This window comes from Cupressus sempervirens, chromosome 4 (genome assembly GCF_028749045.1).
Source record: "Cupressus sempervirens isolate cs-2001-9-10 chromosome 4, ASM2874904v1, whole genome shotgun sequence".
In the NCBI taxonomy this organism is placed as follows: Eukaryota; Viridiplantae; Streptophyta; class Pinopsida; order Cupressales; family Cupressaceae; genus Cupressus; species Cupressus sempervirens.
In genome coordinates, this window is record NC_143121.1 from 261,197,783 (window position 1) to 261,269,871 (window position 72,089).

General features: G+C 34.9%; 1 protein-coding gene across 2 annotated transcripts; it reads right to left on the minus strand.

Annotated features, from left to right (window-relative positions):
• Positions 1-16,694: 16,694 nt before the first annotated feature.
• Positions 16,695-57,582, minus strand: LOC149560984 (uncharacterized). Of its 2 annotated transcripts, XM_089824918.1 has the most exons (8): positions 57,382-57,582; positions 56,803-57,196; positions 50,633-50,810; positions 22,969-23,136; positions 22,611-22,835; positions 22,156-22,383; positions 17,699-17,933; positions 16,695-17,534 (listed from the first exon to the last, which is right to left on the minus strand). In XM_089824918.1, exons 2-8 carry the CDS (start codon positions 56,916-56,918, stop codon positions 17,401-17,403), a joined length of 1,284 nt encoding a protein of 427 aa, XP_089681044.1. In that variant the 5' UTR covers positions 56,919-57,196; positions 57,382-57,582; the 3' UTR covers positions 16,695-17,400. The 2 variants fall into 2 exon arrangements, with proteins under 2 accessions (XP_089681044.1, XP_089681045.1); XM_089824919.1 differs by lacking the exons at positions 56,803-57,196; positions 57,382-57,582 and adding an exon at positions 53,335-53,976.
• Between the last annotated feature and the right edge of the window lie 14,507 nt (positions 57,583-72,089).

Sequence of the window (72,089 nt, forward strand, 5' to 3'; positions counted from 1 at the left end):
AAGCACCAATCCCCACTTCTGTCTTCATGAGCACCAAACCAGTGCACACAAAATTCTTCCACCATGCCAATGTTACTTGTCTTTAATTGATGATGGACATTTTGATTCAACACTTTTTGTCCTTTTATTAATGTATGAGTATATATAATCTTCTCCCCTAAAGTCAACCTTAATGTGTGTTTGTGTGTGTGTGTGTATCTTCCACTGATGATGGTATTTTGATTGCACACTTTTTCATCTTGTATATATGTATGAATATATATACTCTTCTCCCTTAACCTTAATCAATGTGTGTGTGTGTGTAATATGTATGTGTGTTTGTGTGCGCATGCATGCGTGTGTGTGTATGTGTGTGCGTGTGCGTGTGCGTTGTAACGCCCCGCTCGGGAACCCAAGAGAAATAAACCTAACATGTTACAATGTTTACTGAACTTTTTTTTTTTTTGAAGTTTAAACAACATCAAGATAACATTAATGCGGAAGCAATATGAACATATACATCAAATACACATATGCAAATATAGATACAGTTTCAAATTCCTCAAGAGTTCCTTTACGTTGAGTCACATTTAATGATTTTAAATTAATTAGTTTAAGTTCCAAGTATAATGTCTCAAGATCATAAAGAAATAACAGATACATAAATCGCATAAGCAAATGCATAAGTATAAACCATACAATGAAAGCACATCCACTAAATAACATCCACTGCACATGTCGCAGGGTATGTGAAAATAGATACAATACACCAGGATATATGATAACATATATACATCATCGGAAAAGAAGTCTCTGAGATAAGAAATAAGAATGATAAAGGTACATCTTCTACAACGAACATCCAACAGCTGGCAATGTGAAGGGGAACCCAAATGGTAAGAAGGCACTACCTCCCGACCGCGTGGTTACCTAGTCAGGCTTCCACTCCCACCGTGCAGGGAAGATAATGAACGATCCACATACGGCTATCAAACATAAAACACTCCTAGGCATGGAATACCTACTAGCCAAAACTATCTCAAAGGTAACACATACTACTCAAGAAGATAAAATAAACCAGAAAGAAAGAACACTCAATCCAATACTGACATCACATAACCAAACATCATACACAAACCAAGTATAAACCAAATACCAAGATCACAAGATAAAGTCAACAAAAGATAATCTTCCTCAAGTCAAAAACCACATGTCAAAGGCACAACATAATGAAACACCAATCATCATCAATGAAAGTAAGTAACCACAATAAACACATCCAACAATAGATACACCACCAACAATAAGTACACCACATCTAACAATAAGTACACCACCAGAGATACACAAAAACTACAGAGGAGACTTAGGCTACATACTAGGGAGTGTCATCACATGGCTGCTTGAGTTACCCTGGACTGATCTCTTAATAGACCCCGGACCCTCAAGCGTTGAGTTACCCTGGACTGGTTACTCTGAACCCCGGACCCTCAACATCACACATGTGGAAACTAGAAAGCCCTCTCAAGAAGACGAGGCACTCATCTCATTCCCATCCTTCGTCTATACAAGCACTCAAGGCATGGGTAGATCAAATATCTCTAACTTATCTTTTTAGTGTATAGTTCCCCCCCATAAATTTTAGTTACTAGATTATCACTTATTACATAACTTGCATTAGGTTACCCTGGCACTGACCACTTTGGGTCCCGGACCCCTATGCAAGCCACTCCCAAGTCATGTACCTAGACAACCTCTCCTAAGCACATAAATTCCACAGTTGTGTCCCATACCACAACACCCATAAAAATCAAACTCGGTTCCTTAACAGGCACCCTGATAACAAGATGGTTCTCCCATTCGAGTACACATAAATGCTCCGCAATTAAAACTCATAAATATAATCTCCAATATGAATCACAAAACACATCACAACCTCTAGTCCCATAAATGGTATCAAAGAAATCTCACAAAACCTCTGGTGTACATCCTAGACTGGTCGACATCTAAACAACACCAAAATCCAAAAAAAAATATAGACAGTATATAGAAAACATCATAGTCTCACAGTTGGATTTGATTGATAATATATTGTTGAATTAATGTAAGGCTTCAACTTTCGTTTTTTTTTTTTTTTTTTTTTTTTTTTTTTAATTTTAAATTTTTTTTAAATTAATTAATTAATTAATTTATTTATTTTTTAATTTTATTATTATTATTATTATTATTATTATTATTATTATTATTATTATTATTTTTAAATTTTTTTTTTTTAATTTATTTATTTTATTTTATTATTATTATTATTATTATTATTATTATTATTATTATTAAATTTTTTTTTAACTAAGTCAAATTTCAATAATTTTGTTTATTAGAAGAACAACCCTTCTAATAAATTTAGATAAATTATTATATATGAAAATTTTAAGAATTGTATTATAATTCTATATTCTTTATTTTATAATATTTTTCTCAATGAACTTCATAACAATATTATTTTAATATATACATATTTTAATAACATTTACGATATTAAACTGATAGGAAAAATAAATTGAACCCTTCGAATTTTCAATCCTAAGATTTTCATTTCCAAAAACAAACCCCTTCCAAATTTAAATTTCTTAATTCCATTTTAATTCAAAACCCAAATTTCAATTTAATACTAAATTTCTTTCAGAAGTAAAACAAGGTTTTCTAAATAGTTTTTTTTTTTCAATCTCGATTCCCAGAAGAAATCAAATCGCAAAAGATTTAGAAGAAAGGTAGCAAGATTCATTCAATAAAATTTGAGAAAGCAATTTCCAACAAGCACGAAGAAGACAAAGATCCGAAAGTGTTTTTTAGAATGGTTCACAAACCCTACCTTGATCTGATGCTAACAATCTGGTGAAACCCTTGCTAATCCGAACCCTTCCAAGCTTCCAAAGATTTCTTTGCTCCCCTTTCCAAAAGTGTGTTCCCTGAAAACCTATGTGTGCAATAATGACCCAAAACCCTCTAATATAGAATCTAATTACCTTTTAGGTCTTCTATCCCCACAACTCTAAAATAATAATTACTTTATTTAATTAATTCATTCATGCACAATTAATTTCCCTTTTAATTAAATTATTATTTTATTAGTCCTTTCAAGCACGTTAAGTGAATTGTTAAATTACTTTATTTAACTTTCCACTTGACGTCTATTTTAATCAATTTATAACTTATAAATCTCATGCGTACTTAATGCGATTAAATATCTTTATTAATTTCACATGTTTAATCTTTTCAATTAATTTCTTTTATTTTCATCTCATGCATAAATCATGCGAACTATAATCTTTATGATAATTAAATATCTTTTCACTTTTGATTTCATTTTTTAGAAACTTAATTGATAAAATATTTATTAACTTAAATAACAATAATATTTAGCATTTATTTAAAAATGCACTCTAAATATATTATTATTAAATTAAATAAATATAATCAATCACGTTCTAAATTTAAACTTTAACTTTTATCTCCAATATTTAATTCTCTCTCATTTAATTAATTCATTCATGCACAATTAATTTCCTTTTTAAATTAAAATATTCTTTTATTATTCCTTCATGCACTTTAAGTGAATTGTTAAATTACTTTATTTAACTTTCCACTTTACTTTACTTTAATAAATTTAATAACCTTTTAAAATCTCATGCACACTTTCTTAGAATATCTTTATTAAGTTCACATATTTTTTTTTAATCTTTTAAATTAATCTCTTATATTTAAAACTCATTCATGCGAACTTAAATCTTTTCCATAAATTAATATCTTTTCCTTTTTAATATATTTTGAAAGTTTAATTTGATAAATATTTATTAACTTAAATAACAATAATATTTAGCATTTATTTAAAAATGAACTCTAAATATATTATTATTAAATTAAATAAATATTATCGTGTTCTAAATTTAATCTTATAGCTTTTATCTTCCCATTCAATTCTTTATATTTAATTAATTTCTCAATTAATTAAATATAATTAAATATTCAAAAAGCCATAATAATTCTCCATTAAATTAAATTATTAATATAATCTATTAATTAGACTTAATTAATAGAAATTCATCAAAGACTCACAAAACAACATACGCACAAAATACTCACGGATTTAAAAAGGGTAGACAGTCTGTTACGAGTCCTCCTTGCAAGACAAGTATTTTAGGCTATGGCTAGGATTGGACCTGATCATTATCTTCCCATTCTCACCATTTGAGTATTTTTAATAGGGCACGCTCATCCTGGCAATTCAGGGAAGTCGATGCCCGGTACCTGCATCCTGTATAAAAGACGAGCATGTACATGTATATAATATATCTAAACTAAACAGACAATGGTAGGGAGTAGTTCATCGTGTAGATCCCGACTAGCAGGTGACTACGACTCCCTCCCTTAGCCACATCAAACACTTCAGACAGAAAGATAAAATAAACACGCACACCATACACATGCAAGTATGGGGTAAGTATTGTAAAAATGCGTACATATAATAATGCATCTCTATCAATACAACATAATCATCATTAAAGACATAATGTTAACATTTTTATAAAAGAAACCACATTTACTAACTAGGATCATCAGAATATCATTAACAACACATGAATGAAATCAACTAAGCAACAATAACTGATACATTTGTGATCAAAGTCATGAAATAATATCATAATATTACAAATCTAGTATCTCTAAAACTAATCAATGCATAAAATTAGCTTAAAAGAATTTGACAATGATAATAGAATGTGAACTAGGGGCAGGCACTACATGCGTGTGCGTGTGTGTGTGTGTGTGTGTGTGTGTGTGTGTGTGTGTGCACGCGCGCACATGTGTGCATGTGTATATGCGTGTGTGCATGTGTGTATGTGTGTGTGTGTATTTGTATGCTTTTCTCTTCTTATTTTCTCTCATCCATTTGCCCACTTCTTTATTTTCTTCTTCACATAAACTATCAATTCTTATACTATGTGCATTACACACACTTTTACAAATAGACAACTCTCCTTTTATACCTAAAAAATAGAAGCCATCCCTCTTGGAAAAAGAGACATCTCATATCTTTTCATTGTGACTCTTATTATTATTATTAATTATATTCTTTTATCATAATTGCACATTACTAGAACACTTTTCCCTTCTTCTTTTTTAATATTAGGTTAACACTTTATATGAATCACTAAGGAATATATTACTACATATTATTGTTATATCGAGCCCCTGTTCCTTTGATTTAATCTCCACTTATTCATACAGTTGTTAATCTTCATTTATCTCCCAAAAGCACCTCTATATTGTCCATACATATAATTTTCTATGTTTATTCTACTAGCGACGCTACACGTAAATATTCCAACTTGCCAACCATTTGTGATAGCTCTGCATATTGTGATCATTGCAATCCTTTTGTGTTAGGAAAATGGTACATCACTTGTAATTACTATAGACTTCGTTCTTTTTGTTCATTGTACATAGACTTGTTGTATTTCCTTCATTGCTTGTTTGAATCGAATATATCCCCCTTTTTTATATACCGAAATGATGTTCTCTAACTGCTATGTTGGTTGCACAGGAAATCATTTTTATTGGCCATTCTTAAACATCACACACTATTGAAAAAATTAAGCTTTGAAAAATAAGTCAACTTCAACTATTTAACACTTTTAGCCTAGGAATCAAGATTTAGTGTGTGATGTTTAAACCATCTGATTTTGGCGCACATCAAGACTTCATCTTTTATATCAAATGTCAAACTTCTTTCCACAGTAGACATCTCTTTTGTATTTATCACTTACTAGTGACTATCTTTGTATACACATTATTGGTTACATTTTATTTTCTTCATCTACCTTATTAATTTATAAACGATGATATATATCATTAGCATGGTTATTAGAAAATTGATTACAAACACATATCAATGTTTGAATCTTGTATCATAGTCTGGAACTCATATCATTGTTTTGTTATAGTTGACTATTTCATTATCATTTATTTTTTATCGTAGTCTTGCATATGGTTTATTGATCTATCCACGTATGGTTTACTGTGTATTCTATAACATGGATCTCTTAACACTTTGTCTAGTATTTGCATGTTTATTGTTACTCTGAATGGAATCCCTTCTTTGTCAGAAAGATACTATTCACTGTAGTCTCTACTTGTTCAAGCTTCTTTAATTATGTGAAAATAAGTCTTCACTCATGATGTCTTTCTCTTTCAATACAGGTCTTGAATTGGCAATCATTATTCTACTCAACTTAGTTCTATATTCATCTCAACTCTTTTTCTCTTTTTAATCCCCATTATTGTTTGGCTCTATCCAAAGTATATATCGTAGGTTTTATGCATATGGTTGTTCACCCTTGTTTTTAACTTTTATCTAGTTATGTATATGATAAACCTCACATTGATGATGCTAACGGTTGTTGTTTCAGCTGCACATTAAACACTTTGAAATCAATGACGAAAAGTTCGTTGTGGGGAGCCTAGATCAAGGCTTGTCTCCACTAATTGGAGGTTGGTGATCAGGCTTCAAAAGAATTTTTTTCATGCTCTTCAAGATTGCCATTCTTTTTTTGGCATCAAGAGAATCAAGGAAGGTCATCAAACTTTGTGTGAGCTTCCTTATATTCTCCAAGATTTTGCGTGCCATTATGAGAAGGTTTTCACTATGTAGGGTTTTTCTGTTATGCGAGAGAAAGCTTTGCAGAATTACATTTCTGTTACTCCTAACAGGCTTGCACCTAAGCAACATGTTTTTGTGAGAAAATGCTTACACTTGCTGATGTTAAAGAGGTATTTTTTATGGAAAATCATAAAGCTCTTAGGTGCGATGGCTTTCCCTGTGAATTTTACAAAAAAAAATTGGGATGCCATTGACCCCAATTTGCACAAAGTCTATCTTGAAGCCTTTCAATTTCATTTATTAGGAAGCATAATTAACAAAGACATTATTAAATTCATACCTAAATCTGGTGACCTGGAGGATATTTGCAACTAGTGTCCCATCACTCTCGTGAATGTCTCCTATGAAATCATTGCCAAGGCCCTCTCTCTTAAGATCTGGCACCTTTTGCCTAAGATTGTGCATCCTTAACATACTGGATTTATCAAATCCAAGTATATTCTAGATAATATCATTGCAGTTTGGGAAGGTATGGAATGGGCTCATCAATCCAACCAATAAGCCTTGTTCCTCAAAATTGATTTTTCCCTGTGACCGGATTGAATGGTCTTTCATTATGGCTATGTTGCAAGCTTTGCGGTTTGGCCCCATTTTCTTGCAATCTGTGCAAATGCTTTTTGGGGATGCTTCAATGTGCATCACTATTAATGGGAACCAATCTAAGGCCTTTGGCCTTCTATCCACCAAGGGTGTCCTCTAGTGTATTCTCTTTATGTGTTGGATGTTGAAGGGTTTGGCTACTTGCTTGCTAATGTCATCTCAACGAGTCAGGTCCATGCCATTGCTCTTCCAGACTCATCTGACCAATTGGTCACTGATCACTTCATTGATGATTCCTTCCTCACTCTCATCAAGGAGGAGGACAATATTGCCAATGCCTAGACACCTTCTACTTAGCCTCTAGCTCAACCATATAGTGGCACCAAACTCTTTGTTACAAGTAGTTCTTCCACACCCTACCTTGGTTTGACCAATATCTATGGAAATGGATTCGACATGGCAAAGTTTTATGCCTCCTTGGTATACCCTTTTCCCTCTGAGTTTCTCTTGTAGAGCATTTGAATGCAGTCCTAGTTGAGGTTGAAAAGAAGTTAGAATATTGGATTACCAAACCTCTTTCCTTAGCTAAAATTCCAAATTTTCTCTAAGGTGTTGGCTGCCGCTCATGTGTATTACTCTTCATGTTGGGCACCTTCAAAGGCCTCCTATCTCAAGCTTGATCAGTGTTTGTTGTGTGATTTTATCTCGACTTCATATTCCTCTCATCATGGCTTCCATGGGACTATTGTTGTTTGTCTAAGGAGTCATAAGCGTTAAGTCTACTTTCTACTCAAAAGTAGGGAATTGCCCTTTTTTCCAAGTGGGTCATTTGTGCCCTCTCTGGCAATGAGGCCTGGAAAATTCTTTTACATCATTGCATTTATTCAAGCTTCTCGGTTAATCAACCTTCCTAGAAGGGGATGGCTTTCAAACCCTTTTGATCACTCCCAAGCCCGTGCAAATCTAGGATACCTTTGTGGTTAAGAACATTTGGAAGACTCGGGAAGCCATCAACCCATGGCTTTGTTGGACTAGACATGGGTTCAGAGACAACCTCTCTATGAAGTAGCATAATTTGTGGTGGTCTCCCTTGTTTTCTATTCAAGGAGTCCCTTTGGCCAAAGTCGAGGGAGCCAATGTGTTGCATTTTTTCAAACATGGCATCAAGACTCCTAAAGATATTTTTTTCTAGAATCACCATGAGCCTTTGCTTGTGGGAAGATATGCAGGTGCAATTCTGATTATACCATTCAAATCGACAGACATTTGATCTTCTAGTTTCTGTAGTGCCTCTGCATTTATTATACAAGCTTGGTATTAAGTCAGTCCAACCTTGGTGCAAGGATTGGAAGTGGTATCCTGCCACTCCCATGACCAGCTATAAGCCCAAGTTGGGTTATCATTAGCTAGTCCCCCACCTGCCTATGGTGGACACGCTCAACCAGCATTGGCATTTGCAATCTTCGCAGAATTCTTGGAGACTTAGGCTCACCACTGTATGGAAAGTTATTACTAAACTGAATATTGCACACTTTGCTTTGTGCATCCTCTTCCAGGGATTGCCTTTGGACACTCAACTCCAGCATTTGGGTGCTCTTGACCCGAGATGCCCTTTTTGTGAGGAACTAGAAACTTTTTTGCATATTTTTTTATTTTGTAGATGTGCCCAACAATATTGGCACTAGATTCATGATTTTTTAAAGCCTTTCCACCTAGAACCCTTTTTTTGGCATATAGTGTTGCTAGGGGATTCACCCAGGTTCCCCTTTAAGTACTCTCAGATTTGGCATGCTTTTAGATTGGAAATCTTGTTCACTCTTTGGAAAGATCAAAATGATGTCTTGTTTTCTCACAACTTTCTTGACATTAATGTTTCCATGTACAATAAAGCATGTGTATGTGACAATGTAATGATGCAAATACAAGTATAAACTCACAAAGTTGTGTTGGAGGTGGGCCACCTTCAAGAGTTTTTTGGCTCATTGGGGAAATGCCCATTGTACTATTTCCAGGGTGCTGCTTGACTCAGTCTCTTAAGGCCATATGCCTCCCTGGGGTTGTCGGCGTTGTCGCAATTCTTCTACTCACCACTCTAACACCCCCAGGTCGCAACCTCCCCTTCGCTCTCCTAGTGGTGGTCTTGGATGTCATCGATGCTCGATTTCTCCTCCCCTGAGGCATGGTTATGGTTGGTCCTTGGTGGTTTCTCTTGTTGCTTTTGCTCCTAAGTGGTATTTCCCTCAGTTCGGCTTGGTTATTTCTCCTCCCAAGTTGGAGGGAGATTAATATAATGAAAAAATTGATGATGTTTTTGATGGGTGGGCTCCTCCTGAGCCATCCACTAACCCCACTAATGTATGGGGTTCTAATGATTGTGATCATCCTCCCTCGACTAGCACTACTCTTGCAACCTTAGAGCTTTATGTATATTTTTTTTATGACTAGTTAAGTTTTCGACCTCTAACCATTTGAACTTCCACAAGGTGATCCTTTTATCCCCCAGCCCTCTTTTTGTAAATATGTAACTTTATTATTAAATTAATAAAAAGGGGCCTATTACTTTAAAAATATTTGCTAATCTTCACAATATTAATAAATAGCATTTGGATACAACATAATCAAAGTCCCTTTCAAAATTCCTATTTATCTAATAAAAAACACTTTGATATATAACATAATCATATTCAACATTAACCAAGGGCTAAACAATGGAATATATCATTTACGATTCTAAAATCTAACATAAGGGATCTGAAAAGAGAAATCCTAATCGATGGCTCTCGGGCGATTGTCTTGCATCTTGAGCTAGGGCACTCGTGCCTTAGCTCTGTCTAGTTTTTCTAAGCATTGCGACGATGGGAGATCAGTGGTTGCAAGGTTGCAAACTGGGGGGGTCCTTCCTGTCGGGTCATGGACTGGGCCATGCATCCGAAGGAGGAGATTTGTGTTGTGCATGGGTAACTTTTCGTGCATCTTGTTTACCTATGTTTAGTGTGGGAAGCGGCTGATGTTGCTAGTGGATTTGCTAGCTCGTGGCCTTGGTCTGCTCTCTTCTGTGGAGGATGGGGGGATCAAAAGTGTAGGTTTGAAGTTGGGAGGGGATTTGATTAAGGGTGGGGGGAGGTCTCCCTTTCCCATTTTTTGGTTCTGGCAAATGGCTAATGCTAAGGGGGAGACAACAATGAGGAGCCCTCGCTTGGATTTTTGGGTGACATTAGACCCTCAGTCTTCAAATCAAGGGATGAAGACCTTTGACAACAATCTGTTTGCTCCGAACTCTGAGACTGTTCATTTGGGGCTATCTAATGGCTCAAGGATTATGAAGACCAATGGATGTCTTGAGAGGTGCAAGGAGAGGCCAAAAATGGTAATTCCGATTGAGATGATTGTGGATGATGTTGAATATTATTCGCATCATTCCTTATATTGTAAGTTTTTGGAGATGAGGGTTTCCTTGCAATTTTTGGAGGTTTGGGCCTAGAGGACTTGGGAGTCGGAGGGGGAAATGGAGATAATGTTGTTGGCAAACAGTTATTTCATGGTTACTTTTAATTGCATTGTTGATCGCAATTGGGTGTTTGAGGGAGGTCTATATTTTCACAATAAGGTTGGGTTGTTTATTAAGCCATGGCATGTTGGCTTCAACCCCGCAAAGGAGCTACCAAATCACGTCCCAGTGTGGGTTCATTTACTGAGGTTCCCAGTGGAATGTTGTCGAGAGGATGTGTTGCATCTTTTGGCCTCGGTGCATGAAAAACTTGTAGGGACTTCATCGCAGACCTTGGGTAAAAAGGTAATGACTTTTGTACACATTTGTGTTGAAATTGATCTAAGTAGACCTTTACCAGATGCAATAGAGATGTGTGTGGGTTCTTATTCTTGGGTGCAATATTTGGACTATGAAACTCTTCCTTTTTGTTGTCATCTTTGTCGAGAATATGGTCATTTGTAGTGAAGATGCCCAAGGAAAAAGCTTTGGGAATCTCAGCCTTCATAGCCTGTGAGCAATCCTCCTGAGACAGATAAAGGGAAGAGCATTTCTCCTAATGAGGGTAGTGCTTTTGATGGCTTTGCTTCGATCAAGGCTTGAAATTAGAACAAGGGTCAAAAGAGGTCTTTTAAAGAAAGGCGTGATTATACCTTTAATAGATTTGAGGTTTTGGATGATCTCAGCCAATAGGAGGTGAACCCAGGTTTGATCAATTTGGATCATGGGCTTGTGCGCTTAGCTCAAGAGGATAATGTTATTGATTCTTCTATGGATCCACTAGGGGATGAGTGTCGGCAATTGGATGCAGATCAGCAAAGGGGGATTTTTGAGATGTAGGAACCCTTAGCCATTGTTACAACAGCAGGTGTGGATCCTCCATCTATCGGGCAGCACAATGGTTCTAGCTCGACAATGAAGATTTAGCCTCCTCTCAAATTGGGCATTCTGCAGAAAGATATCAAGAAGGGTGGGGCAGAGAAATTTGTTAAACCTAGTCGAAAAAAGGATGTGGAAAAGATTAAATTAGCTGGTGAAAATTTGGTGGAGTCGGGGGCAGTTAAGCCTCTGGATTCTATTTTTTCATACCCCTTAAAACGATGTTCTATCATGGAATGTGTGGGGCTTGAACAGTGACCCTAGACAAAAAGTGGTTCATGAGTTAGTCAAAAGGCAAGGTCCTGATGTTGCCTTTTTGCAAGAAACTAAGTTATCTGTTGAGAGTATGCAAGGTCTGAAGCCTAGGTTGTGGAGAAGTGGGGAGTGCCAATTCATTGGGGCTCATGGTGCTTATGAGGATCTGGCTTGTTTATGGAATCCTCAAAAAATCCAGCCTCTTTGGTGGATTTCCTCTAAATCCTCTATGTCTATGATTGCTACTTGCCTAGAGATGGGGGATGCTATATTATTTTCCAATATTTATGCTCCTATTGATTTCCAGGGTAAACAAGCTTTGTGGTCCCATATCAGTTTGATTCCTAGCATGTTGCCTTTTCATCCTTGGATCTTGGCTAGAGATTTCAATGCTATTTGTGAGTTGGCTGAGAAGCGGGGTGGTGCTGGAAGATTGGAGCCTTTTGCACTGTTGCTTCAAGACAATATCAGTACCTTGAATCTTGTGGTTATTAAACCTAGCAATGGTCAGTTCACTTGGAATAATCGTCAAAGTGGAGAGTTTTGTATTGTAGAAAGGTTAGAGCGGTTTCTAGTTTCTTGTTACTAGGTTGAAGTGATGTGGTCATCTTGCTCTGAGATCTTGGATTGGAGAGGATTGGACCATTGGCCTATTAAACTTTCTACAAAGTCAACTCGAGTGCTTCCAAAGCCTTCTTTTAGGTTCCAACTTATGTGACTTCGAGACTCATCTTTGTATGATTTGATCTCTAATTGGTGGAAGAAAGGTAGACCAGCTTATGGCACCTCAATGTATGTCTTTGCTAAGCTTCTTCAATATTTTAAATTTGAGCTCAAACAATGGAATCGTTTGCACAATAGGAATGTCTTCCATGAAAAGGCATGGGCCTAGGCAGATATGGATGATATCACAAGAAGGATAAGGGAGGACAGGATCACAAATGAATTGCTTTAGGACGAGGCTTGGGCTATGAAATTGCTGGAAGAATGGAAATTGCGAGAGAAAATGTATTGGAAACAGAAGGTGCGAATTGAGTGGTTTCAAGAAGGGGACAAAAATACAGCTTTTTTCTTCAACTCTGTGAAAATCAAGAGACATTGTAACTCTATCTCTAGGTTGGTGAATGATAGGGGAGAGCATTTTTCTTCCTTTCCAGAAATGTTTAGGGAGGCAATGAAGTACTTTGAATCTCTCTTTCGAGAGGACTTGCAAGGGGGGTCTCCTAAGGAAGCGCAAGTTCTTTCATGTATCCCCTCTCTTGTGACTGAAGATATGAATCAGCAGCTCATGAGGGATATCTCACTTGAGGAGCTTGAAGGGGTTGTTTTTAATATGAAGAAAGGGAAGGCACCAGGTCCAGACAATTTCCCAATTGAGTTTTTTCAAGATTTCTAAGATATCATCAAATTTGATCTCCTGGCTGTGGTTCATGAGTCTCAACACAATAAGTGGATGTTAAGGGCTCTAAATGCTACTTTTCTTGCTCTTATCCCCAAGAATGAGGGGGCTGATAGGTTGAGCCAATTTCAGCCCATCTCTTTATGCAATGTTATCTACAAAATTATTTCTAAACTTATTGCAAACAAGTTGAAGGAGGGGCTTGTAAATTTGATCTTCAAGGAGCAAAGTGGTTTTGTAGCTAGTAGGCAAATTCAGGATGGGATTGTCATTGCAACTGAGGTCATCCATTCTATGGCCAGATCGAAAGAAAAAGTGATGTTTATCGAACTAGACATGGCCAAGGCTTATGAAGAGTTAGGTGGTCCTTCCTTCAACGGGTTCTTAGTGCTTTTAGCTTTGCGGAAGAGTGGATTCAATGGGTTTGGAGTTATGTTACTTCAATTTCTTTCTCGGTGCTTATTAATGGGAGTCATTGTGAGCTTTTTGGGGCTTTAAGGGGGCTTCGTCAAGGAGACCCTCTCTCCCCTTATTTTTTTATTCTTTTGGCTGAAGGCTTGGGGAGATGGATTAAACAAAATGTGGAGTCTAGTTTTATTCAAGGCTGGAGGTGGGGTGGAGCCTTACCCCTATAGACTCACTTGCAATTTGTAGATGATACTAATTTGATGGGGATGGCTATAATGAGGGAGGCATCTAATCTTCAAAGGGTCTTGGATGTGTACCTAGTTGTTTCAAGACAGCAAATTAATGAGGGAAAATCTTTCATCTACTTCTTCAATACTTTGGGCCCTATTCAGCAAAGGATTGCTCACACTTTGAGATTTCAGATCAGGAATCTTCCATTGATGTATCTTGGCATTCCCATCTCAGTAAGTAGGCTTCCCAAGGAGTCTTGGCAAATTATTTTGGACAAATTTTGAGTGACTCTGGTTGTGTCCAGTTGATTAAGTCAGTTGTGCAGGCTTTGCCCATTTATTTTATAGATGCATGCTCCAGGTTGGTCCTATGGGCTTTCTTAAGGATCTAGATTCTGTGGTGCGCCAATTTTTTTGGGCTGGCTGCTTGGAGACCTCCGAATGGAGTTTGGTTAGATGAGAAGTGTTGTGCAGTCCGAAACAATATGGGGGACTAGGCTTGAGGCAGTCGGCTTTGATTGGGGAGGCGTTGGCTGCTAAACTTTACTAGCGGTGGTGTAATGAGCAGGATAAGAGCTGGGCGATGGTTCTTTCTCAGAAGTATCTCCCGAGTATCCCTCATCTTGATATTTCTAGGTATCCACTTGGGGGGAAGGGATCAGTAATTTAGGATACTCTTAAAAAAGGGGCTAAGCTTATTAAGGATGGATTATTTTGGATCTACAAGAGAGGGGTGAAGGCCTAATTTTGGTCGGATTATTGGGATGGATATCCCCCAATCACTTCTCAATTTCCTAACTTGGTGATTCTTTGTCAGCAATTTATGGAGGCTAGTTGGACACAAGTGAGTGACTTTAAGTCCTTTTTCCCCTACGGTCAGATGGAAGTGGCTAAATGGAAGTCCCCAGATGAATGGTCGGTTGCTGGTTTACAGAGGAATGTGTTGTGCTGCAAAATATCCTCTCTAGTAGAAGATGTTGTTCTCTCCGAGAGGATGATGTGCTTACCTGGTCTCCCAATCCTAAGGGGACCTATATGGTTGCCTCTGGGTATAGTAGGTTGGTGTCTAATAAGATGGTTATGCTTGAAATACAGTGGTGGAAGATGGTCTGGAACAAGCTATCTTGGCCAAAATGTAAATGTTTTATTTGGATGTTGGCTTGGAATAAGTGCTTCACTTCGAATAATATTCGGAAGAGAGGATTCCACGGCCCTTCTATTTGTGTTATGTGTGGGGCTAATGAGGAGGACTCTACCCATTTGTTCTTTCGTTACTCTTTCACCTTACAGCTTTGGCATTTTTGGTGGGTTGTTTGGACAACTCCTTGTGTCCATGCTTCCTCCTTGATTAAGTTTTGGCAAGGGATGGGTTGGCCCCATTCTATGGCTCCCTTTCTACAAGAGGTGTGGTTTGTGGGGCCTATCTTCTTATTGTGGCAGATTTGGCTGAAGCGCAATCAAAGGATTTTTCATGGAGAACAGAGATTAGTGCAACAAATTTGGCAAAGGTTATTGGGCATGGTTCAAGAGACAATGGAGGCTAACTGTAAAGTGAAATTACCTTTGGGGAAACGAGATACAAAATTGGTGGAGAGATTGGGGACTTTGAGGTCTTCTTTGGCCTTTACCAGGGCTAAGAGACGGCATTGTGAGAAGCAAAAAATTGACGGTTGGAAAATGGCAGCTTCCCCCCTATGGGGTCTTGAAGATCAATACTGATGGATCTTTAAGGGGCAATCTAGGTCTGGCTGGTATCGGCGGGATTGGTAGAGATTCTTTGGGCTCAATGATCTTTGTCTTTTCGATCTATGATGGGATTCAGACCATTAACCTCGTGGAAGGGTTGGCTATTCTTGCCACTCTTGAGAAAGCTCATGCTTTAGGGTGGAGAAGAATAGTTTGTGAATTTGATTCCCAGGTTTTGATCAACCTGCTTATTGAACAGAAAGTGGTTGATGTTAATTGGCAGTTGGCTAGGATTGTGCAACAAATTTTGCAAATTAGTTCTTTGATGGAAATTGTAACTTTTTCCCATATTCCAAGCGAGTGGAATAAGGTAGCTAATTGTTTGGCGAAATGGGCTTCTAAGCATGCTAAGGGATGGAGAATTGAGGAATAGGAGTTGGTTCCTCAAGAGCTTCGTCTTGACTTAAGGAACATTCTTGATGAGGACAAGGTTGAGAATGATGACAGATGATGGTGTTGGTTGTTTTATCTCTGTTTGGGGCTGTACTTTTGTTTCTCCTTGGGACCTTAGGTCCTTGATCTCTTTGTAATAGTGCTTTCTGATCTTTAATAAAGTTTTTACCCCTTCATTTCAAAATTTTAAAAAAAAAAATCTAACATACTTATCACTCCTAACTATAATTTCCACAAAAAAAAAAAAAAAAAATTGTAATTATTAAATAACTTATACTAATAAATGTAAATAAAAGAGTATTTCAGTTCCTTTTACACATATATTTAGGGAGTGGTCAAATGAACCTAGAATCAAATGCAAGTTAGAATATATATTAGATAAAGGGCACTTGTCTCCTAATTTGGCTCCAATGTTTAATCATTTAGTAGATAGTGATAAGAGTTCTCCAGATCTCCGCACTTGGCATGTTTTTAACCTCATTTGAGAAGATGGCACAATCCTAATTCTTCATTTCATTTAGATTAGTGTTAATCGCAGAACCATAATCTTCATGGAAATCTGATAATGTTAATTAGTAGCTAGAATTGTTAATTCGAAACAACCCAATTGACTGGCTAAGGAGACAGCCCATGAACATACAGGAAAAATGAAACCAAAGAAAAGTACCAACATAACTAGGTGTTTAATAAATATTTGTACGAAGTCTGATAGTTCACAATCTGTTCAGACAACATGAAACCAAGGGCCAGAAAAAGAGAAACATTCAATGCCTTCAACATGCCATAATAAGTTGTTGAATCTGTTCCTTGAAAGATAGATAGATGCCAGCACATCAATTTGGCATATGAAATCCCCCTCTTGATAACATTGAGATCCATTCAATTTAAAAATATATATTGCTTCAAATATGCACCTCCTTGGGTTTTGACCTCCTGATGAACAATGCCTTACTAATCCCCAACTACACGCTCAAAGTTACAGCATTTTCAGCTACTTAGAGATTGACCCAAGAGAAACCATGTAGTACTCAATAAAGCACCAATTCTCATATGGACAAAAAAGATTGGAAACATACCATTCCTTAGTAATCCAAATAATGCTCAAAGCTGCAGCTTTTTCAACTACTCAGAGACCAACCCAAGAGAAATCAGGTAGTGGTGAACAAAGTGCCAATGCTTGTATTGACAAAAAAGCTCGGAAGCATACCATGCCTTACTAATCCAACAAAATGCTCAAAGTCACAGACTTCTCAACTATTCAGAGATCGACCCAAGAGAAACCATGCAGTAGTCAACAAAGCGCCAATGCTTGTATGGACATACCATGCCTTACTAATCCAACAAAATGCTTAAAGTCACAAATTTCTCAACTATTCAGAGATCGACCCAAGAGAAACCATGCAGTAGTCAACAAAGCGCCAATGCTTGTATGGACAAAAAAGCGGTCTAGTACAAAGCCATACAATGATATTCCAGCACTATTGTTGGAAAGAAAATTCACTGCAAAAAATGCCAGCCAGTGTATTAGTATAAAATTCAGAGTATTTAGGCTCTCAAATCAACATTAGTAAACATGACATATATATTTAAGGGATTTGCCAGAGTCTTGGGTGATAAAATAATCATATTCAAATGATTAAACTTATTAATATTAGATTGCCTACCAAGAGCAGATCGTTGGGACCAAGCATCCTGTACTTGGCAGAAGTATTCCATTTTTTCTTGGAACTCAAAGGTCTGATCCTTTCCTTGTGAGAAAACATATCCCTTTGATGCTGCAAATGTAGATTTTGCATGCATTGAAGATGCTATTTTTACAATGCGTCGATGCAAATGGGAGATTTTTGAAGCTGATTTCAAGCAGAGGCCAATTCCAGTTAGATTGACCATATTCAGAACCTGCAAACATCCAGCTAAATCATACACATGTGATATCAAGATCATTCAACTACTAGATTCAAAATGACAAAATCAATAGTAAATGCTTCAAAGAGAAAATTGAATATCCCCAATTTCTTTTTTAGTATGTGTTCCTAATAACCGCTAGAAATATGTTGATTATCAAGTATTGAATAGTTTGTCATTGTTGTCTCATGTTGAACTCATCATTGATAGCAATCATGTAAAGGTGGAAGCCAAAACAAATCTTAAGGATGTCTAAGACACTTTATACAAGAGCACACTACAGCGATAAATTAACAAGACAACAGTGATCGTGTATATATTCATAGTGTTGTGATCAAAGGAAAGATTTGTTTATACCTAGCAAAAAACAGGTGACAGTAATAACATAGCAAGTCTGCTTATATAGAAATGGCAATAATTTAAAGAATTTTTCAGCTATGAATTTATGAAGAAAGACCATTAATATGAGAAGTGACTCTATGATTAAAATTGGTTGTTTAAGAGCAACAAATAAGTAAAAGCGAGCAGATTGATCCATAAAGCTGACCAACAAGATTGTTAGGAGAATGATACAGGTGCGAACCATTGAGACAATGCAGCAAGTTGATTGGGACTAACAAGAAGTAGATACTGAGCAGTGATATATTGAATGGAATTAATAACACAATCCAAAAGGTGCAATTTGAATTGAGATTTATTTGTGTTAAGATGTGATTTATGAGAAGATTAATATAGTGTGGAAGTTTGTGAGTACTTGATAAAGGGACATGTCTCTAAAGAAGATGAGAAGATATAAAGGGAGGTTGATTAGATGAGAGGAGTATGTGTGTGAATAACTGTAGAGAAGGGAAGTAGATTTCAGAATAAGAGATTCAGATTTGCTCCAACATCGAATAATGGAATACCTGCCAAATGCACAAATATGCAAAAACAAAATATCTAAATTCTAAAACACACATGCATGCAAATGGATTTCTGACTCCATTGCACTCCCAATCTATCAAGATCTTATGCTCAATAATGGATCCTCCGAAACATATGCGTGAAGAACAGAAATTCTAAGATGAATGCGAAAATGAATAAACATGCAAAAATGATCGAGAAAGAACAAGAATGCAAGAGAGATGTCGAAATCTGAAGAAGTGTGCGAGTAATCGATGATCCAAAATGAGAGGGAGGTGAGGTTTAAAATTTTAAATAGATGTCCTCATGAGGATTTAGGTTATCGAATGAATGTGGGATAAAGGTTGGTGATCAAAATTGTAAATGTAATTGTCCCACATGTAATAGGTGGATGTAATTGCTAGAGGTGGAATATGATAAATAGAGGATGGAGTGGCTGTTAAAGGGATTTAGGAAAATGGATGAAATAATAATAGAATATATATCTTTATTTTAAAGAAATAATGGAGAAATATCTATGTTCCACCAAGTTTCAGGGATGGGGACAGCAGGGAACAGTAGGACGGCAAAAGAAACTTGCTGATTTTGGGGATGGAGAGATGTTTATATATAGGGAAAATCCAAAAATATAAAATATATTGGGAAATTTGCTTATATACATTACATTCATATGAAGACATAGATAAACCATGCCATTTAAACATCATAGAACCTTAACATACAACATTTCAATAATCAAACTCAATGCTCAATATGCTATAATGCATTCATAATTTGGAATTATTGTCAATGTGCATGTAAAATTAAAACATAAAAATTTGAAATATACCAAGAACATAGTTTAAAGTTCATTTTCAATAGCAATAAGAACAAACCCACCTTTCAAATTGAAACACAACACTATCATTTAGTTCTGAAACTACATTTCCAATTCATTGTAAGTGGACTGATATTAATACAAAAAGGTCCTCTATAGTATATACAGTTCTAATGATGATATAGGTTTGTTACAGTAAGATGGTATCTTGATGCAACTTCCAATATTCACCATATCTTCCACAAAGGACCCAAATCAACCCAAGACCAACCTAGCACTAATGTATTGGCAAAAAATGACAAAAGGATGCATGTTCTAGGTCTATAATGTACTTTTCAGACTTTCCCAACACCTTGAAAATAGTCTGCTATATAATTCTAAGCGTGTAGCATGACTTTAAAAGCAGTATTAATTCCATGATTCTTAGCATAATATTGTCAAATACTAATCTGAGGACCCCAAATAGCAGGAATTAACTACCAAATAGTAATAAGCATGTTAGGGTGAACTTGGAAGGAGGGGCCCACTTTAAAAATTAAAATTAAAAAAATTATAGTGTTGATGTTGTCTATAAAATCGAGGGCATCCCCAACCGTCCCCAAGACATGTAAATGCCCCTAAAAAAGAAAAGATTCCCGAAGTCCCCAAGTTTCTGGGACATTTCCTAGGAATTTTCAGAAAAGGGGGACAAGGGGACATCCCCTGCCCGTTCCCCTGTCCTTGTTTCCGAAACTTGGCCTTTTTGGGCAAGGACGCGTCCCCAGGGAATGTAGAGAATTATGAAATATTATAATATAATGAATAATAGGAATGTTACAATGAATGATCAGATTAATTATAATGGTATGATATTTAGAATATAACAAATAATAAGAATATTATAAAATTGAATCCACCCAATTAATGGAAAAAATTGTATTGAATCAACAGGACAAGTTTTACAGGTCTACGCATATGCAAGCTTTTAAAAAGAGCATTTTATGAAGATCATTAGAGACTTGAGGAGAAGTAGACAAGGAGTTTATTGCACATTTTGAAAGAGGTGATTGTGGTCATCTTGTGATAGATTCATAATCGTCTTATAAGAGATTTGTGGAAGACAATATAGTAGATTTCTGAAAATGATTATAGTAAATTGTGGATCCATCGTCTGTTGAATAAGCAAGATTACTAAGGTGAAAATTTAAAAGAAGGGTTGGTGCCTCCAAATTTGCAAACGTTATTATATAAAGGAACTAACTTGCCATGATTTTCTCCCATGAGGGTTTCCCTGTAAATAATGTGTTATTGTGTTTGTTGCATGTGTGATAGTTATAATTGTAATAGATAAAATTTAATATTACACTGATTCACCAACCCCCCAACCCTTTTAGTATAATTATGTGCTCAGCAACAAGTTCCTCAAGTTTTGAGAAATTGTAGAACAGTCATCTAGACTTCAAAAGATTGTATTTAAATTGAACGTGTGAATCTTAAACATCATTCAAAGAAATGTTATATTGATTCTCAGAACTTGTGCGGCCCTAGAGGTGTTTAAGATGTTGAAAATCCCATTGGTTATTTCATATGCCAAAGTGATCTTTAGATATATATTAAATGGTTAGGAAGGTCCATAATTTTCTGTAATTCATACCTCTAGCAGTTCACTATAAATTTCGAGCTGTGGATGTGATTATGACAGAAAATGAAAAAATGGTTAGGGTGAAAAGGCACTAATTGCTACTGATTCCTAGAAATTGAGCAATGGGTGTTCTTTTTATGCCCACAAACTTGAAAAAGAGAATCATGTTTAACATGGATTAATATGGAAAGGTACAAATTGTTGTTCCAGCTCATATAGTGGAGATATTATGTCATTCTATGTTGCAGTTTGGCAAGATGACAACAAAGACTTCAAACCGTAGAAGGGCATGTTTGGTCATGATCCAAGGACTTTTACAATGGGAATGGACAAGGATAGGCAGGATTTTAATGGTCCTCAAAATGATTTTCTCATGGGCTGTTAGAAAATAAATTTTTATTTTATGCATGTCATCACAATGACTATAATCCCATTTATGTTAGATGTTGTGATTGTGTGACAGTGTAACTTGAATCAACATTCCAGCTAACTTTACATCATGATAAGCATGCATATGTTACATTGTGACTCAATGACATGTAAGACCCTTTACTATACATGAAAAGTCCAAAATCTTTGCTAAACTCAACGGTTGTTCCAGAACAAGTGAGCCATGGGTGGTACAAATGAAAAAACATATGAATAATCCATTAACCAGAGAAAGCATATACTTCTAATATGTAGACAATACACTAAAATAAAAAACAAGCCCCCCACCAAAGGAAAATGACTAAAATATCATATATGTGTAGAATTTATCTTCTTTACAATAGCTTTATCTTATACAACTAATTCTCGGACACTTTAGAAGTAAGAATTATGATAACATGGCTAACTGAATAGATTGAAAAATTCAAGGTAACCCAACTACTTACCAGCAGTTCTCCTGACATAAAAAGGCCAACTTTTTTAAGATGGGCAACTACTTCATACATTGAAGCCAATGCTGAAAGCACTGTTATAGAACCAGTTAAGGCCAAGAATAGCCTGAACCGCCGACTTGTGAATTGGAGACATTTTATTATCTCAGTATATTTGTTGTAATAAAACTCAGGATCATATCCTTGTAGTAGTGAGTCCTTGAACACCTTCATTTTTAGCTCCTGAAATTTCATAATTGAAAGCCAAGTTACACATAAATTATTAAATATAATAGTAGGTTCATAGAATGTGAAATTTGATCTCTATCTATTGAGAGAAATAGAAGTTTCAAAAAACAATACAGGTATATATACAATCCTTCCCTCTAAGACACTAGATATGTGTTTAAGATAAGCATTAAGAACGAATTTCACGTCAGGAAAAAAAAATTCAGGGGGCTGTATCTTACTTGTAGAAAGCAGACCTTCCAGAACAAGATGCAGGCATACAAAAAAGTTGTGGTTTGGAACACCCATGAAATTCCCACTGACACAGAAATTATAACTATATTTGCTATTCCATTATTCAAATAAGGCAAAGATGCAAGGGGAATGTCTATGTAAAACCAACATTTCTGAAGCATGTAGAGAACAAGAGCTGGAATAAACAGCTTTGCAAGTTGAGTTGCCCCACGCTGCAGACAAAAATGAATTGCTACATTAAATCATTGTTGAAATTGATCATTTGCAAAAGAAACATACATCAGGCTGCCAAAGAATCATATTTCAAAAGAAGTTATGATGCATAGGTTTAGAGTAATGTATTACCTCAATGATTTTATTGTATTCTTCCCGTATATCTGATCTTTCATCTGCTGCAATATCAAGGAAGAGAATTCCTTGAATACCATATTTCCGCATGGACTGGCTCAAAAATATAAAGGATATAGCAGATATAAGAATTCCAACCACCACCACAACAGGCTGAAATACAAGCTGCACATTTGCCAAGGAAACATTCAGATTGAATAATGGCCCCATTAAATGAAAACAAAAATCTGGAGAAAGTTCACTCATGTATCACTCTCAATTTCTCAAACAATCTTGTTGAAATTAAGTGCATTTTCTATTGTCCCTGTTGACCAACTGTAGCTGCTTAGTCATTTTGATTACTCTGCACATAGACATTTATAAATATTCTTTCTTGTGATTCTATCATGATTATTCATTCGATTTGCTAATTTTAAGGTCACATAATTGTGTCGAGAAATATGTTTTGTACATCTTGAATAAGAATATTGTCAATATATTAAAAAATAAATTTTTAACTGGGGTGCATCTTATAGATGTGGATATCACAAGGGTTAGGCATTGTTAAGGAAACTTGTATGAGACATCGCGAAAAATATTTAATGTGGGTTTAACTCTTATATTGAAATATTATTTACTATAGGAAATAATACCAAGTAATTTAAAGTCATGGTTTTGAGGCTCATGGTTTATGAAATGCCCACTTATTGGTTTTGTGCAAGCTTGTTCCGTAGAAATTTAAAAATCAAGTGCAAGTAGTTGTTAAGGTTGGCTTGTTGGCTAAGGTGGGATTGAGAATCTCTTAATGGTTGCATCCATAGAAGCATTGAATAGGATGTATGTATATGTATACATGGTTCTCATTCATTTTTTTGTATAAAGGAATGCAACAAAGGTGCTTGATACTTAAGGTCTTGTGTAGATTCTCTACACATATATTGTAATCATGTTTCTTGAGATAATACATCGACCTGCATGAGTGCTTCTGAAGTCTGGGTTATTCCCTTGAGAGGGTTCTCCCAACAGACAGCTAGTGTTATATTGTGGTATGCTTATGACTTTTTTGCACTGTGGATTCTAAGTATGCTTAGTTACCAGATTCATGCCCAGGAGGCCGGATTTGGATTTGGATCTGATCTAGATCTCGATTCGTGTTAGGTTTGTCCTGATTCAGGATCCTTGTTTTGGACTGTGGATCCATTTGGATCTGCGAACTACAAATCGAAATGAATTCAGAATCCAAAACAAGGATCTTGCACAAATCCGTCACAAATCCATGCCAATCCTCACGAATACAACTCGAATCCATCACAAATTCACATGAATCCATCATGAATTCCCAAGGACCCATAGGCCAAACTTGGAATAAACATATATATATATATAATAAAATATAAAAATATATAGATATAAATATAGATATAGATATACACTCACGAACCCTAATGGGAGAAACAAAAAATCATGAATCCACAAATCCAATTCACATGCCCAAATCGGATTCGTATCACGAATCTGTAACTAAGTAAATGTGTTCTACACTTGTTTCTACCATGAGAATAATACAAAATTAGCATATTATTGCTGCAATTTCCTTTCAATTTGGCCAATCTAACAAACCACTATATATTTTCAATAGTTTAAAATGTTGAGCAACCTTGATCATTTTTTGCAAATGTACTAACATTGTCATTGTTATAGGTGTGTTCCAAATGTAGATTTGGATCTCATATAAATATGAGAGGAGACATGTCTCTATGGTTTAATCGTCATTAATTAATACTATATTAACAAAAATAATAATATGTATAACAATATATATAATTTATATATTATATACTATAACATATATTATATACAATAATATATATTATTTAACATGGATAAGTAAATATAAGAAATGATGATTTATCAATAACAATAATGTATCTCAGATCAAATCAATCCAACTAAAGCTAGAACCATAACTCTCCCTCTTAGCTAGGGAGGATTTGTAGAACACATTATGCTCTTAAGTATATGAAGAGATATCATCTCAGTATAATATTCATGGAATGGCATATTTTAAGGATATCAACATAAATCCATCAACTTAGATGTTATCTTTCAATATAATCCGAAGTATGATTTAACAAGAAATATCAATCATATGATATTCATCATACATATATTCTTTTGGTATGTGCACTGACATCAAATCCTTGATGCCTACCAAAAGAATATGGTATATCCTAGAAGGATATGAGTTATCTGATTTCCGGCACTCCAAGACAACAACTTAACAAGAAATCACAATGTCATGGTCTCTATCATGACAAGCATCATGATCTCCAGCACTCCAGTACAACAACTTAATGAAGTCTAATCATGATACATTCGTTATCATGACTTCCAACACTCTGGGACAACTTAATAAAGTTTGTCATGATAACAAGTCTACTATTTATAAGCTCATCACCTTACAATGGTTACCTTGTTTATATATGTCAATGAAAGATCGTCACCTTTCATTACATATCATATGCGAAATAGTAACCACCATGAACCAAGTCAGAGGGTGGTATAGGGGCTTTCACCTCAATTCTCTCTCATAGAGAAGAATATATTACAATGAATTTCACTTCGAACTTCTCCCTCATAGAGAAGATACCATTCCCAAAGGGTCGCACCTCAAAAATCCTCCCTCTAAACAATGATCTTGGGAAGTCAAGTCCTATAGTTACTCCCTTTGAGACTTTTAACCCAAGGATGCATGTTGGACTCCCTCTAAATATGATATCAATCTTCCAACCTTTAGTTGACAAGTTATTACTTCCCCATGATGTACACATGAATTGGCCCATTAGAATTATGTAGTCATACATATGTATGTTAGACTTCATCTAAGTATCAATCTTTTGAGCTCCTTGTATAAGGTTGTCTCTGAAGAAGTATTGAACTCCCTCTTGATATGAAAGGATACTCATAATCTCAATTATCAAAGATATTTTCTTCTTGAGCCTCACTTTAACCAGCCAAGATCATTAGATGACCAATAAATTCTAGATCGCAACTTCTTTCGAGTTACTACCATAAGATTGAGTCTGCACAATATTTGGTAGCATGTGTAAAGTATCGGCATGCTTTTCTTGCAAGATCATCCCTACACATAAAGGAAAAAAGATCAAGGCAAATAACTCTTATAGCATGTATAAAATTACAAATAGGAGAGAGACTACAATGAGTAGATAAATCATAAATGTAAAAGATAAGGATTATCTGCACATAAGGATCCATAGATATTTGAGAATGGAACATCTCCCCTCTAAGATGATTCAAGTGGGAATAGAACATTGGTTATTTTTCCCCCTCACAATGTAAAATTCCCACTCATTTCATTTTGTAATGTTGAATCCAATGATGACCAACATGGATTTTTAGTAGTCACATTGCTACATAAGCTTGTACTCTCCCTTTGCTACTCAAGTTCTAACTCATTCTTTCTTTCTTCGTAAGTGATATAATCAATTTTACAAAAAAGAAAGGAAATTTGTATCCCATAACATCAAGACACCGGTACTGCCAAAATAAACTCGAAGTCCTATTTTTGAATCACCTGTAGTTTTAGAGGAACAAATCGTCCTAAGGTTTGTCATGATGATAATCATTTTACTTAATGTGCTCATGTATTGGTACATCAACCATTGCCATGAAGAATATTTATTCAATCAAAATATTGAGTCTCAAATGCATATGTATTATGATTGCATTTTTCAATGTCTTCCTGTACTACGACTGTAATTTCCTCTTGAATTATTACTCGACATCCTCTTTCTTGATGATGCATGAAAAGTAGTACTTGAAAAATTCAGTCGATGTTATCATTATTCTATGATGAACAATATCCAAAGGATGTGAACCGTTTGTAGCACTTAACAATTAAAATTATCTTCAAGATCTTTGTTTACTATAGTAACAATACTTTAAGATGCCACATTCATTACATATAAGGGTGTCAATATGCATAGAGACCAAATATCGAATTCATAATTTATTTCCAAAAGCAAAGATATCATTTTGGGAAATGTTCTCCGCATTGTATGATGACTTGGTTTATAGAAGAGGTCAATTGTTTGACTGGGTGAAATTACTCCAAACAAGATGCCATCTCAGAAGACTATAAGTAATACTTTTGGACTTGCTCTATCTAATATTTGCCTCTGCAGTAATTCCTCTATCATTAGTATGGATTCATCAAGTGTTCTTTCATGCTAAATGGATTGTTTTAGTATGTAGATCATTTCCATGGCAGTTAATGGTTATTGGTTTCTCCTCTATTTGTCCTTATTTCTATCTCTAAGAATATTCATCAATGTGAAAAACATGTGTCAACTCTACTTGCTTATAGAACTGCTGTAGAGATATGAATATGTGAATACAAGTAGTTTGCACCCGAGGATAGCATGGTGTTCATGTATTCCTAGTTCTAAATCCACATCATACACCAAATTTTCAATTTTCTTAATTTTAAAATATCTGATGGAGTGGTGATCTTTCGTATCTTATATATCTTTCAATTATGGAAGGATGCACCTCTTTGTTCACTGAGCCACATCTCTTGACAATTGTTCTTGCTAACATGTAGACTGGATATCTCATATATGCATTACAGTATTCAATGTTAAATATTCCCCATTCACCTTAGTTATCTAGGCTCTAGCCGATGCTTTGAGTCGTTGATGTTGACCATACAACTGATTTTGTTGCTTCTTCAAATTAATATTAATACTTACTGCTCAATCTAAAAATCACTATCTTGGATGACAACTATTTTAAGTCAATACTAGTGCCACTATAGGAGATTGAAGATGTCACTTCAATATAATATATATATTGAGTGCCTCTGTTATATTTTGCCCATGTGTCTACATGGAATGGTGGTGGTCGGTCAAACTAAATATCTTCCAATCCATGTCACCTTTGGTTTGAATATATTGTAAGAAAGGATTCGACACCTGTCCAAGTTTCTTATTCTTATTTTATATTCCTGATATGCTGGGTGGTAGATATGTTTTGTTTGTTATGCCAAGGCGGAAAGGTGTTATTAATGGTAATTTGTTCCCCTTTAGATACCTCACATTCGTCATCTAAAATGATTCATCTTTTCTTGTTTTATGCAATCAATGGAGGTGTGCGGAACTTGCCTTGGTGCACTCCACGTTTGGAAATGAAATAATTATTTATTGCTCCTCCTCTCATATCATTTTCCATATTATATGATTCAGTCTCTTTTTATACTCCTTATTGCTCCGTGTGTGGATGGTTGTGTTAGTTACTTTCACTAATTTATTGGTTATCTTCTCAATACCAATTCACCATTGATGTTTTACGCTTCCCTTTGATCTACAAGTTTTTGTTTCATTTGATGGCCTTCGCTCAGTTGGATAGAATTTGGGCGCCTCTGCTTCTTATTCATGACTTAGAATGCTCCATTATGGAATGAGGGAAAGATGGAGTAATATTTGGGTCTTGTCGTGATGTCATCTTGAGGTGTATCGAAACCTCAAAACCCTCTTTGGTATGTGTTCACCCAAATCAACTCCCTCTATCTCTATCTTCTCTAGATTCTATTTTTTGCCTGTCACTTCCATTTTATTTTTTATTTTTGACTTGAAACGCAAGTTGATACTCTGTCATGTTGATACTTTGTCATGTTTTCTATAACTTGAAACGCAAGTTTATACTTGTAATGTTTTCTAGTAATTGATATGGAAACTGGTATCATTGATATTTGACTCTAATATCATTTGACTTATGTTCAATGTCTATTTCTTATTCCCTTTCAGTCACATATAGCTTTCTTCGCTCATGAGGAATATCAGATATCGCATGTTGCTCTCCATCTCCTGTAATTTCATCTATAAGATTTAATTCTGTTCTTTCCGATTGTCATGTTTCTTCTGTCTAATTGTCTTCTTACATTTACAACTAGGCCTTGATACCATGTTGAGTAACCTGGATCGTTTTCTGCAAATGTACTAACATTGCCATTGTTATAAGTGTGTTCCAAATGCAGATTTGGATCTCATATAAACATGAGAGGAGAAGACCTTTCTCTATGGTTTAATCATCATCAATTAATAATATATTAACAAAAATAATATGTATAACAATATATATATATATATATATATATATATATATATATATATATATATATAACAATATATATTATTTAACATGGATAAGTACATAAAAGAAATGATGATTTATCAATAACAATAATGTATCTCAGATCAAATCAATCAAACTAAAGCTACAACCTTAACACAAAATTCCATCGCGATATTGCTATCAGGATTTAACTGTGTGATTACTGAGTCAAACTCATTTACCCATGTTTCATGAGTAGTGATTCAACATGAATCCATCTCTCATGAGAATAAATGAAACACTTAGCACTCATTGGATCTAAGTGATGCTCACAGGGGTGAAGCACCGAGACTTCACGGGAGGTCACCCATCCCAGTACTACTCCAGCTTGAGCGCGCTTAACTACAGAGTTCCCTACATGGTTGAACCCAAAGCTTGCAACCCCATTTGCAAAACCTTCACCAAGTGTTGTGCCTTATGAACCATTCATTAGAAAGCCCCTTAAGCTCATCAATTGATAAGTAGGAGATAATTTCCACAACAAGTCAAATTGTGATATTGCTATCAGGATTTAACTGTGTGATTACTGAGTCAAACTCATTGACCCATGTTTCATGAGCAGTGATTCAACATGAATCCATCTCTCATGAGAATAAATGGAACACTTAGCACTCATTGGATCTAGGTGATGCTCACAGGGGTGAAATTCCATATTGTGCTTTTGATTTGTTTGCTATATATAATTTTTTTGACAGCAGTTGTATGTGTGCTCAATTGCTAAGAAACACTCTTTCTTTTTCAATACAACAAAAAAAGAAACACTATTGATACTTTGAATTTTGATTGACTTTTTTTTTTGGGGGTTTCCTAGGCTTTCAGCTATTGCTCCTTTGTTTGTTTCTTGTATTTTGAACTGTAAATTCATGTGAAGATATATATTTCACATGGAAGTTGATGCTAGTGTGAACCAAGCACAATGTTTTCAATATTGCTAGCTTGTTCTTGAGAGTAGTGAGCAAATTAATACGATATCTGAATTGTAATTCCGCTTGTGTTTACAGCAACTATGGTAAGGAATATAAATCTAGGAAGTGAAACTACACATTAACTCAATTTTGTAGTTGCAGAAAAGTAATTTAAATCAAGTGGCTCTCGTGAGTATTTCAGAGAGGAAAAGAGAATTTTGTCGAGTTTCTCTTGTTTTTGTACTACAATTTTTATGCATCCCTTTTGACCAAACTGCTCTGCACAATTCTGAATTTGGACAACTAATTGCATGTGAAAGTGGGACCTTTTTAAGCTTAGTCTCATTTGGTCTCTCCCTTATCTTTAATTTTCCTCTTCTTTTGGCAAACTTTCAATCCTCTTTTCTGTTTTTTTTTTCCACTTTCCTACTTTCTCTTCTCTCCTTGTGAATGAGTGGCACATTAATTTTGGACGTGATATTGGGAAAACCTTGAGTGCATAAAGTTGAGAATCTTAGCTAAGACTTGAATTTAGTTATGTCCACAAACATGGTATTCACCACCATAAGTAAAAACACTTTCAAAAATCATACAGACAATGCACTTGAGGTTGACTAGGAAGAAACATGTGAATAGTTGGCTTTGATCAACTAGCTTACTAATCGTTGGGCAGTATTAGTGATTAAATTTTGAGTTAGTCATATAATATTGAAGAAGGGCTTATTGTATAGTTTGAGGAATAAAACAAACCACTTGTAATGTCCTCATTTCAGTGCCATCTTTTGTGTGCCTTAAACGATTCTCAAGGTCTTTTGTAAGTTTCCTAATGCACTAGGAAGGTTTTGCTGTTCTTGGTGAGCTTAATTCTTAGTTTCAATGGGTTTTGACAATAGTTTCTATTTATAGTAAATGTTTGCATGGGTCCAACCTTTCTGGGTCATTGTGAGTTCTCTTTGATCCGTAGAGAAAACTGCTATTTATAGTAAGTTCTTGCATGGCACTGATCTTTCTACATTTTTCTAGGCTTGTCCTCTTTGGTCCTCAACTGCTATTTATAGGAAGTGCTTGCATAGCACCAATATTTCAAGGTTTTACTAGGTTTTTTCTCTTTGGTTCTATGAGATATTGCTATTTTTAATGTGTTTGTGTCAGCATCAGTTATCATCTTTCAAATTCAATTCGTTTTGGCATGTTGGATTCTCCATTGCTAATGCCTTTGTTTCTATACGGTGATCGAAATTGTTTTTATATTTGCCTTAATATTTTGAAGTGTGTCTCCAAGTTGGATACTTACACTAAGGGAGACCTAAGTTGTTTTTAAAAGATTATATTGGAGCCTTTTAAGCTCATCAATCAATAAGTAGGAGATAATTTCCACAGCAAGTCAAATTGTGATATTGCTATCAGGATTTAACTGTGTGATTTTTGAGTCAAACTCATTGACCCATGTTTCATGAGTAGTGATTCAACATGAATTTGTCTCTCATGAGAATAAATGGAGCACTTGGCACTCATTGGATCTAGGTGATGCTCACAGGGGTGAAGCACCGGAACTTCCCGAGAAGTCACCTATCCCAGTACTACTCCAGCCTGAGCGCACTTAACTACGGAGTTTCCTCCATGGTTAAACCCAAAGCTTGCAACCCCATTTGCAAAACCTTTACCAAGTGTTGTGACTTGCTGTGGAAATTATCTCCTACTTATCGATTGATGAGCTCAAGGGGCTTTCTAATGAATGGTTCATAAGGCATAACACTTGGTGAAGGTTTTGCGAATGGGATTGCAAGCTTTAGGTTTAACCATGGAGGAAACTCCATAGTTAAGTGTGCTCAAGCTGGAGTAGTACTAGGATGGGTGACCTCCCGGGAAGTCCCGGTGGTTCAGCCCTGTGAGCATCACCTAGATCCAATGAGTGCTAAGTGTTCCATTTATTCTTGAATCACTACTCATGAAACATGGGTCAATGAGTTTGACTCAAAAATCACACAGTTAAATCCTGATAGCAATATCACAATTGGAGACTTTTTCAAGTGATTAAAATATTCAAATATTTGAAATACCCTATTTTCTTCCCTCCAAGCTCTATATTGGGGTTTGGGCTCTTATATTGGCATTGAGAGTTTGCAAACATATCAAAATGCTCTTGAGATGAACTTCGAAAGTTCTTCTTGTGAATGTTGACGATGAAAGCCCTCTACAATATCTCTATTTTCAATGCTGAAAGATCCACCCTAGCTGGTTATGGATTTTCAGGTAAGAAGTTCATTGATTCACTTGAGTTTGGTGATACAGCTTTTGGGGAAAATGAAACTTTATGGAATTTCTCGACTTGTCTCGGGATTTTTATTGTGTTTTATGACTTTTGGAGAGCTTTTCATATTTTGAGTGCTTTGACAAGTTTGAATGAGATCTCCAGTTCTGTTCATACCATTCTATCTACTCACAAAACTATGTTTTTGCTCGTTACTCTTGAAGGAGCCCTTTTCCACTTATGGGTATTGATTTAAATGATTTCTATCAGCTGATCATGTACTTTCACAGACTAATTTTTCATTTGGTGAAGGGATGAGTTCTTTTGGGAGCAATCACTCCTCTAGAGCTATTGCCTACTTTGAGCATAGCAAGGGAGGCATAATGGATGACAAGTTGGGGTATTCGGAGTTTCATTTCCCCCTCTAGCAGGATTACAAGGGGTGTCTTCTTACTGCGGACCTTTTTAGATCAGTTTGGAGTCATGTGTGAAGGGACATGAGGGGTTTTTCACTCACTCTATGGTATGCCGTATGACAATCCAATTACAAGCTTGGAATTACTTCTGTTTGGTTTCAGACCACTTCTTGCTTATAGAAGACCCTATGAAAAGGGTTGGAGAGTAGCTATTTGGTGGTTGAATCACAAGGATTATGCCTCAGACGGAGAAGTTGATTGCTGTTGCTTAACACTAGAGTGAAGAGCAGCTGCTTTGTTGCTCACTATGCTTTCAGGTTTACAAGGACTGTCACTGCCAATGTTTATGAGGTCTGTTATGCTTTAAATTGCCTTGTTTTCTGGTCTTTTGGTGTGAACAGCAAAGAGCAATTCTGTATGTTTAATGAATAATGCACAAAACATTATTAGCATTCTATGCATTGTGAATTGCAAAGGGTTTTGAAAGTTAAAATGAATGATATCTGAAACAAATTCAATCAGCAAGTTTTAAGAACTTCATGTCATGTTATCACACAAATTGCAGGCATCTTTGTAAACATTTTTTTAAAAATCAGGGGTAACCATTTTACCACCCTCTAATTTAAGAACAAACTTCCAACAACCCATAACAAACATAAAACAGCTAATAATAATGTGCTAATGATCATGCATAAAACAGACTTAAAAATAAACCTCTAACATTGTAATATGCATCCCATACATTATTATTACAAAAGCTTATATTAATCTAACAAACCACTTTAATGGCTAAACAAATAAAATTCAAAGTTTATCACTTAGCTTGACATATTTATCTTTACAAAGTATTTTTAAGTAGTATGTCTGTGTTGGTCCACACAATGCTGATTGGACTGAAGGGGGGGTGAATCAGTATAATACCAGTCAATTCAACTTTTAGCTTTTACCAGTCTGATATTCTTACCAATTGCTTAAGCATTCATCAGATAAACAATATAATCATGTAAGACAAAAAGGCATTCACACATTACACCAATTTATTTTGTGGAAACCCAATTTGGGTGAAAACGACGGTGTGAGATAGTGCACACGAAATTTACACACTTCTAGAGTGCACCCAGTCAAGAGCTTATCCTTGTTAGAAGATTACAAAAACACTGTCAAATGTCACCCGATTAAGGGATTTGAGAGAGACCTATTAGAGTCTTTACCCGGTTGGAGGTAGCCTGATTGGAGGGCTTAGTACACAAGTGAATGTGTTACCCAATTTAGGGATTTAATACAAAAAAATTGTTACAGTCCACCAACAATGGGATTTATTGTTGTGCTTGTAAGAGAACAACATGAAGATTGACCTGTCAAAGGTAGCTATATCCTAGCTTGATTCAAATCTCTTTGATGCTCATACACCAATCTGCAACTTGCTCATCTCTCCTCGGCTCTGCAACTCAGACTTCTGCTTTCATGTCCTCAGCACTTAAGCTCACTATGTGTTCGGCTCCCTTGGATTCATTCAAAACACTTTACTTCAACTCTTGACACCTTCACCTTTCTCTTCTTTCCTTTGATGATTGCAACAGCCTAGCACTTTGCCATTTCAGCTTCTCAAATGTGCAATCCCCTTGTTCATTCATAAATGAACAGCTATATATGATTCCCATTTAATCATCTTCAAACCCTAATATGAGAGGTCATGATGAACGGTGCTATCCTTAATACCACAACACACAACTGAAACAAAGAAACAACAAAAATTGAGAGAACAAAATATGGGCTTCTTATTATCACCGCAAATGTGGAATTACATAATTACAATATGCAAACCCACATGGGCACCTTCCTTACAACAATCTGTAATACAGTGCTGCCACTATCACCTAGAACTGGCCTAGACAACCTACGGGCCTTCCTCATATAGGCACTTGTTACTACCAGAGAAGGTTCTAGACACTAAGCCCTAACCGTTGAGGCCGACCAACCTCATATTATAACATTTCATTACACTTTATTACATAAGATTGACTCAAGACAATTTACAAATTACATTTTCGGATGGGTCCACTTCTAGAGACCATAACTAACAAACCGTTGATCTGATGGGCTATTATTAGTTATAACCCCATTCTGGAATCCTCGGTTAGCGATCTATAGTGATTAGTTGCGCGAGCGTCGATCAGTCAAGGTTTCACCTTGTTTCAGAGCCCTTTAGGCCTTCATTGCTAGACCTGAAATTTGGATAGCCAAAATTCATACCCAAAATCTGCAATAACTGCACCAATACATAAGATATGACAATAGAACTCATCCAGTAGACCGATATGTCAAAGATGAACCTCCATATATGAGATTAGAAAAATCTAAGCACATAATACCAACTTACTAAAAGTAGCAAGCTCTCACAAATAGCAACTCTATAGTGGAATAGCCCTTACTAAAAACACAAAAATTGGAAATAGTAATATTTTTGGGTGATGCAAGATTACCCTTACACCTAGGATGCTCCTGCATTAGGTCAACATTTGAATTCTCTTGCCTCTATCATGTGTTGTTCTTGCATGTTGCATGTGTCATGCATTCTGACTCATAAAGGGAAGTCACAGGTTTTGCGTGACATTTCCAGTTTTCTCATAAACATGAATTCAAATTTGAATTCTCCCGCTTATCTTCCCACTGAAATTGATGTGACAGCTTGTTCTTCATTCTTTGAGATGTCAAAATAAGTTACACATGCCCTATGACATGTCCAATCACGTGTTCCTTGTCTCTGTCCTTTGACCTTAATGACTCCTTTTCATCCAGTCTGTTTGACAACCAATCTTCGCTTTCTGTCCACCTATCCTAACTTATTCTCGATGTCAACTTATACTTAGCCCACTTTGTCCAAGTATGTCATGAAGATCACTCGTCTTCACCAATGCATTTTCTCCATACTCCATTCCCTTTCTGACTAGGATGCACTAGAGTCTTTTGTTGTCTCACTTGTTTTCTTTCCCATACTGGTTGATACTTCAACTTTTCTCTTAACATCAATGACAATCCATTATAACTGGCATTACCAAGAAGCTCCACTGGTCTCTAATTCTACTCCTTTGAAAAATATGCCAACAGTTTGTAAATTGCTCAATTGTAAGATAATAATAGGATTGGTGAATGTAATGATGATGAACTTTTGGGCAAACTTTTGTAGTCTACTTCAAACATCAATTAGGGTTTAGTACAAAAATCAAAGAACATATTTTTTGGGCTATTTTTGTGAAAAATTTTGAAAAAGTGCAGTTTGTTTAAGACCCAGCTAGGGTTATTGCAAGTTCTTGGGTATATTTTGTTATGTAGATCACACCCAAAAGATGTGTTCTTGGCATCTGAAAATCACAACTAAAAATTGTAGGTTAAATAGGTAGCAAACCCCCAATGCAAAAATTGCAAATTTAAGGCATTAATCCAACTTTTTTTCTCCTGCAATTTTCCTGTGTTTGGGCCTTGACATCCGTGGTTCACCATCTTTGTGTTTTCTTTCAGGCTGCGCAATCTTTCGAGAGTTTTTTGTATGACAGGGTTTTCACTAAAGGGAGAATACCATGTGCATTCAAATTGAGGGGTTTAAAATGGGCAAAAAAGGGGGGCAATATATTGCCTAAATAGGGGGAAGGGGGTGTTTACAGGAAAACATGTGTGGGCGTATTGGATGGATATTGGAGGGGCTAACAAAAGTAGTTTAGGGCAATCTTTTTTTAGAATATGGGGATTCTTTAGTATGCCACTAACATGTGTGCTTGATTCAGATTCACTAAGTGAAGCACTTATGGTCTACATTGATGTCAGACTACACATGACTCAAAATTCACAAGTGCATAAAAATCGATGAGAAAATGTGTTTTCCAAAACTTCTACTAGCGACTTTTTGGTTTTTTATAAACACAATTTCTTGATAAAAAGATTTAGCTTATGATTCATTATTTTTCATTGAACCCCTAATCCAAAAAAAAAGATTTCAGCAACTAAGGTTTCATGTATTGTTTTTTGGCATATGTTTTTTCATCCCCTAAACCCAAGTTGGGTTTTCCAAATTTTCCAAAAAAATGTTTTTTTCATGACAATTTTTTTTGCGGATTAATCCATTATGTTTTCTTCTCAACTTTTAGCCCTTTCTGCATGTTCTGTCTACCTCGATTTGTGTGTCTTTGCAATGCTGACAATCAACCTCCATTTCAATGATGGCATCTTTGACCAACATTATGTTGGAGGGAAATCAACAATTTAATGGCCACAATCACAACACCTAGAAGCAGTGCATGGTGAGGATATTTGAATATCATTGTCTTTCTAAGGTCATTTTTGGTACAGAAACACATCCTACGACAATATAGACATATCAAAATAGATGGGATGCATGTAATCAGAAATTTGTCTAGTAAAATAACTAAAGTAATCTAGAATTCCTTGAAGGGCCTTTGTAAGACATCTAACAACAGTTGAGCTTTCCTTCTAAAGAATATGTTGTTTTCTATCATCATGGATGATAAGACATCTCCTCAAGCACATCCTACGAAAATTAATGGCCTACATGACCAATTAGAGGCTATTGGCTACAAGATGGAGGAAGAAGATATAGCAGTGATCACGCTAAAATGCCTGCCTCAATCCTACAAGCACTTCATAGATGCTCAATATCACTTCTACGAATGTTGCTCTAATATTCTCTACTCTCTACAAAAAACTTCTATTGCACGATAGATGGAAGCACTAGTTTGGAAGTAATGCCACTTCCTCCTCTTCTAAATAGGTAGCCTTAACAGTCAAAGCCTCAGACAAGAATAAAGGTAAACCTCAGTACACCCCCCATATAAGATTTGAGTTTTGGCTTCTTCTAAGAAGAGTGTTCAATGCAATTAGTGTCACTAGTTTGGTCACCTAAAGATAGATTGTAGGAAATGGTTGGCAGTTGCACAATCTTGATAGTGAGAGTCTCAGCAAAAGGTCCAAGATGCTACACATTTTAATCAGAAGTCTACCTCCTATGCATTCATAGATACATGCCCATTAAATCATGACACATCCTCAACATTTCACACATTGTCGGGATTGGTTTGCAAAGTTCACGCCTGTCTCTGATTCAGTGTTTTTGGAGGAGAGGAGTATGCAATTGTCAGTAAAGGAAATGTCCACATTTCTCTCTGAGGGAGGATTTTGATATTTCTCAATGTGTACTTTGTTCCAGACATGAAGCTCAATATACTGTCAATCAATTAGATTATGCTTAATTCTCATCAGCTAGATGTTGTTTTTAATTCACACAAGTATAATAAGTGTACTAATGTTGAAAGGGTGTCTCAAACTATAGATGCAATTGGCCTTGAGGATCATAATCTATATAGACTCATTGATACATGCGATTCTTCAGAGTAGGCCAAGTATTTCCATCCAATCTTTGGCATAAGCAATATGGGCATTTGAATATCCACTATCTCTCTTAGTTGAATCGAGATAGTCTAGGTTGGATTACCTAAGATTCAGACACAAAATCAAGGGGTTTGAGAAGCATGTCAGGCTCAGAAGCAGCATCAAACTCTGTTTCAGATGGTGATGATTGCAGAGCATCCAAGCCTCAATAGTTGGTCCATGCAGATGTTTGTGGGCCAATGACCACACCATCAGTTACAGGATGCAGGTAATTTCTCATGTTTGTTGATGATTTCAATAGGAAAATGTTGGTGTATTGTATTCAACATAAATTAGAGGTGTTCAACATGTTTCAGAAGTTCAAAGCCCTAGTGAAAAAAGAATCTCATTGTTAGATTGTCACTCTTAGGTCCGACAATGCTGAAGAATTTTGTTCATCTCATTTCTCTGACTTATGTGCATCACATGGGATTAAGCATCAGCTTACTACACCTTACATCCCTCAATAGAATGGTGTTGTTGAGTGCAGGAAACGTACAGCCACTGAGATGGCTCAATCAATGTTGGAGCATCGCAATATTCCAAAGTAATTTTGAACCGGGTAAGTCTTTAAAATTTTTTATCTTTTGAATCGGTCTCCCATATAGGTCATTACAAAGATGACTCTAAAAATAGCTTGTGTTGAGATTATGGGTGTTGCACACATTGCATAATATTGTTATATTTTATTATTTTATTTTATTATGTAATGTTGCACCTAGATGGATGTGCAACATGTAAAGATTCACATAGGATATACTTGATGAGTTGTATTGTAACATTGTGATAATATTTGATGTAATTATTTAATATTGGGGAACAAGAATTAAATGTCCAATATTAAAATGTGGGGTCAATGGGTTAGGTAGCACATGGTTTATGTAATACCACTTGGTAGTTTTGTGGGACTTGCTACTAAATAAGTTGTAGAGACAAGACAAAAAGACAAAAAAGACAAAAAGTAAAGTCAAGCAAGACAAGGCTTGACAGGATAGCCAAGGGAGCACTTGTGAAGGTTGGAAGCATGACATGGGATGTGTGGATTCATGTTTGTTCACATGGATTGCTTGGTTGTGGCTATGGCTTTGAAGGCTTCCGTGGTTGTATTGCAATGGTCTTTTTTGCTAAATAATACATGGTGATGGATATTTTTGGAGGCTGGGGTTTCCCTCAATGAGGGTTTCCTTTTGTGAGTATGTTGTCTATTCTCTTGCATGTGGATTCTAAGTGATTTTTAATTGCATAGTTATTGCAAATCTATTATGGGTTATGTGGAAACGGTTATATTTTTAGTTGCAAGTTTCCTTACAGCTTGGTCTAGCCGAAAGCCCAAAATTGGTCATTTGAAGGTTTTGGCCTCTACAACATATGTTTGGATTCCAGATGCCAAGCGCACCAAACTAGATTCCAAGACTTAGAAACTAATGTTCTAAGGATACAACAATACACATAAGGCTTGTCGGTTGGTTGATGTTGACATTGATCGTCTCTTGTTTAGTCATAATGTGGTGATTAATGAAGACCAATGTCCATTTCAGCCTTCTCCATTTTTTAGCCCTAAGGATCAGCCTTCACAAGCTCCAAGTATTGATGTTTGTCTTTTGTTGGTCTTTCTAATGGGAGGGATTTTTTTATGTCCCAATTTTTTACTCAATTTAAAAATGTTCATATAGCCGTTGAGGTTTCAGGTGAAGTCAGTTGACAAGTAAAATTAGTTATGATCATGTGAAATGGTAAGATGGTTAATCGTAAATTCATATGAAGATGACATGTATGTTAATCGTTATGATGCTATTATATTGTTATCTTGAAATCTTGGAAAGTTGGTTATTCATTATGGGAAGTGAAATGGTGGCTAACCATTATGATGGTTTATGAATAATACTTGTTATTGTAATTATGATTATATTGAGGAATGTGATATAATCGTGGAGAATTTATTTTCCCTGCAGGAGCACGTCGAAGGAGGGGAAGCATTGCTGGAAAGGAATTGGGCACAAGGGGCACCACCATCACTAGCCAACTAGGTACAAGTTGTGAACCCCTATGGCTAAGGGAAAAATGACTAGACAAGCAAGAGCGTACATTGGACGACCATGAGCTAATTAGTTAAATTATGTGTGTGTGTGTGTGTGTGTGTGTGTGTGTACCACTTAATGATAAAAGAAATCACTAAGCATAAATTGAACTATGAACAAGTTGGTACCTTCATAATTGTGTTATTTGGTTGGAACCTCAAGTTTAAACCATGTCCTAACATATCGACACCATGATACCTAAATATCTATACATGTACATACATGTATATGTGTATATACGCAAACCAATCATATATAAGAATGTTTACGCACACTTGATATTTGTTGTATACGTAAGAAATATATGGTTGGGGTTTACGCATGTACACGTCTATACATACATACATATATAGGTATTTTAGATACCATGATGTTATATATTAAGACAATATTATTGTTTCTTTCATCCTTAGCCAAAGTCTATTTATTTTGCCTTGAGTGGCCACCTTGCTAATTATTTCTTTGGACTTTATGTCATTTCGGTGACCTTTATTATATTTAAACATGTGCCACATGTTTGATGGTTCCTTGCTTCTTTTATAACTCCTTCACCGCCACATTTTTTGTTCTTGCGATAACCAAGCATGTGGGAGAAAGGATTTGAAATACGATAAGCTCATTACCAAAGACACTCCGATACCATAATATCTTACGAAGCATTAAAGCTCTGTTCATGGCAAGCATTTCAATGGTATTTTACTTTGTGATATCAGCTTTCCATAGTCGTATAAACTCTCTCTCTCACCCGCTCGAGTGTTCATAATTTTTCCATTCAGCTCGCACCACAGAATCCTTCCTTGTTCAAGCTATTTTGTCTCTATTCGAATTCAAGTAAGGGGGTGATTGAAATAAGCAGTTGTGTTTTGTCTTTGTCGTAGCTTGTGAGTCAATTTCGTATTTCTTTCTGGATGCCTTTGGAAAATTGGTAGCACAGGCAAGTGTTCTATCTATATTACTCAATCGTACCAACTAAACAGGTCATGCTATATATATATATTGTTTGAAAATCTAGAATTGGATGCATTAGTTTGAAACATTCTTTTGATTGCCAAAATGCTTTGCCTGTTATAAGCTTTTTAATTCGAAAATACTTATTGCTCTTTGACATGAGTGCTGACCAAAACAGTGTTATGATTGATATACCCTTGAGATGGGATACTGCTCTATATGATAAAATAACAATTAGAATGAAGGCTTAATTTTCTTATGATGCCATAGGCCAGAACTGGCATGGAAATGGCAAATGTATAAGTACACTTTTAACTAGATAATATATATTGAACCTCCGTGAGGACCAGAATGGTCGATATGGAGGGAGAGAGTGGGGATAATCCTACAATGAAAGAAATAAAAGATAATCAGTGATAATACGCAAAACCAATAACTAATTTAGCTCATGGAAATCCTTTGTATAAATTCTTGTTGTCTAGTAGAGCGGAGGGTTGATACTTTAGATACCAAGATGGCTAGACAGGGTATCTCATGTCTATTTCTGTGTAGGAAGGGCCTTTCTCAATTGAGATTGTGTGGCGATATTTAAAGGTCTGCGGTTGGGAGGTTAAGCCCTTTACAATGCTTCTCCTCTCCACCAGATGCCAAGGCTTACACAAGAAAAAAATGCAATCTGCATTCAAATACCTTCTAGTAATAGGTATTTTACTTTTGTGATATTTGTAATCTTGAGTTGAAGATATGTTATATGGTTAATATCATTTAATCAGTTATTTCCTTCAATGATTTGAAATCAGTTTCCTCTTTCAATGTATTAGGAAATCAGTTAAATTAGTTGATTTTCAATTGAACATGAAATGTAAATGCATGCATAAGATAGGCTTACTTGATGGTTGTTGTAACTTTCCTTCATTCATGTGAACATGAATTATTAATGTGTCTTTTATCTACATTTAGTCGTCATAAACTAGAATGGAAAAAAGGGAATGTACAGTGGTTTTGTTGTCCTAAATGGTATTGGATTATTACAATACAGTGGTATAACTTTTGTGCCATAAGCAGTATATGTGGACTAACCTAGGTTTTGCAGATGTTTCCCTAGGCGGATTCCGATTTCAAAATTTAGGATATTGAAAGCTTACAATCCTTAACTTAGTTTTATTTGATTAACTTAGTTTTATTTGATTATGCCTGCAATTGTTAGTTATGATATTTCAATTTAACTAATTATAACGGTTAATCTCTTTCATATGAACATGGATAACTGCCTTCTCATTAAAGTGTAGTATCTGTATTTTTTATGATATGCTAGTTGTTAGCTAAGGCAAAGGAAAAGGGAATGTTATAGATTTAGTTGACATTGTGCCACCAGCCCCTCTGTAGGTTATTCAGACTCAAAATCTAGGGATTTTGGGACATATTCCTCCTATAATAGATGTTAGTTCTTCTATTGTCCAACCTAAGTGGTAGGCCAAGACGATTAGCAATCTTTATGATGATGAGTTAGCTGAAGGTAGATCTGCCCAGAATAAGAGCGAGCAACATACCACAATCAATTTTTCTCTTATGGCCAATATTCATAGTATTTTTGAACCCCAAACATTTTCAGAGGCTAAGGGTATACTAGAGCGGAAACAAGCTATGACAGTTGAACATTAGTCTCATGAAAAACAACACTTGAGTGTAGTCTAATCTTCCACCAAGATAGAAACCCATTGGTTGTAAATGGATCTATAAGGTCAACTATAAGGCTAATGGAACACTTGATAAGTATAAGTCATGGTTATTTGCTAAAGGGTTTTCATAGAAGGAGGGCTTTGACTATGAGGAGACATTTGCTCCCAATGCCAAAATAGGTACCATTCATCTTGTCCTTTCCCTTTCAATTTAGTTTGGCTTGTGCATCCATCAGATGGATGTCAAGAGTGTTTTTCTCAATGGTCATTTGCAAGAAAAGGTTTACTTGACATAGCATCTATGTTTTCCATTTCAAGTAAAGAACATTTGGTTTGCGAGTTGGTAAAAACTCTCTATGGTCTCAAACAGGCACCCCGTGCATGGTAAATCAAGATTGATAAGTATTTGATTGATGAAAATTTTTAGCGTAATCCTTTTCATTCTAATCTACATATCAGGCATGTCAGCAGTGAGATTTTTATTCTTGTCATCTATCTTGATGATTTAATCATTACTAGTAGTGCAACACATTTGGTTAAGAAGGCCAAGCAAAATTTATACTAGACATTTGACATGAGAAGTTTGGGACTTCTCCAATATTGTCTTGGTGTATAAGTTTGGTAGATAGATACTTCCATTTTCATATCTCAGTCAAAGTATGCCAAAATTTTATACATGTTCATGAGAATAAAGCCAACATTCAAGCCTTAACTAGCAGATAGCCTTATCTATCTCATTGCCACTAGACCTGACACTAGCTATGTTGTCAGTTACATTTCTTGCTTCATGACAAACCCTAAGGCTCAACATTGAGTTGTTGCAAAGTGTGTGATGCAATATGTGAAGGTCACTCCCAATTTTGGTATTCTATATGACACAAGTGAATTTCCTAATACCATTGGTTATATGGACTCAAATTGGGAAGGTATTATTGACAACCGAAAGTCTACTTCTAGGTATATTTTCAATTTGCGCACAGGTGCAATCACATTGACTAGCAAGAAGCAACAGGTTGTATCACCCTCCCCCCCCAGAAGCTGAATATAGAGGAACAGTTAAGGCAATTTGGCTTCGATAGATGATTTACGACTTGCATATGCCTCAAGCAGGACCTACTCCCTTGTTTTGTGATAATCAAGGAGTTCTAAAATTGTCCAAGAATCCAATCTTCCATGAATGGGCAAAGCATGTGAACCATCATTGTCACTACATCTGTCAACTTGTCAAAGATGGTTCCATGATGTTGCAGTATGTACAAACTTAAGACAACACTGCAAACATCCTCATCCAATCTTTCAATCTAGACAAGTTTGTCAAAATTAGGAGGCAACTTGGTGTAGATGATAGAATGACCATTAAGGTAGGGTATTAGATTACTTTTACTCTCTAATCATTTTGTGGATTGCTTAAGATGAAAGTTTGTGTGTATATGGTATATGGTTGTAAGTGCAAAGGTTTGCAAATGGAGATGATCACTAAATGTTGTTAAACATTGTGATGAAGTCAATTTTTTATGTATGAGTGGAGAGCTATAATCAGCGTTTCCAAGGATGGGTTTTGTATCACAATTCATCAAATATACTTTCTTTGTAATCATATATTATAGTTATCTTCCTCTAATCTTCAGTCCTCAAGTCCCTTGTATCTTTCCCTAAGGTTGTGCACCACAGCCTGCAAATGAAATCAGGAGCAATGAACTTCCGTGCCTTGAGCCTAAAAGTATTATAATCACTTTTGCATATAGTGAGTTGGATCCCACTATCGTTTTTCCCTCTTTGAGATTTCCACCTAATAATATTGGAGTTTTTATGTGTTGCATGTTCTATTACTTTTGTTTACTTTTGCAAATGTATAAATGGAATGAACGAATAATAACTTGTTAAGTTTTAATACATGTTGATTCAAACCCTCACTCATTGCAACTCTTAGCATTGGAAAGTGTTGAACTACTAGTATCAGAGTCGGGTTTCTAATGTAACACATTGACAACAAAGGTGAATCATGCGTTTGAACACAATGTTGAATCAAAGGGAATTCAGTTGTAATGGAACTTGAAGAACATGATCTTAATGGAATAGTGGATATTGAAGGACAACTGGAAATTGCTTTTGACGATCTAGAAGATGTCAAAGCTCTATGCAAACAATAACAACCAAAGCTTAAGAAATTAGAACATAGCATTGTCCATCAAAAGACTCAAGTTGAAAAAGGAAAAAAGAGTGTTGATTTCCAAGAAACCAAGCTACATGAAAAAACCAATGAATGCAGTAAGCTTGAAGAATAGGTTGTCACCTTGAGGAAGGAGTTGAAGAATGGAAAAGGAAAAAAATGACAAGAAAATGAAACTCAAAAGTGGCAATGATTTTCTTGATAAATGCTAGGCTTTTGGAAACCATCTAAGAACAAGGGTGGTCTTGTTTTAATAAAGAAGAAAGTTCTAAGACTTGCAGCAACGAATGAGTCTATACCTTATGGTGGTGTAGATGTTTATTTTGGGAACTAAATCAAAAGCATTGACTAATGAAGAGTTCCTTTTGAAAAACTTATGAACCTCCTTATGGTTGGCAGGTCAGATAGTTTTCAGCATATCAGATAGTTTTAGCATGGAAGCCATGGGGGAAAATTTTGCAGGTTTAAAGCATTTGAGGAGTTTTGCGAAGGATTCTATGGTCTTTGTGTATACAAAGAAGCAACTTTTTGAGTGTTTGTCAACCCAATCTGATGCATTCAATGTGGAAAAAATAGCATTTCAGCAAACATGTTATATTCTTATTTTGGCATCTATTTTATCACTTTTAGTTGTGTGATTTGAAGAGTTGTGTTGTGCAAACAAGATATCTTTTTCTGTGAAGTGTGTGCCTAGTGGCAATGTTCTCAAATATTTCATCATTTTTGAGCTACATGTTTTGAAGTGTAGAATTTGTGATGGCTACTCTTATTGCCATTTATGCTTCAATGATGCGTCAACCGAAATTCAAGCCACATCACTTTGAGGTAATGGAGAAGATAAAGATATGCATTTTTTAAGGTTTCGGAGGATGTAGTGTATATTGAAAACATTAGGGGATACATTCATGTGTGGTTGACAAAAATAAGCCAATTAAGTTCAATGATCTGTGGGAAAAGTTGGTAGGGATTAATTTGATACATTTAAACCCGAATAGAAGCACATTCTTGAGAAGGATTTTGACATCTGGAAAGATTTTTTTGGATTTCAGCTATAATCACAAGTGGATCGAAATCATATTAGGCAGAATGTATGATGATGTAATGGATTTTGAAAAGCCGCATAAGATAACAAAGGATACCATTAGGTCATTGGTTGGGTTCTAAGTTACCAGTTCAGGTTTAGTTCCAAGTTCAAAATTCAAGCACTAGTTCGCAAGTTCGTCAAAATTTTGGAAAGGGGTTTGGGTTCATTTGGGTTCGCTAGTGCAAAAACATGTAAAATTTATATATATATATATATATATATATATATATATATATATATATATATATATATACACGAAGCATGAGCTAAAATTATAATGTAGCATAGTAGAATAAACACATTTAAACAACAAAAACACCATAAACTTGTAATCATAGTGATCATACCATCATATAGTTCAACATCAAAGATTCAAAACATTAAAAATAAATCATAGCATCAAGTTCAAGTATCATTGTTTCACTTTCATTGTTCAACTAATGGAATAAAAATCTATTAATATTCTAAGTTCTTCAATCTTCATCTTCTTCTTCATATTCATCTTCTTCATCATGATCATCTTCTTCTTCTTCTTCTTCTCTACCATTAGTTGACTTATAAATAAGGCCAATGGGATCAGCAACAACACCAACAGTATTGGCATCAAATTCTTCAAAAACTGACAATGAGAGTCCACCAAAAGCATTTCATAACAACCTTTTAGGGTTGTGGATGCCTTTATTGCCATCTGCAAGGCCTAGAAAGCACATGGTTCGAACTTTGTTTGATTTTTTTGGCTTGGTTCGCTCGAGTTCAAACTTGGTTCAAACCAACATGCAAAAAATGGAAACCTGCCCAAACTGGACTGCAAACCAGACCCAAACTTCGAACCAGTTCGAACTTCTACAGTTCCAGGGGATCTAGGGATGAACCATGGTAACTTAGCATGGGTTGTGTTCTAGAATGATTCTGGGTCAGAAGTTGGTGAAGAATGATACATTTAACAAGGTACCCACTGTACAGTTTGATAATCAAAGTATGATCGTCCAAGACTTCAAGGATCCAAACATACAATATGTAACAAAAGAGATAGCATATAAGATTGATTTTCAAATTGTGACAGCATCATAACTATGACTGCATTTATACATCGTATCAAATGGTGATAAAAGGTGAAAACTTCAATCTATGCAAGTTGTTAAGGGTGAAACTATTGGACAACTTAAAGAGGACGAAGAAATCAAAGTATCATCTTAGGATGTGATAATTATCATATGCTTGGCTTTTCTATTCGTAATTAGCTATTAGGTATAAAGAATAAGGTGTAGAATACATTTTCTCTTGTCTCAACACAAATTAAAGAAAGCATTAGAAGTTTTAAGGATGATACAACTGCATATAACACCCTCTTCAAGAATCTGCAAGTAGAGATGCAAGAAAGGGAAAGATTCCCTTGGGATCTAGTTTGGAAGCATATAGATAAAGTTGCTTGGTTGATAAGGACCACAACTACATCAAAGCTATCGAACCATGGACATGTTGGTTACCAAAGCTCCCCTACGAGGTTACATCACAAGATGTGTAGAAAAGAATTTAGATATTGCTACAAATGCCTAGGGAACTAAATGAAGAAAGGTTTGGCACTATAGAGGAATTAATGAATAAAATGATCAAGAAGAAAGTGGAGAAGGGACATGAGAAAGGAATGGAAAATCTATTTAAGAAGGTGAATTTGCCCTGGGTGTTAGAAGCTTTTGGTTTGGCCCCTCCAAAAGAAGTTTGGGACAAGCATATAAAAGATCGTCTACATCTACTTTTGTCCCTCTGCTTGTAATGAAGATGAGTTCCTTTGGAGCTCCTTACAAAGAAAAATCAGTTAGGAAGGGCCTAAGGCCTAAACACAAAGCACAAAGAGATAAAACAATTCCGAAACAAGTAACGAGTGAAGATAAAACCATTCAAGAACAATTAATAATTGAAGATGATGTTAGTAGCAATGATGAAGAAGAAGAAAAATAAAAGTTTGTTGTAAAGAAGTGAGTGAAGAGAAAAAAGGAGGAAAAAGGAAAAAAAGAAGAAGAGGTTGTGGAACCTCTTGCAAGAAAGAAGAAGCCAAAGTCTCTTTGATAGAAAATGTGTACAGAAAAAGGGAAAGAAGAGGAGGAGATGAGGAAAACAAAGGATAGTCCTCTAGTTGGCGCTGCTTATCTGCCTCTTGATTTGAAAAGTCTGGTAAATGCTAGTGCAAGGCTTGATTCTCTTGAGTTCACTGCAAACTTGTACGAAGATGCCCCTCCAACAAACAAGGCAGCCATTGAGAAAGCAATTATTTTGCATATGATGACCTTTGATGTGCATTTGAATGATATCTTGTACAAGCTTCCGAATGACCTTAGAGATGCTTTGAGTGCAAAAAAAGAGGAATTATTTTTGGAAGAAGCCTAGATCCAAAAACAAGCTTTAGAAAAAATATGTGGCTCTCTGTTGCATGAGGATAAAGTGACGATCTCGCGTGCTCTTGAACAAGTGAACTAATTTGGGTGCCCAAATCCATAGTCCCAATTTCAACACTCTCTTCCTCGATGCAATCCCCTAAAAGAAAGTTACTTTTGTTAACCATCTTTAACTCCTATAGCCAAGGGGGTCATGTGTAGCTCCCATGTGCTAAATATAGGGACACTTCTTACAATTACAACCCGCTTACAGGTGGATATTAGTAGCCAACCACATAAGCTCTTCCTAGTCCACTTAAACCCTCTTATAATATTTTTACATTCTCTTACATGCACCATACATTCTTTTATACATCTTAAGATGTCATAGATGCTCTCACACATTAAGTGACATTGATGTTGATACATATCTGAAATGAGATAGATGCTCTATTACAAATCTCCTAATACAAATGCCATGAGTGTTGTCCTTTATCACGAGGACCCAAATATTACAACATACTCTAAATATTAAATATCTCCAACGTTACATGAATTTGCAAGGCGTTTACGTGAATTTGCAAGGTGTACAATAACTAAACCAAAAAAAATTGAGAGCCTTCACAAATCATTTTTTAGTGGATGATTGCTTTCAAACATATGGCTAATTGCTGCATTGTCTAAGCCGATTTTTTATAAGCCCCCTGAGGCATCTCAAGATTTTCTTCCATATCATTTTGTATCTTCCAGTGTTACCTAGGGACGCATCCTCCGTATTTTTTCAGCCATCCCCATCCTAGAAACATCCCAAGGGCTTGGGGACGCCTAGGGGACTTTGACATTGACTTGTAGAACAAATTGATTAAAAAAACAATTGTCATCCTGAGAACTTCTCCCCCCTACCCCTGTCATACCTGTCTCGAAAACTTGGGGTAACACGGGTAACTTCTCAAACTCAATCCCTTAGAGTTATTTGGCCTCAATTTAGAAGAGATATCAAAATTTATTATCAATTATTGGAGTCATTCATCTTCTTTGGTCTTACTAGGCACTATCTTCATTAGTATTCTAAGACCAATATTCTTGTTTAGTTAATCGTTGTCTCTATTGACACTACTTCATCCACATGTACCTTGGAATCAGCTCCTCACTTTCTTTCTACAAATGCATCCAACTTAGTTGGACCTTTCTTGTGCAACCCCCATTCAATGATTACTTTCTCTACCAAGTATTTATTACAAATTATGATAATAAGTCAATCACTTGACCCAAGAATTTCCAACTCCATTCAGCCACATGATAATAATATTTTTATTAGCATATTTGTAGACCACTTGTGTAAACAAGATTTTCCATCTTTGTTCTCTCATGGATGGAAGTATGTGAGCTTTTTCCAAGAATTATTATGATATAAGATTAAACACATGTATCACTGTTTGTATAGAGAAATAATAGGCTCTTTATCCACTTCTTCAGTTATATTGGTGAAAAGTGCGTGGTCTTTCTCATTTAGAAGGTTGTCTTTTTCAAATGTTAAGCTGTACAAGGGAACTCTAGGGTCTACACTACTTGCTCCCGAAATTTGAAGACCTTAATCACCTTCTGGATGCTGTTGTTCACAGTCACACACACATGGAGACTGGTAAGTGAGATGCAATCACTGTCACATGCGTCTACTGGGATACCCAAAATATCCCACAATCTTAAAAGCAATAGTGAACTTTTCAATAGCTTTGGAGATTTCTCAGCCTGGGCACAATTACAAAAGTTTCCAGGGGAAATACCTTGCTTTCTACTATACTGTTCAACAGACCCTTGTCATCATTTTGCATCCTCAAAAACTACTTATAAATTTCTCCATTCTCGCAGATGAATAAATTATATGGAACCATAGGCTTTCTTCATATTACAATCCTTTCCCAGAAACTTTAATCATGGTCTGTCACCTGGAGAAAACATCAATATAGTTTGATCTTTGTGCAAGTTTTATATTTCCTGGGAGAGAGATGTTCATAGTCACTTGTTTGTCTTTTTCCAAGCATTATATCTTTCAAATTTGTTGTCTTATTGCCGGCATTTAAGACCATTTTTAAGGCAACGTGAGTACACAAATAAAGGAAACAAGATAAGACAAACGAAGATACCTACCTGATGACTAGCCTTGCTGTCTGCAGGTTTTACATAAATAAGTCGAAGTATAGGAATGACTAATATCATCAGAAATGCTACAATCCATGAAACAAGACTCCACCATTTATGTGAATGATCCAGTTGTAGTGTCCTTATGGTTCTCTTGAAACTTTTCACATCCAAACCAGATGGATTCCTGCATGGCAAGTGTTTAAAGAAGATTAAATAAGTTTAAGTTTTGACTGTATTGCAAAATACATAACAAATTTCTACACCTAAGGTGATGTTATTTTTTATTTTCTTTATTCTTGTTTCAAAAACTAATTTATTCCTATGATAGATTCATTAAGTTCTGCAAGCTATAATGTGGAATCAAGTAAATGACCTCCCTTCGTAAATTACAATAAGCCCAATTCCATTGTAGTTTATGTTTTCATTTTTATGATCTATACAGAATTCAAATGCACCAAGCATACTCAGCAAATAAATAAACATAATGATAAAACCACCCACCAAAGAAAGATAAAGTACAAATGAAGTGCACCGATTCCATTTCATATGTTATTTCTAAGAAAATGAAGTATGGAGTAGTCCAGTGTGAAATGCAAAGGATAGAAAATTAGAAATTGAAACTTGGAATTTTCATAGGCAACCAACTCCATGGCTGCTTTAATACCCCATATGAGACAGGCTACCAGACAATTTATTGATTTTGTAACCAGTAAACCTGGCCACAACATTAACTTCGGTCACACAACTGACTGACATCACTCATTACATAACATATTTGATGCTGCAACATGTTCGAACTTTGTGTATATTAAGAATGAAAACCCTATGCTGTCTGCAGCTTACACGATGACACATTTTTACCAAACTACGAGCATAAATATGCTCACTTAAGGAATCAGTTGTAAAAATAAAACTGAATAAAATTATTGTGGCATCCGAGCTTTAAAATACATTTAAACCTGTCAATTAGAATATAGATTTCCATACTTCAAACTGTTCATAATATATCTGTAATATTGCACATAGACAGAAACAATTTGACAGCAAGTAATAGTGTAAAGTGCTATTAGCTTTCCAGCAGTCATTCTTGTGAATTTCCGCCATACCTACTAAAATTTACCTGAGTTTTGGCATGCACTTATCCACGTCTTCTTTTCTTTTACCTAAATGCAGTGGTCAGTATTTGCTTTGCTAAAGTTGCTCAGATTAGATTACCATTGCAGCACAGATAGGAAATGACAGGGTATAACTATGAAGATTCTATAATTGCCATTTTTTGTGAGACACCAGAGAAGTAATGGCAGAGTTCTGTTGTCTGCTACTGAATGGTATAGCATTGTACAGAATATGAGAAACCCAATTTGGAATCCTTACATACCTCATGACTGGATTTGGTTTTAGAGATTACCAAAGTAGAGACTGCGTTGCACAGATTTTGGACATTTTAGGTGGATGGTGAGATGAACATCATTAAGATGCCCATATGTTTGCTGGCTCATGTGATCCCATTAATATGCTTGCTAGAATGTTATCCTACCACAGAGGATTCGTGAACAAATGGGGCTCTAATATCCCTTGGACTGCTAGGAACAGCATGTTCTGTTTTAGCTGTCTTTGGAGAATGTTGGTGCCCCCTCCTCCTGAATTTTGAATTAGGAATGAAGGACATTTTATGTGGATCGTGAGATGAACATTATTAAGATGGCCATTGTTTTGCGTGCCCACGTGATCCCAGTAGTTATATGCTTACTGGAATATTATCATAGCCCAGAGGATACATGGAGACATAAAGACATGGGGCTCTAATATCCCTTGGAGTAGTAGGGCAGCATGTTCTGTTTTAGCTTGATGTCGCATCTTTTGCAAATGCTTCAAGAGAACTCTAAAGCATTTCTTGACATATTGACTTACAGAGTTGATAAAAATGCTCAAGAAATGACATTCATTGGGTTCGAGGGCCAGTTAGATATAGTAGATTAGATTGATGTTGCAATTAACGTAGTTTATGCCTCAAGAAGGACAAATGAAAGACTTGCCAGGAAATATGATACAATGTAGTCAAAGCTGGATCTCTTATACAGTAATTTATTGAGTGTATTTCATGTCTTCTCTTTCGTTAAACTTCAATCAAGTCGTCGTGTGAGTACGGTATCAATTTTTTTAATTTCAAAATAAATTTAGGAGACTCAAGACTAGAACAATTAGGGGGGCATCCAGACCAATAATATTAGAAAAGGCAACAGAAATCGCAAATCTCAGATTAAAGATATGTATTTTCACAATGCTACTCCGAAGTTGAGCTCGAAAACATTCAGGACAATACTAATCTTCAGAAAAGCGAAAATAATTACAAAACTGAATGGTAAATAACTGTGTACAGCACACTTGCGTAAATACTAAATTTTAGACTAAATAAATCTACTATTTTATTACTAAATTCCTACAAAATTGCTCTTAATCATAAGTAAACTTAGTGCGAATTTTTATTTTTCTAATTACAAATTCGAGAGCAAAACTAGTACAGCCTAATCTAATGAAAAACAAAAGTTCACAAACACCCAGATTAAAGAAATGTTTACCGAAAAGTTACTGCTAAACTTGTCCTACAAAAAATTTCCAAAAGCGAAAAAGCGAAAAAATCCGGATTACCGAATTGTAAAGCTAATAAAAGCGATGATAATTTCGGGGAAAAACATAAACACAAATACCAATCAAAATCCGAAGGAGGTCGTGAAGGCTTCCACACAAACTCCCCTTTCATGTTGGTCTGAGACTCTAGAAGCAACTCTTCTGCAGCTCTCTTTTCTTCGATAGCCATCTTGGTACTCAAAACCCTTAGACGCTAATAAACTCCAGCAAAATAAAGTCTGTCTCCTATAAACTCCGTAGTTGCATATGGTTTTGAAATACAATGAATGTCAAAACACTCACAGTCGAGTAAACAATATAAATTTCCCCTGCACGGCACCGCTGTCCCGGAATCGGAATAAATTACGAGAGCCCCGTCGAATCTACGGTATCTCTTTACTAAATTCACACGAATTCAAAAGAATTCAGTAGATTTGCAAGGTGTCGGTACCGTGGTCCCGGGGATTCAAATGCATTCCCTTGAATTATTTTATGACGAGATTTTCTACACCAGTTTCGTAAATCTAAAGCGAACTCCACAAATTTCTGCACCATTGGAGGAACTTCAACAATTTACTCTGCGCAGAGTTCGATTAATTAAAAAATTCGTAAATCATAAGTCATTGATGCGTTCTGCTGAGTATGTGGACGCGCTCAAGTTCAACAACCTGGCTGAATGCGATATGACTGTCATTCGCCGGGTTCGAAATAGTGACGGCGGAACTGAGATCGACGGGCCACATTTCTTCCATACACTCGGTGATCATGTCGATGTCCGCCACGTGCCCCGATTATGAAATGGTTAGCTAGTCTCTATCTAAATGGATGTTTCAGGCATAATAAGACAAGCAGGAAAATAAAACTTGCTCAATTGGCGGGATATCATGTGGGATCTATGTTGACCTTGGCCGGTGAACTAATGCCACGTAAGCTTCTTTTATACGCGGAAAGAAAGGAAATGGTTGAGGGATACATGTGCTGATGAGCTGGCTAATACCACATGGACACTCTTTTACTGGCTCATTAGCTACGTGTCACTTATTTTCGAGATTAGTTTAAAGCGTCCCATAGGTCACGTGATGGGGCCGCGACACGTATGCCTAGCGAGCATGTGTTCGGTGACAGATTTCGATTTATTTATTTTTTATTATTTATGATGTCTTATTTAAAGTGAATTATAAGTTCGATATATGTTCAATCGATAGTGTAATGCACGTAAGTGATATGGCTAGAATTGTATAGACTTCTAAGAGCCGTTGGTAGGATACAACGTTACATAAGTCTTCACTAGTTCACTGTCTTGGTTTTTTTTTTGGGGTGGTTTGTTTTATGTACGACTCAAAGGGTGGGACGTGGCAACAATTACATTTGTTCACGAGATCTTTCAGTTTTGCAAGTCAACAAAATATTTTGCAAGTCATGTGTAAAGAGAACCAAATAAATTCTCAAAATTAATGTAGATTTTTTTTCCTTTATTTAAAGAAAAAGATTTTTTAATTTATATTTTATTTTGGATGATTTCATTATTAAATTTTAAATTGGAAAGATTTTTGTATGGGACTTTTTATTCTAATATAGAATAATTTTCAAATTTTAATTAAAAAGTTTACTTTAGAATGTAGGAGAGGGTTGCATTGTTCTATGAACTCAACTCGACAAGTCATTATTTTCGGTTAGAATTCTATGAATAAAAATTTTAATAGATTTCAATGGCATGTTATTATTATTATTTTTTGGGGATATTTATAAGGAGGTAGTTTAATAGCAATATGCTAGAGATACTTAGATGATCTTTAGCTCAAATCTTCTTCATTATAATTTTAAAAAAATTATGAAGCTTAGCTCAAATTTTCTTTATTATAATTTTAAAAAAATTATGAAGCTTAGAGATTTCATTATTTTTATTATTTTACATATGTATATATTTACATACACATACATATAAAATGGTAAAAAACGCATTAACATAAATTTTAAAAATTTCATATGATTGATAAACATCCAAAAATCTCATTTCATCACTTTTTTCCTCCTTTATAATTGCCTCCAAATTTTATTTGTAGAAAATATTATTACACGGCAAATTTGAGTATCTAAAAGGTCAATTAAATTGTTTTACAAATTGTTACTAAAAAGTTTAGTAGATGCTTAGCCATGATTTCACTGTGTAGTCTTTAGTCAAACTCGTTGACCTACATGGTTTGACTCACCATTGTGTTTGACTCATAATCTACACAATTTTGGGCAATAAATTTGACTGGAAGACTCCATAGTTAAATGGTCTTGGACTAGATACTTATGGAATAGCTTAAATAAATATTTTCACAGAGGTGAAATATCGTACTACAAAATTAATTGTAATCTTTTCTTGAATAATAAGATCCTCTAGTCTTAGAACTTCAAATATGAGTGGCTCCATCTATGGTACTCTACCCTTGAAATTACAAACTGAAAAGTAGGGGCTCTTACTTATTAGTAAAAAATCACATATTGATATTGCTACCATGATTCAACTATGTAATCTTTAGTCAAACTCATTAACCTACATAGTTTGACTCACTGTTGTGTTTGACTCAAAATCTACACAATTTTAGGTAATATATTTGACTCTAAAAACTCCATAGTTAAATCATGACAACAATATCACCATACGATACATAAAAATATCTCATACTTAGCAAATATCATAGTATTATTTTTTGTCTTCTGACTTTCCTATATAAATAATTCATAAAATTCTCCACAGCTTAAACTAGAATGTACCCATACAAATTTCAATTAATAAACTGGAAATAATTTGGAATATGCAATGAAGATAATTTGAAAATGGATAATGGAGGATCAACTCTTTTAACTCTATAATTTTAAAAAGTGACCTGGTTCCATTATATTTTTCTTCTATATTTTACGCATATGAGGTGTTTTTAATATTCCTAATATGCTCTACTAAAAAATTTATAAAATAATCTTATTAATATAGGTGTCTGCGTAACTTATATGCATTTTTTGTAATGAAAATAAAACTCATTTAGACTATTAACAGTTCAAAGAGTGCATATAAATTGTCCCATAACCACTAGCCTTAGAACAGGTGCTACTAATAAATAATTATGAGCCTACACAAACACACATATTTTATATATATATATATATATATATATATATCAGCCTTAATTCAAAACCCTAAAATTAAGTGTGTAATATTAAATCGGACTGGTTCTGCCACCTGTGTCGGGATCTGCAGAAAAATTATGTGTAATCTCAGAAATAATTTTTTGATCCAGCTGTATAATCTCGCCAACTTAATGAATAAAAAAGATCCAAGCATTCTAATTAGAAAGATAATAACAATTCAGAATTCAAAACCCCAAAAAAAATTGTGTAATGCTAAATCGAACTAGTTCTGCCACCTATGTCGGGATCTCCATGAAAATTATTTGTAATCTCAGAAATATTTTTTTTGATCCCGCAGTATAATCTCGCCAACTTAAATGAATAAAGAAGATCCAAACATTCTAATTAGAAAGATAATAAAAGCATGTGTATACCAGCGAAAATCCGAGGAAAGACGCGGAGGAGGACGATTCTGCGGAAACTGCTTGCTGAAACTGCTCTGAGACTCCAAAAGCGATTCTTCTGCTTCTTTCCGTACTTTCATCGCCATATCTAAACTCAAAACCCTAACAAATTCAACCAAAACACTCCTCTTCCGATTAAATTTCCTACTTCAGCAAAGCAATCAAAGACAGAGCCCTCAAATCGTAGCAAATTACACTAGGGATTTTTCTCCCTTATAAAGCTTTCAAGTATTAAACCCCGATCTCGTAAATCGAAAGAATATCTACTCAATTACGAGAAATTCGCCGATTCTTTGCAAATTCATGGAAATTGAGCTGTAGTCAGACAAAGCCCTTAGTATTTACCGCGTTTCGACCTCTCAATCTGTCAAATTCAAGAAAATTCCTGTGAATTTCATCGATCTATCAGAAACAAATTCCTGTGAAAATCTAACTAGCCAGACCTTTTCCTTGTCTTTTACACTTTAAGGAATCATAAAGCTGCGATAATCTACAAGAAAATTTGATTGATTTAAACTAAGAGCGTAGGAATATAAAAAAATTACACACTGGCTAATTGATTTTGTCCTCCCGAGGAATCGATCCAGGTCCGATGACTCGAAATACAATAATGAATGCGATTATTACCGAGTGACGCGGTGGTTTTCAAGAGGAACAGGCTGGCCAAATTCATGTTTGGCGTTCCGCGGATTCGATCAATGGACGGTGAATAGAAAATCAACGGTGCAGATACTATCCACGCTTTGAGGAATTTTGAAATGTAGGCCATCTGGTCCGCTTGTGATGGTGGCTTACTCAAGTTTCCCGGGCCAAGTGGTTTGGTTCGTGATTAAACTGATAAGCACTGAAATCATAGAAAATGCAATTTCGTTTTGTTTGCCTGCTTTTTATTTTTGGTTCTATACGTAATTATTATCTCTGTTTTTTGGTAAATGCCAAATATATGTGCCTGTCGATTTTTTAAATAGTTCTTTTAAATATTATTATATAATTGATTTTTATTGATCGTTTTTATTTCCCTTTGTATTTGTTATGGGACTTTATTATGTAATGGGAATTCTGACCACATAAAAGTTTAATCACTTCTATTTAAATCAAAATATATATATATAAAAGGTTACAAGTTTCATTTATTGAAGAAATATGTATAAATAATTATAAATATTTTTTAATATTTTTAAAAATTAATCACTATAATTATATATAGAATTTTTTTTTTGTCTATTGTTAGGCTTCAAAATTTTAGATCTATTCACAGGTCTTGTGATTATTATCTGGCTTGTACCTTGTATTTGTTCATTTCACATTTTTAAAAAATTATTCATATATTTTGGACATTGAGTACTAACACTCAAATGGAAGCCTGTTGTGATTTATTATGCGGATTTCAATGAGCTCTTTCTCCCTATGTAGGTCATACAAGTGCAAGGAATTTAGGATCCTAAGCTTCTCCTTGACCCTTCAAATACAAAAGCTCCATGCAAAATTAATTTTGTAGAAGAGAGCATATCAAATAATGTACAAATCTGGAAGAAAATATTTTAAAAACCTATACTGGGGTATGCCCCTTTTACATTTGTAATTTATATAGGACCTCGGTCCCAAGCAAGACTAGAGGTTTTCTTACTCTGTTATTTCCTACCAGTGCCCGTTTGAACGGAGAACTCTGTAATTTTCAATTATTTTTACTAATATAATATACAAGGCTTCGATCGTTTACCAATCAAAATAAATTTTAGATCTATAATCCCAAAATATGTTGGTGACATGTTTAAAGAGATCATTAAATATTAATAAAGATTAAGGATTGTTAAGGATTACAATGGGAGTCGATGGGGAATATGGTTAGTTTTTTACACTTAACTCATACCTAGAAGGGCATTAGTGTATACTTAACTCGTGTTGGTGTCACTTGGTTAAGACAAAGTTGACTCTATGTATATGAGTTGATTCAATACTTTGCATATATATTTGTAGATAATTGTATTGCAATTTTTTAAAATAGTGTTTATTTAAAGTTTTAGCCATAGACAAAGTATGAATATAAAGAATATAACACACGTAGGTTTTGTTTGAGATTTTTCATGGTTTATGTTGCTAAACCATAAACCATGATTAACATGTAATTAATTTTTTTCTTCTTTTATCTCTAAGAACTTGTACTAATTTCATAATAAAATCTCTGATCAGAAGAAAATCAATTCCTCTTATTATAATTTATGAAGACTAATCAAACTATTATACCATAGAAATATTGAACAATCCAAATCAAAATGTTTAAGTAACTCTTCCACTTCAAGTTCAACTTAGTCATTAAGTTATTTATATGTTGAGATAGCATCTTTTATACCTAAGATCTTCTCACAAATCCATCAAGAATACTAGCTTACATTTTAGAATTGAAGCTAATTTGATCTGAAAATCTTATGTTAGTTTGGTCCATATGTTGGGTAATTATTCATCACAAAAGGAATTAAAATTTTACTTAAAAATCTAACTTATTAACAATGTATATTAATAATAATTATATTTTAACTAAAAAATATTTTTAAAAAAAATTGATACTTTGATGAATGTTTTAACTTAAACACGCATTATTTTCATTCTCTTTATGAATTTCTTTCATTTATAGTTGACTCCCTATATAATGGTTATTTAAAATTTTATTTGAAATAGTGTTGAATTTTTTAATGAGACATAAGATTGAAGGTCCATACATAATCTTGTTGTAGAGAATTTGAATATGGCACTCATCAAATTTCTAGAAGATTGTTCCATTTTATAAGAACCATGTCCAAAACAAAAATGCCACATCACACATTTTGTGAGAAAAGCAAAAATTCACTAATAGGAAACTGAGTTGAAAGGTCAAAGAAAACCATTCATAATTCAATAATTAAATTTAACAATAATAATGAGTTTGTCATCTAATATAATACATCAATGTCTATGGTGTTGATCTACACATCCAACATCCATCCAATGCCCATTACAAGTATGATCAAACATACATCACAATCTTCATTATGACATTATCCATTTATAAAATTACATCAATTGTTCATCCTTAAGATGAATGTAAAAGAGAAAATAGGCTTCATAAAACCTTGATGTGTGTCCTTCTGTGTATCCAGTCTCCAAAGCCATCAGACAGTGTCCATCTGCTATCTGAGATGGGAGTGTAGCCCAGGCACTTTAACCACACTAATTGTAGAGTATTTAATCCCTCGGGGTTCTTCCTAACACAAAGAATGTGTCAACCTTGGCATGAGAAGCCTAGCTTCCTAAAACAAGATGGATCAGATGGATCTGGTGCAGTCATTAAACATATTGCATGTAACCATGTGTCTATTAGCCTAATCACAGAATGTGGCAAGGAAAAGAAAAGAACACTACACATCTACTCATATGTAGTGAAACGAAAAATTGTAACACATTTACCCACGTGTAACATTTCTTTTAGTTAAAGCATATCTACTCATATGCAAGATAAAAGTAACAATAGTCACACACATATGCATTACATTAACAACGTAATTATATATGCAACAAGATAAATATTTGAGCCAAGCACTAAATTCATCAACATTATCGAAAAGAGAGACAAAATGTAATGAATCCCACTTTTCAGACCCTGATAGGTTGAAAGAAGAAAAATAGAATGCATCCATTCCTACCCTCCCAATTTCCAAATTACACCCAACCATCAAGGAGATACACATCGTCGCCCAAGACATCACGAAGTCAATTTATCATGGAGCTATAAAGGTCAATCCAATTTTGTACCTACTTCTTCAAGATAGAACATAATCTCTCGTGAACATATTAGTGACAGTAATTCTAAAAGACAATTTCCATACAAAAATTTAAGGAGTGTGTGTGTATTCATACTCAACACACTGAACACCTTAGATTTCACCATGAGTAATTTTAATTGAGAGCAAGGAATGTAACCAAAGTTTAACAATCTAATTACTAATCTTAATAAACTATCATCAGCATTATAAATGAAAAGATAGTGACAATCATGTAAATTAAGGAACGTAACCATTCACACCACTACTAGTCACACCATAACTTGGTTTAGAGAACTTATTCCTAGAGTTCATTTTGTTAAGAGATCATGGATGTTATATTTTGGGAAAATAAATGTCACATTGTTTTTACTTGAACAATTGGCATTACACACCATTAATGCATGATAAACAAATCATAATTTCACCACTTCCAGTATAGAGTTATCTAATAAGAGATATAGCAAACATTTCTATGAGGATCATATATTCACATTAGAATAAATTGTTGTATTGCAATTGTAAGAATTTAAAGAACTTATAATTTGGGAACAACACACAACACCATATTGCCAACCATGGTTTAGGTAATAGGTGGCAAGTTTAAGTCTGTACTAAGTTCAAAATACTCACAACTATTATGGATTGTCAACCCAAAATGTTATTGTTTTCAACTACATTGTGTAATTCAGTACATCTTCTCCCTAATTTAGTCCTCCTTATTTCCTGTATGATCATTTATTGACTAAGGAGTGACAAGGTTTGTACCTTAAGCTAGTGATATCTATGACTCATAATCCATTTAAATCTTGGCAACAAATAGAATAAATTTCCCTCATAGTCCTAGCTGGCGTTTCGTATAAGCCAATCAGTCTGCATAGTTGGAAATAAAGTGTAGATATAGGAACACTCCTATCAAAATACTCCTACAGAAAAAATTGTGTAGACAATAAGAAGAAAACAGGATGAAGTAATTCAATTCATTATAAAAGAAACACCTTATTTCAATCTCACTATTCTTAAGAAGCTACAATTTTCTTATCATGTCCAAAAATGTTGCTAGTATAGAAATGTTGTTTTTTGATACCCAAGAGGAGTCTAATAAAAATGTTTGAAGGCTTAGCAAGTTTCTCTATTTCCTCTGCACATTAGGGTGCAGGTCTCATTGTTTTAAGGCAAGGTATGGGTCAATTTCACGATCAAGTGACAAAAAGTTAATTGAACTAATAGATCTTCTTTTCTTTTCTTTCTAATTTTCATGCTATGTGTTTCACACTACAGTATTTGGGGTTAGATTACAATGGCAATTTGCAATGGTACTGTAATTTGTGGTGATTTGCATGTTGTTGTTTTTACAATTCTCCCTGACTTCATCAGAATACTGATGTTTGAGTCGTAATTGCAATGCCCTCGAGAGCATAAACAAAAAAAACAAAAGATGACATAAATCATTTTCCATTTTGTTTGGTTATGTAAATTTGCATGCGAAAGAGGTGGAGAGCTCCAAACAAGGGTGGAGAGTTATGACCATTGTCGTGCCCTTGTGATCAGTGCATTTGATTGTTGTGCCTTCACGATCTTTGCATTTCATTGCCATGCCCTTGATCTATGATTCCATTGTCATGTCGTGCCCTTGCTCTGTGATTTCATTTTCGTGTCATGCCCTTGCTCTACAATTTCATTGTCATGTTGTGCCCTTGTGATATAGATGCCCTTTCTCTATGATTTCATAGTTGTGGCATGCCCTTGCTCTGCAATTTTCTTCAAGGGTGAGAAAAGGTACACATGTAAATATTTTTTTCTTTTCTTTGTAAACATGTATGTCTTTATATTTCCTTCTAAACATGTATATATTTATATAGTCAAAGAGATCTCTTATAAGGTGCTTATTACATATTATCTCACAATTGAAAAAATGATCTAGCTACATACATATTCCAAAATCCAAATAATAAAACAATAAAACTCACTCAATGTAATGTCCCCATTTTTGGAGGTAATTTGATTTGATTAATTTAATTAATTAAGTTGTTCAAAATAATGAATATTTTATAAGGATGACTAATTAATTATTTTAATTAAATAAATAAGTGGTATTAAGTTAATTATTTATAAAGTTATCAAATAAATAAATATTAAAAGGTAACTTTATATTTAATTAATTTAATAAAGTGACTTGAATTATAAAATATTTTATAAAGTCACTTAATAAATAAAATAAAATAATGTTCTAGAATTTTTTGGAGAAAGTGGAGAAAAAGAATAAATAGGCATCCTGGGCTTTTTGTTGTTGATGTTAATGTTTGATGGTTGTGGAGCCTAGGGTTTCTGTAGTTGTCTTTGGCCATTGAGAATGAAAACTCTCAATTGGTGAGCAATTTTGAGGGTGTGAAATATCACTTGAATTATTGCAAAGTTGAGAAAGTTTCTTCAGACTTTCTACTTGTACTTCAAAGCAAAATTTTATGGCCCTTGGCCAAATTTTGGTGGTATTGATTTGAGAAAATCTATTGCAGATTTGTGGAGAAAAAGAATAAATAGGCATCCTGGGCTTCATTCTCACTAGGCAAATTTGTTGCTGTTGATGTTGATGTCTGATGGTTGTGGAGCCTAGGGTTTTTGCAAATGTCTTTGGCCATTGAGAAAAAAAACTCTCAATTGGTGAGCAATTTTGAGGGTGTGAAATATCACTTGAATTATTGCAAAGTTGAGAAAGTTCCTTCAAACTTTCTACTTGTACTTCAAAGAAAAATTTTATGGCCCTTGGCCAAATTTTGGTGGTATCAATTTGAGGAAATCTATTGCAAATTTTGGAGGCATTTTGGAGCTTTGGAATTTCATCATTGGTTTGATTTCATTTATTGCACATTGCTATTATATAGTTACTAGTCTTTTCAAATTTTAATGGAGGACAATTTTGCATATCATATTCAGATTTTTGCTTGTAAGGTCTCATTCGGGTATTGTTTCTTTGTGGGTATTTGAGCATTCATCTTGGGAGAGCTTGGCAATTGTTTTGGCGTATTTTGGAGTAGCTATTAGGTTGCTGGTAAATAATTTCAGTGGTCTAATATACTACAAAAAGGGCACCATTGGCAAGACATTTGGTTCATAGCTCATCATTGAAGCATCCTATGGTTCTAGGTATTGTTGCATTCAATTGCTATCAGCAAGACAATCATTTCAAGGAGAAATTCAAGGAGCCTAGAGTCTGCATTTATTTATCTAAAGTATTGCCAGGAAAGAATAGGGGCGACACTTCAAGGGAGTCGATTTCTTCATTTGGAGTGGTCTTCATCATCAACAAGTGTTACAATCAAGTCTCCAACTCTTCTACAATTCATGTACCAAGTTTCTCAAGTCAATTGTTGCATATATATTGCATTTTAGATTTCATAATAAGGCTACACTTGTACTTAGAAAATTACATAGTTTGCATATGTTGCAATGCCAAGAGTCTTGGCCATTTCATACTAGCATTATAGTTGACATTATATGTGCAATAAGGGAGACATAAGTTGTTGGTCTGATATAGTTATAATTGAATACGTTTTTATCATTCATGATCAGCTTATTATTTTGCATGTCAATTGTTTAACAAAATTTCAATTGGCTATAGGTTCTCTTTTTGTCATAAATAATGTTATAATTTTGCATACCAAGTGTATGTATTAATGCCACTTGGTTGTAAGTGTATTAATGCCATCTTAGGTTGCATCCAAAGTGTTTGTCATAATTACTAATTGTTGTAGTTGCATATTGCAAGTAGTTTCAGTCACATATATGCATTGAATATTGTCACAATAAGTTGCACATTCATGTTAGGTCATTGTTTAGACAATTTTGAGTCTTCTTGCAAGCATTCTCATTGATGCTAATTGAAGAAAAGAGTCATTAAAGAAAACTAAAATGTTATAATAGTCATATGACCCTTATATGTGAAGTGCTTGACAAAATTTCCAAGGCCAAAAATCAAAATTTTTCAATCAGATTTGAGTAGGGTCATTACACTCAACCCATGCTAAGTGGCTTTCCTTAAGATCCTGCACAAAAATAATGTAGACCATGAAAATGGGCAGAGTTCGCAAGATATTTTACAAGAACATATCATAGCAGATATTTTTAGAAAGAAATAAGCCATAACTCAATTAAATTGGTCTAGTTGCTAATTAGCTAGGTTGATTACAAATTCTTGTAGAACTTTCATCGCATCAAGTGCAATAAAATGAACAATTAGCTTTACCACAAATGATCCAACTACATACATATTCTAGAATTAAAATAATAAAACAATAAAACTCACTCAACCTGTGCTAAGTGACTTACCTCAAGATCCTACACAAAAATAATGTAGATCACGAAAAAGGGGTAGAGTTCGCAAGAAATTCTACAAAAACATATCATAACAGATATTTTTAGAAAGAAACAAGCTATAACCTAGTTAAATTGGTCTAGTTGTTGATTAGTTGGGTTGATTACGAATTCTTGTAGAACTATCATGAGATTAGGTACAATAAAAATGAACAATAAAGGGCATAATTCATATCATGTGTATTATAGTTTTTTTAACACATAATCTAATTTTTGGTAGGTTCTATTCTAATTCAGGTTGGAAAATAATTATTTATAATTTGAAACTCTCAATTAATAGGATTAATACTATTTTTGACAGAGAAAACATCATATTATATTAGGAATCTTATCTCATGACTTGTTCCTATAGAAACTCTTAATTTTCATCAAATACCTCTCCTTATATCTGCAAAATTTTTTGTATACAATATTATTGTCTAAGATAAAGGATTTGGATAGTAATATGATTAATTTTCTGTTTGCAACATATTCACTAAATATGGTTGAAACCACATGGCTTTGGTTTCTAAGATAAGCATTATCTTTATTTCATTTAGAAGAAACAATATAGTATTGTGCATTATAGTTAGGGGTAATTATTTTTAATATTGTAGTATGTTTGAGACTAGTACTCCCAAACATAACTATCTCCCCAGAAATGACTACCCTTTGATATTTCTCATTATATCTCAATGTATTCTCTCTCAATGAGATTCATTTTTTCTATGTTTCTAGCTTATCTTCTAGTATAGATTTTAAGTTTAGTTTCTTTGATGTCTGATTTATTTTAGAGTTAGATGATAGTTTTCTATTATTATTTTAATCATATAGAATCTATTCTTTAAGTTTTGTCCTTTTTTCATCATGAACCATATTGATTGAATGATAAAAAAGATCAATATTCATAATAGATCAATTTGGATGGTACCTAGGGATTTTTGCATCCTAGACTAGAAACCTTCTCTCTTTTTTGGTCTATTGTGAGGGTGAAAACACTCAGTATACACTAGAAAGAGAATGTTTCTTGTCATTCAATATACTTCTATTGTAGAGATTATTTATTTTTATGCCCTACATTAGATATGAAGGTCTTATGTGTATTAAGATTCTTGGATAACCATCCATATTTCTAGGAAATGATTTTACTTTATTGAAAAGTTAGTTTGGACTATCTTATATATTTAAACAAATTAATCCTTAGTTACTTTCAACCTTTCAATTCTTTAGGTTTTGTTTCACATTTTTTTCCATTCTGGATAAGATATTTGTATAACATACAATCGATATATCAGTATAATATAGGATCAATTAAAATTAGGTCCAAGTATGGAAATCATCATTAAGTTTCATGGACCTACATATGAAATAATATTTGATGGGCATATAGTAGAAATCATAATCAAGGAATGTTGTTGTCTAAGCCTTTTTTGGTCCTTAGAGTAGTTTGGAGTTCATTTTTAATCTTGACAAATAAAGAGTTCCATTTAAAATTGCATCAATATTCGTTGCAATGGTCTATATGGTGGGAGAAGAAAAATGCATCATAAAACTTTTATGCACGATAATTTTTTAGAATGTGTATTTAGGAAATTTAGAAAACAACCCAAGGGCAGTGTATATTGAAATTGAAAACTCAAACTTAAACATACAACAAGTCTTTCTCAGAGTTATGCATAGAAGCAATATAAATATCACATGACAAAATGGAAACAAGATCCATATAAGACTAGGCAATTGGCAGCCAAACTGATGTAATAATTAAAAGAAGTTTATCAACATTCCTGACTATCAGGCCTTCTAGGTTTCAACCATATGCAAGGAATTCATGAAGTTTGAATCCCAATTCACAAGAAACAAGACCACAAAGAACAGTTCATTACTCAAGAAATTTAAACAATCAAGGCATGCACTCTTAGGAGGAGGATCAAGGATAGGTCCCCATCATCATGGTAACCAAGCACAACATGAAACCAACATAAGCAATGACTATGTAACAAACAACAAATTGGTACAGAAAACAAGATATATTTTTAATTGATACAAGAATGCTCAAAGACCCAAGATGATCCCACATTAGACACCTAGGGTTAATAAATAATTGTTCCTATAGAAACTCTTGATTTTCATCGAATACCTCTCCTTACATCTACAGATTTTTCTATATACAATATTATTTTCTAAGATCAAGGATTTGGATAGTAATATAATTAATTTTTTATTTACAACATATTCACTATATATGGTTGAAACCACATGGCATCAGTTTCTAAGATACGTTGGCCCAACAATGGAAGAAAAGGATGTTGAAGAATAAGTTCAGTGAAGAGTTGAGTGAAAGGAGTTGAAGAAGCAATTTTTGCTTCTGTATAAATGCCATAATCACGAGGCGCATTCCCTTGTAGAAGCCTCTACCACAATGGCATTGCCTCTAAATCTCTAAACATATTGAGAGACATTTTTTGGTCAACATTGGGGCCCTTTCAAATGATTATCAAATAGGGCCCTAAACCACAAATGTCTTAGACATTAATTTGAGCACTGGGTATGTGCAGGATCATAGTGTGCCAAAAAGTGGTGATGTGATAAAAGTGGAGTTTGAAAATGTCTAAAAGCACTTCAAAATTTGCTCTGACTTTTTTCCACCCATCATGATATCAAAGCTAATAAGTTAGGAACAAGCCTTTTCAAGTACTTAATTGGTAATTGGGTATTCAATTTCATATCAGATACCTGAAACCTATAACATAGTTTTTTTTTATAAACCCAAGAGCTCTTTTTACATTGCATTTTTTTGGCTTGAGTGTTGAGCTCCATTCACGTATCAGATTTTGGAACAAGTATCCGATAAGGGTAAGTTTTTTATTTAGTTTTTTTAATGTTTTGAATGAATATTATTATAAATTATTTATTTTAAATTTAATTTCTTAAAAATTAAGATTTTTAATAGAAATTGTTGAAATTTAGGTTTTTTTAATATAAATTATGTTTTGCAAATTAATAGGTATGATTGACCCAAATGATGATACTGAGGTAGGAAATAATGTTCCTCATAACCCACCACCAAATGATCCAATACCATCTCAAAACCATCCACCAAACGATCCCATACACCCTCAAAACCCTCCTCAAATTGAAGATTTGATATTTGAAAATCTCGTTGAACTAAGGGTTTTGCGATCCACATATAACATTATACTCGGATTAGCTCCCATGTTATCCATGTTAAACACCATAGTGGATAATATTGAAACACTTACCAATGAACAAAATGTTGCTCTCCATTGGCATGACCAAATGCATGCCATGTTTGATGATGGGTTGGACTATGATGAGGTTGTGGCCCTAAATATAACTAAAGATGATATAGTTAGCCTTTTTGCGGACCCAAAAATTGGTAAACAAGTAGAATGCATAAAGCCCAAGCTATCAATTAAATGGTTCACAAATGAGGCTATGTGTGCAAACTTTTGGGATCGTTGGTAGATGGTTTTTGACATCCCTCCACACAACAATTTAGAGGTGCCACTTTATTTCATTAGAAAATTGTATGCCAAATTTGTGTTGGGCCTCAAGGTGAACTATTGGAGCATGAGGCCCAACATGAGTGTAGGAGGAGGAGCTCCTCAGGATAGACCCTTTGCCCAATGTAAGAAAGCTAGCACTTTTGTCCCCCGTACTGATGTCTCTCCCCCTCCTCCAATGCAACATCCTGATATCATTGCAGAGGCTAGCTCTCAAACTATTAGAGCCATCCATTGATTAAGTAGCCTATTGATATCCTAGGCTAGGTCAATGTTGATGATGTTGGTGCGAGTTCATCATTGACAAGCTCGTCACATGTTTGTGTGCCTCATTCTTGCATAATGTGCAAGAATATTTGTCTAGGTCCCATAGGTATTCTTTCTGAGTATCAATTTGTATTTGACGAGGATACACTAGATGCGCATATAGAGGCTACACACCCTAACGTGGGAGAGGAGGAGCATGCAGAGACATGGAATCCTTCTATGTTAGTATGCATATACATTTTTTTGTTATGACATATGGGATTTAAAGTTGATCTTTATAATAGATTATTTTTTATTTTTAACCCATACTAACTTATACATGTATGTGATCTTCATTCATGTTTAGTTGATGATAAAGGAGGAGCTCAAATGGTCGATAATGTCATGCTCTCAGCTATTTCATTTGGCCTTGAGACATCTACAACATATTATGTTGTGTTCTAATTATTTTTTCTATTTGATATTGGAGCATATATGGTTTCAAATTTTTCTTTTCTCTTGTAGGTATCACCTGTCAATTGGGGGCAGAGTGCAGGGGATGAGGCACAACCCATTGACAAGGGAAATGTAATTAGGTGCTTTTTAAGTGATTAAATATTGATGCATTCTTGTAAAATGTTTGTGGTAATGAAATTTAATTACATTCTTTATTGTATAGGGTGTGGCTACTGGTGATGAGTCTAGGTAGATTCCATGTAGTAGACCTTCTGGCATTTCCATTTGTAGTGAGAGCCCCATTGTATATATAAGTATCATTTATTTTTTATTTTCGTTACTTTTATAAATAAATTCAAAACTTATTTTCGTGATATTAACAACTAGTATTTTGTATCTCATAGGAAACACCTAGTGCACATAAGGTTGGATGCTAGAGTTTTGTATCTTTGCTAACACAGCCATTATATTTCTAGAGGAGGAGTCGACACAAGTAAGTTGTAGTTTGAATTCTTGATTATATGTTATAAATTTAACATGCTATGAATTATAATGTTATAGTTTAAGTTGTAGATTCATTTGACAAACATACTTGAACATACACAGGCCACAATCAATGAGGTTCAAGCATTGTCGTGGACATATGAGACAACTCCTGACTGGTGCAGGAGGTCGACGAGAAAGGTATTTATGATGAAAGTTTAATACTACAAATCTTCATTTTAAAAAAAGATCATTATGCATTTGAGTAATTCAATGTTAGATACATAGAATCATATAAATTTAGTAGTCTAACTTTGAGTTTTCATTTTTGTTTATGTAGGAGGCATCTGATCCACCTAGTGCAACGAAGAGGCTACATTTTTATCATCCACCAGCAGCATAGGATAGTATACTTTTCATAGGATGCATTATGAGACATTTTGAGATGGCATATGTCACATTGTATACAGAAACATTGATATTATACACATTGTGATGGCATGATCAGCCACATTTTGTATATGGATCTATGTATTTTGATATATATATTTGCATTATTTATTTATGGATACATGAAATTTGATATATATATATATGTGTGTGTGTGTGTGTGTGTGTGTGTGTGTGTGTGTGTGTGTGTGTAATTTATCTATGGATACATGTACATGTATTTTGATATATATTTTTGTCATTTATGTGCATAATGATATACATAATAATTTAGTATAGTATTGTTCAATTTATCAAGGATCATGGGTATTGTTCATGTTTATGGAATATCATTCATTTTGGTCATGTTTTTTATATTCGTTTCAAATGCAATAATTTTTGAATAACATTTTAACAACCTTTATTATCAAATTTTGATGCAATGATTAATTTGAAATGCTATCATATATGTCTAATTTGAAATAATTTCTACAATCCCTTAAGATGTCACTATGGTTCACCTGCCCAAACACACTTAGAGAACCTTTGAAATGAGACAGTTTATTGTAGGCCTCAGCATGACTATCCTATAGCATTTGATGTTTCATTGATAGCCCCCATGAGCTCTGAGTTACAACCCTTGGAAGATCAACCTCAAAACACACTTAGAGCGCCTTGGAGATTCTTCGATATGGGGTGGTCATGAATGATGGAGGTTCTCCACAGCTGGAACAAGGGTGTCGCTAGGGTCCATCCACCCATCTAGAGCTAATGGTGCTAACAATTTTATGCCAAGATTAGCAGTTTCAAAGTTACACTGTGATGCACCTATGAACTGAGGCACACTAAGAGTTTTGGCATCAAGCGAGATCATTGTGTTGAATCCCAACAGAATGTGATCTCTCAAAAATGAGATAGGTTATCTTAGGCCTCATCATGACTATCCTATAGCATTTGATGTTTCATCGATAGCCCCCACAAGCTCCAAGTTACAACCCTTGGAGGATCGACCTCGAAATGCACTTAGAGCACCTTGGAGACTATTTGGTACAAGGTGGCCGCGAATGATGGAGGCTCTCCATGAATGGAACAAGGGTGTCACTAGGGTTCATACACCCATTTAGAGCTGATGGCACTGATGATTCAATGCCAAGATCAGTGATTTCAAAGGTATGCTATCATGCACCTATGAACTGAGGCACACTGCGAGTTTTGGCATCGGGTGAGATCGTTGTGCCAAATCCAAACAGAAAGTGATCTCTTGAAAATGAGATAGGTTATTTTAGGCATTAGCATGACCATCATGTAGCATTCAAAATTTCATCGATAGCCCTCATGAGCTCTAAGTTGTGACTCTCGAAAGGTTGACCTCAAAATGCACTTAGAGCGCCTTAGAGATTCTTTGGTATGGGGTGGTCACGAATGATGAAGGCTCTCTATAGTTGGAACAAGGGTGTCACTAGGGTTCACCTACCCATATAGAGCTAATGGTGTTTATGATTTGATGCCAAGATCAATAGTTTCAAAGTTACACTGTGATGCACCTATGAACTAAGGCACACTGTGAGTTTTGGCATCAAGTGAGATCATTGTGCCGAATCCAAATAGAATGTGATCTCTCAAAAATGAGATAAATTATTTTAGGCCTTGGCATGACCATCCTATAGCATTAAATGTTTCATCAATAGCCCTCGAGAGCTTTGAGTTACAATTCGGAAGATCGACCTCGAAACACACTTAGAGCACCTTAGAGACTCTTCCATACAGGGTGGCTACGAACAATGGAGGCTCTCTGTGGTTAGAAAAAGGGTATCACTAGGGTTCACCCACCCATCTAGAGCTAATGGTGCTGACGGTTCAATGCCAAGATCAGCGGTTTCAAAGTTATGATGTGATGCACCTATGGACTAAGACACACTACGAGTTTTGGCATCAAGTGAAATTGTTGTGTCGAATCCAAATGTAATGTGATCCC

What these genes read in the sequence shown, in the direction of transcription:
- LOC149560984 (XM_089824918.1), bottom strand. Translation starts at nt 56,918, where the DNA reads ATGGCGATGAAAGTACGGAAAGAAGCAGAAGAATCGCTTTTGGAGTCT. An exon ending in CTTTCCTCGGATTTTCGCTG is followed by an intron (nt 50,811 to 56,802) that starts GTATACACATGC and finishes CTTGCCATGCAG; the next exon opens with GAATCCATCTGGTTTGGATG. An exon ending in AATACAATAAAATCATTGAG is followed by an intron (nt 22,836 to 22,968) that starts GTAATACATTAC and finishes TTTTGTCTGCAG; the next exon opens with CGTGGGGCAACTCAACTTGC.